This window comes from Lolium perenne, chromosome 6, assembly GCF_019359855.2.
Source record: "Lolium perenne isolate Kyuss_39 chromosome 6, Kyuss_2.0, whole genome shotgun sequence".
Taxonomy (NCBI): Eukaryota; Viridiplantae; Streptophyta; class Magnoliopsida; order Poales; family Poaceae; genus Lolium; species Lolium perenne.
The window spans coordinates 273,907,380-273,979,468 of NC_067249.2; the positions used below are offsets into that span (position 1 = coordinate 273,907,380).

The window sequence follows — 72,089 nt, forward strand, 5'->3', positions numbered from 1 at the left end:
CGGGACCAGCACTGGGTTAGCGACCCACGTGGCCTCTGTATGCAGCTCCTTGATAAAACCCGCGTCGTGGAGTCGACGGATCTCAGATAACATGGCTTTGCGGTTTGGCTCGGAGAATCGCCGCAAAGGTTGTCGGATTGGTCTGGCTCTTGGATCTAGATTGAGGTGGTGCTCGGCAAGTTACCTAGGTACTCCTAGCATGTCAGCTGAATACCATGCAAAGATTTCCTAGCGCTCACAGAGGAACTCGATGAGCGCGCTTTCCTATGCGCTGTCCATGTTGGACGCGATGGATGTCGCCTTTTTTGGATCTGTCGGGTGGATCTGCACTTCCTTAGAATCTTAGGAGGTGTCGAAAGCTTGCTCTTGCAAGGATTTTCCTCCGTCAGGTGGCACGTCGTAGTTGGTGGTGAGCTTGGACGCTTTGAACTTAGCCTGCATCCCGAAGGTTTCAGAAAGCTTGTGGAAGTCTTTGTCGCACTTATCTGCCAGGGCGAAGCTTCCTTTGACTGTGATTGGGCCATTGGGTCTGGGCATTCTCCACAACAAGTATGTATAATGCGGCACAGCCATGAACCTGGCATACGCGGGTCGTCCCAAGAGAGCATGATACTGTGATGGAAAATCGATAACCTCAAACTCCAGCTTCTCCTTCCTGAAAATTTCTCGAGTTCCGGACTGTACGTCGAGTAAGATCTTTCCTAGCGGAAAATTCGGCTTCTCAGGTGTGATACCATGGAAACGCGTATCCGTTGGCGTCAGATTTGCCAAATATATGTTCATCTTCCGCAGCGTATCCGCGTATATAAGGTTTAAACTGCTTCCTCCATCTATGAATATGCGAGAGACCTCAAATCCCGCAATCACCGCTGGTAAAATCATAGCTGACTGCCCTTGTCACGGAACTTGAGGTGGGTGATCCTCTTGAGTGAATCCTATGGCATGTCCCGACCAATTAAGGTACTCGATGGTTGGTGGAGGCATCGTCTCTGCCATGTATACCTGTCGCGAAATTAACTTCTGCGCCCTGTTCAAGGGCCTACCCTTCTGTATCATCGATACTGCTCCCTTGGCATCGATGAAACCATCATTATTGCCTGGAGGTGCCGCAAGTTGCAGCTGATGTTGGTTTGAACTAGTAATTGCGGGTGGTGGTGGTAGATGAACTTCACTCCTTGGACCCCATACGTATGTCCTGTTTGCTGCTTGCGTGTTGGTATTTTCCGCATATCTGCACAGAGCCTGAAAAGTTCGGCAGTCCTTCTGGAGGTGACCCGACTGTCGCTTTCCCTCGCTGTCGAGGTAAAAATGCATCTGGCACGGCCCGTTCAGCAGATTTTCGGGTGATACGTTGTATGGCCTTGGGAACCTAGGCCGATTATTTTGGCTGCTGGAGCTCGGTGCATCTCTGTGATCATTGCGCTGGTCATTGCTCCGATGGTAATCATCCCGATAATTTCCTCCATTGTTTCCTCGGAAGCCAGCTGCTACTAGCTGGGAGTCGTCGAAGATCTTTAAACGTGTGGCGCCGCACGCCTTTGCCATCTTCATCCCATGAATAAGAGCCTCGTATTCTGCCTCATTGTTGGATGCGTTGGGGAAGGTCATCCGCAGTATATACTTCATCTTGTCGCCCTGTGGTGAGACAAGTACTACGCCTGCTCCAGCTCCTTCTAATCTCTTGGACCCGTTGAAATTCATGTGCCAGGTACTCGACAAATCTAAGGGTCCCGTATTTTGAAATTCCATCCACTCTGCCACGAAGTCTGGCAGAATCTGCGACTTGATTGCCTTTCTTTTTTCGTATGTGATGTCCCGAGGGGAAAGCTCGATTCCCCAAAGGGAGACACGTCCTGTAGCTTCCGGATTATTCAGTATATTTGAGAGAGGCGCCTCATTGACTACTTGTAACGACCCGAACCTGGTAGGGTTCGAATCTCTGTGCTTACAGTGCTATCCCTGGATCATAGCTAGCACACACAGTAACAAATGAATATCAAGATATAACATACGTCATTTTATTACTCAAACGATGAATCCAGAGTTTATTACATCCTTACATAGCATAGTGGCTGGCTCACATTACAGCGGAAACATAAAGGTACGTCTTGGGCTTCATCAACGCCACAGGGCTTGTTGAGTATAGACCCATGATCCTAGTCGTCCTCACTCATCATCTGCAACATGATATGTTACAGCCAAAAATGAATTCGGTCAATACTTTGAATGTATGGCAAGTCACACAAGTTGCAAAAGTGGTGTATAAATATATATACATGCAAGGTAATGTCAAAGGAAGGCCAAGGGTTTCTTTTGTGTAAAGCCAATTTTATTTCATGAAAATCTTTTTAGAAACTTTCTTTGTCTTTATATATTTTTAAAACAAAATAATATAGGGTTGGACAAACACAAAGTATCCACCAAGGTTCACCATCCTACATCCCATCCCCAAAACAAGCTAAACTAACTCCAGAGCCACTCACTGGATAGAGTTAGCATGCATTAAGATTTTAGGCAACACTAAATTCAGAGCCACTCACTGGATGAAAGTAGTAATTGCAAAGCAGTTCGAGCAATCATAAGTTCAGAGCCACTCACTGGATAAACTTAGCATGCCAAAACAATTTTTGAAAAGGTTTTGAAAACATAGGAGATTCTTCATCCGCTTTAATCTTCAGTTGCTCAAATTGCTCATATCCGGGAGCACGGCTAATCGATTAGATCATACACTCTGCAGAGGTTGTACACTTTCCCCACTTTCCCCACATGTCACAATCCATCCTTTTTGTTGTATCCTTCATTTGGCTTAACCGGGCATGGATCATGACGAAGTTTTCCATAGAAGCCCCCTATACATAATCCCAGTCTGCCCGCAACTATGATCCGAAGACCCCTCTCCAATGGTGGTACCGATGCAAGGGTTTCCCTCTATGTACGACTAAACCAGAGCCCATATAGCATGTGGCTGTACTGGAAGCTTCTTTAACTGAAACTTTGAAGATCTCTTTGACCCTAGGCGGCGGTCCCCACCAAAACCTGAGTCTGCAGAGCCACTCAGTGGATGCAGCTCTTGTAGACGCTCCCAACATACCACTCCGCCCAGAGGAAAACATTTTGATAAGTTTTTATTTCAAAAAAATATTTTCACTATACAACCCGAGAATAGGCGCATGTCAATTTTCATAAAAGGTTTTGTTCTTTGAAAACCCATATCCCACGTCTACCAAGCAATTGGCTAAGCACTCATACAATATACGCATTTTAATAAAAGGGCTACAAGGAACATGGTAAGAAATCATATGGCTCTCTACTAGGATAGCAAAGCATAATTTCCCTACACATGCATTTCTACGAAAATATTTGTAAAACATGCATATCAAAAATAGTAGGAAAAAAGATCATGTGTAACTTGCCTTTCATTGGTGAACAATAATTATCTTGTCAACATAGTTACCAATATTAATTCCTTGATAATTCATCCCGTCACTTTTCGTGAAATCTATCGCAACGAAAAGGAAAGAATACTATACATAAACATACACACATTTCAAAAGGAAATATCCAACAAAAACAAAATATCGAAAATATAAATAAACTCCAAATAAAACCAAATTACTTTACTTAGTATTCACTAGCAACACTAATTATATTACGGACAAATCCTAATTAAATTTGCGTAGTTTCCAGTTTAGAATTTTGTGAGAGTTAAGATTATATCCTAAGATAATATGCACAAGGTATTTGACAAGGTTGGGAAAGTTGTTCAAGGATACTAGTGGATAGGTACCGATCATAAGGTTCAGCCTTGCCAAAAGAATCACCTATAAATGATTTGTAAATGTCTGGATATGACTTAGGGAAGGTTTAAATTCAAATTTTAAACATGTCATATTCGAAAATTTTAGAATTAGTAAAACAAGTACCACTGTATAGTTAATTTTATTTTGAATCCAACGCAAAAAGAATCGACTGATTCGGTGTTATGAATCCAAAGATATGAATTTTACAAGTTGTGACATGAGCTAGTACAATAGAAAGACGACCAGATCGATCAGTTGGTAGGAAAAGGAAATATACATGGCAGAACTTGAGTCGCTGATACCTTCCAACGATGCAAGAGAAAACGAAGGCTCCCGACGGGATTTAACAGAGAAGTGGTTGGACACGTCGTGCTCGGATTTAACAAATAGAGGACGTTGCTCCTCTCTTCCCGCCAAAGAGGACACGATGCTCGGACTCCTCTGACGAAGCTCATGGGATGGGGCGGACAGCTGCAGCGACGGCGGCGTCGGCTGCTCGTCATGGGCGATCTCCGGCTGCGGAATTGGTCGATTAAAATATGCAGGGAGATATGTATAGACAACATGAAGCAAATGGGGACGGAATAGGGCCCTGGTTCCCAATGGTTACCACATCACGATCGTGTGCGTCGCGGCGGAACAACGTCAAGCGATTGAAGCAACGGCGACACCGCCAACTTAGTTGGAATGATGCACAACCATGTCCAGGAGGTAGGCCTTGGCGTGAAAAGCCTTATGGTACGAGGAATTCCCAGCATGATCACCGTGGACGACGAGATCTAACGATGAACTCTCTACTTGGGCTGATAATGGCATGGTCGGCACGGGCTGTACGGAGGATATCTTGACGAACTTGCTGAATCAAAGTGAAGGAGGGGGATTAGGGACACGATGTGACGCGATCAGGGCCTCCTTTTATAGGCAGAGGAAGGAGATCGAGAGTCGAATGCCAACTGGCGGTGTTTAGAGCACCAGTTCAATTCGGGCAATTAAGTCAATAACGTTGAGGAATAAAGCCCTGAATGAAACGCCCATGAGATTATGAGAAACTTTTGTATTGAAGTTGTTGCGAAAAACACACAAGAATTGATGGGATGAGGAGAGGAAGAGCTACAGCCATGGTTGTACGGGCTCATGCTGTTACGGTCTATATACGTGAGGAAGAAGAAGCGACCAAAGGTTCCGTGGCTAGGTGGATCAGGAATTCGGCCCAACGATAGGAGGAAGGGCCAGTTTGGTCGGCTACTCTTTTTTTTTCTTCCTCTATTCTGTTTTAGGAAAAGGATTCATATAGTATCAAACATTTATATAGAAATTTTCAGGAAAATCCGAATTAAATAAAATACTTATAATAGGCATAGGAAATATATTTCCCACCCAAATTTAGATTGGTAAAATCAATTACTTATAAAACAAGCATACTTGTGATATATTTAAATCATTTCCAACAATATATTTGAGAATGTCATGTTATCCCCGTCTCACATTACATTGTTTTGTTCATGGAAATGAAATAAGGTATATCAAAATCTGAAATGCAATAGAATTCAAATAATACCACAAACGAAATATTTTCCAAACCATTTATATATTTTGGAAATGTCATATTATTTCCTCTCTTTGGAAAGTCATATTATTCCCTCTCTTATATAATTCAACAAGGTTTGGATAAATAGTTTAAACACCACACAGATCAAAGTGATAAAACACAACGCACAAATCGGATTTGTATAAATTTTCCTCAACCATGATTTATAATTATGGATAGTCATATTTTTCCACTCATGTATAATGTTTTCATCGTAATTGAGAAAAGTTTAAACAAGTCCTCAAAAAGTTTTAATTTCTTCATAAAATTCAACAAAGTCAACAATTTAATCATCTTATTTTATTTTTATTTAACATTCAAAAAGTTGGAAATTTTTGGGATGTTACAAACTACCACCCTTAAAAGGAATCTCGTCCTCGAGATTCGAGAAGGCTAGAAAGAAAATCGATTCGGGGAGAAACTATGGTACTACCACCCTTAAAAGAAAGTCTTCGTAGATCATCAAATATCTTCTGTGTATCTCCAATTGCTTTGCCCTTCTTCATTTCTTCTCCATGTCTCGAATCCATGTTTTCGGTCTCGGTGATTTAAGATAGGAAAGATGTAGATCCTAGGGCGAAAAAACTATAGACGTACCCTTACAAACAAATTTTGTTCTGAAAATATTTTTATTTGCGATTGTCGTGAAAACAAGAAAAATGACACATCACAAATCACACAAATTGTTATATCTAGCGTCTGAGCTAAGCCTATCGGGCCTTTGGTTCCTAATATGTCATCTTGGATTCTTCAAAGTCTTTAGAGTCTTCGGTATTTATAACTTCATTCCTTCTAAAGATGTTCGATGATGTCATTGTAGATCCGGTCATCACCTCAGAATTGAAAACATTTGCTCTTGAAGAATTTTTTTAATAGGGAAATTTTTTAAGTTATTTTGTGAAATCAAATAGGATGAGAAAGGAAATAGTTGTGAAGAAGAGTACGAGAATCTTCCAAAAATATTTTAGCTTTCCCAGAAATTAGTCTTGACAAAAACAATTTTGAGACTTCCAGGTGAGAATGGGTGAGGTCCAACTATATATTTGAAGAGGCAAGAAACCAGAAATAAATTTTCGGTTTTAAGAAAGATGAGTAGTATGAGAGTATTTTCAAAAACTCTTTAAGAATATAGTTGATCCTATGGTTGCCATTTTCTAGGGTCACGTCCTACAGTCAACATATGCTCTGATACCATTTTCTAACGACCCGAACCTGGTAGGGTTCGAATCTCTGTGCTTACAGTGCTATCCCTGGATCATAGCTAGCACACACAGTAACAAATGAATATCAAGATATAACATACGTCATTTTATTACTCAAACGATGAATCCAGAGTTTATTACATCCTTACACAGCATAGTGGCTGGCTCACATTACAGCGGAAACATAAAGGTACGTCTTGGGCTTCATCAACGCCACAGGGCATGTTGAGTATAGACCCATGATCCTAGTCGTCCTCACTCATCATCTGCAACATGATATGTTACAGCCAAAAATGAATTCGGTCAATACTTTGAATGTATGGCAAGTCACACAAGTTGCAAAAGTGGTGTATAAATATATATACATGCAAGGTGTAAGCCCCAGGAGTAGGAAAACCCAGAGCGCGTAGGTACGAGGGGTTTATGTGCATGAGGTCACTACAATGGACCGTGAGGTCGCCTCGCATTCCCAAGCTTATGAGTAGGCCAAGCAACAGCTCGACACGCCCATGCACACAACGCCCACCTCATAGGCTCACGTTAGGCTTTCCAAGCCTGAGTGCTTCACCTTCCTGTGCACTTCACACATACACGCACGGTGCACATGATACAAGGGTAGAATACAGATTCAATATCACAACATGACCATCTACGACACAAAAGATGGAAATAAAGGTTCATATATAGCAACGCTCTACTGAGCAAGATCCAAATGACACTCAAAAGGGAAACATATCCCAACAGTACATCATACATAGAGGTAGCAAATAGTCTGAGTACAGACAAGATCCAAATTGGACTAAGAGTCCTGAAGATAACCAAGCGGGATCCATAACCAACAAGCCACAGGCTGCTGCCTTAGGAACGATCCTGCTACGCAACGAAGTCGTCGTCCGTGAACTCGACAAAGTAGCCTCCTGCGTACTGCTCATCATCTGTCGTACCTGTTTGTCGAAAAGCGGGTTCCGAAAAAAAAAGAGAAAAACGAGGGTAAGTACCAAATGGCACGTACTTGCGAGACAAGACCAGCTATGCTTGCTGGGGGGCGGTATAAACTTCGCCCGGCTATATGTGGAGTTTAGCGGCAGCAAAGCAACTAACCTATAGAGACACGCTACAACATTCGTCTACCAGAGAAGGTGAGAGAGCGCATAAGCTAACAGTTCTATACTCTGCAAACAAAACCCAGCCAATGCGATCCCCCTTAGCCAAGAGGTACTGGCAAGGCACTCACACAGTCGACAATTTTATTCCATGTCCGTTGTAGTAGTACTAACTTACTAAGCAGATTATTAGCAAAATTATTAGCGACAAGATTAGGTGTAAGTTGTTCTATGATCGAGTTAAACAGCTCCAAGTCGTCCATAACCGCGGACACGGCTTTCCGAAAAGATATACCCTGCAGGGGTGCACTACTGTTCCCATACACGCACGCTCTATCCTCCAACCAGGCGAAGGAAGGATATCACGACAAGACCGTTCCCAGTTCTGCAAGAAAGTCTAGGGGGGCCACCCAACTAAGCTACCCGTATCGAAGTCCGGCCGTACTCCGAAGCGGACTCAGGGTTTGCGTCGGCGGCTAGGCGTGCAAACCACACGCTTCGCTAAACGTCCCGCAAGGTACAGTACAGAATTTAAACACCCAAAGGCAACAGGAAGTAAACACCCGAAGGCAACAGTAAGTAAAGCATGGCATACATGGCATAGGCAAATAAAACCAAGGTTGTGGCCCCCTTTTCAACAGACTTGAGAAAAGGTAATGGGTGATGGGGGATCCCGATAAAATCTCCCGCGAGTGGTTAGTGCGCTCAGCCTTAGAACAGATAAAAAGAACTCGGGTCCTAGGTGACATAGGCATCCCAAATGGGCCTGCCGAAGATAGTACCCGGGGTTTACTGAAGGCCCACTACCCGAAGAATAAGAAGATTCGGAAGCCCAAGATGTTATTAAGGAAAGCTAGAGTTGTAATAGGAAGTGTTATTTGTAATCTTACGGGATGAATTAGAAACCATCCCGGACTCTGTAACTTGTACAACACGAATCCCTCGGCTCCACCTCCTATATAAAGGGGGAGTCGAGGGACGAGGAGATTATCGAATCATTGTTTACAAACCCTAGTTTTCATAATCGTCGAGTACTTTTCGGCTGAAACCTTCGAGATCTACTTACCCTCTACTTCCAACTAAACCCTAGCCTACAATCCATAGGCATTGACAAGTTGATACCTTGTCAATTGGCGCCGTCTGTGGGAACTAGAGGCGTAAGGATCTGATTTCGATGGCACGTTCAAGATCTTCGGCATCATCAACTGCAAGCAACGCGATGGATCGAGGTAAACAGATCGCTGCTAGTCCTGTCGATTTTGTTCCTCACCCACCCTCCCGTTTGGATGCATATGCGTATCTGGCGGAGCCTATGGAGATGACGTTCGGAAGGTTTCGCTTTCGCGTCGAAAAGGAAGGATCGTATCGTGTCGAAATTCCGATTTCGTCGGGATCGTCGGCGGTCGATTCTGATTTTTTAAGCTATACATCGTCAACCGAATCAGGAGAAGAAGAAACTTCGTCGACACGCTACGTCAGCACCAGGGCAAGAGAGAAACTCGCCAAGATCTTCAGCGACATGTCGTTTGAGTCATCTGCGGACTCATATATAAGCGATGGCCCAAGCGATGTCGACAGTTACGACTTCATCGACAAATCTATTACAGTGGGCAAGGTCTTCATCAATCTCAACGATGGTGTCACCAAACCCAACATAGCTCTGAATACAAAATATCATCAGATTTATGCCATTGAAGATCAAGAGGAAACATCTGAGGCTTTCGACGATCTGGGAAATCCATACGTCGATCCCTCCGATCTGCGACGAGGCCTGGGCAATAAATACGTTGGGCCACGGCAGAGACAGAGTTCAACTTTCGCAAGCAGCGTGGGATAGAGCCGCAAGAGCTATGAACGGTTCGGAACCAATGGCCACCACGGCCACACTGGGAGGAATTGCAAGCATATCAATATAGGCTCGCACGAGCTGCTAGAGAATTGGAAAAACAGACAATTGAGTTAAACAGAGAAAGGAGGCAGCTTCGCATCCGGCGGGGAGAAGGGCAGATCTAAGTCGACAATCTAGAACTTCGGGTGATAGCCACAGGAGGCTCTAACAGAGCAAGATCAAGGTTACAGCATATACCCGAAGCAGAAAGAGAGCATTTGGTCCAAAACCTCGACATGTCCTTTATGTCGATAGATACAAGAGGAAACATCATCCCTAAGACACCAGAGGCTGGGTATATGGCGACACACGCTTTTATCCTCGCATCTAAACCACCTCCAGGAGATCCAAGGGAAACACTATACAATATGGCGATAGCAGGAGTTGGAGCTATGGGGACAGCGTTTGTATCAACGCCTCCCGAAGGAGCGGCAAGGCAAAATAGTCCACGACTGCGCGGCACAAACGAGCGGCAGCCCCTGAAGGACCAAGTGGAGCAAGAGACACGGCAGCACAAGCAAGGGTCGATAGAGCGCGGCAAAGCAGAAGGGAACATCGGCAATCCCCGGAGCTTAACGACGAGGATATGTGTGGCTTGCCATGCTTCACGAGGAGAGTCCGAAAAACTCGAGTCCCTTCAGGATTCAAGTTACCTGACAACTTCAAGAAATTCGACGGCCTTCAAGATCCAGAGGATTGGCTAGTTGATTATCTCGAGACAGTGAAGCTCACAGGAGGAACCAGGGCAACAGCTATGCAAAGCATCCAGGTGCATTTGAGTGGAGCCGCACGATCTTGGATAAAGAAACTTACTCCAGGATCTATCGACAATGGGAAAGCTTCGAGGACGTGTTCGTCAAGAACTTCAGGTCCACGTGCAAAAAACCTGCGTCGTTAGAGGAGTTGAGAGCATGTCGACAAAAGCCAGACGAGCCAATGAGAAAATATATCCAAAGGTGGAACATCATCAAAAACTCGGCAGAAAATATATCTGACGAGAGAGCGATAGATGCGTTTGTCGCAGGAATCAGGCGTGGAGATTTCGTCGAGGACTTGGGAAGGACCAACCCAAAGACAGTATCCGCGTTAATGGAAATAGCAAACAGATGGGCAGATGGAGAAGATGCTGTCCACAATAAACGACACAGGTCGCCAGAGGAGGACCGTGGTCGAAATTATCAACCGAGGCGACGATTTCCTCGGCAGTACCCGAACTATGACCCTCTAGGACAAATTTCGGCAGGTTTTCGGGCAAACACAGGAGGGAACAACAGAGATGATTATCAGAGAAGCAATGAGCAGCCAAGCGATAATAGGGATGATTCTCGAAACAACAAGCAAAATAGCGGGCCTAGGTTCCCGAGGCCTCTCGTGTCTCCCGAAGAGATGATGAATGGGCCGTGTCAGATGCACTTTTTCCTCGACAACAACGGAAAAAGACAGTCAGGACATCTGCAGAAAGATTGTCGTAATTTCCGTGCAATGTTAAGGTGGGCGAGCACGCTAACGCTCGGGCAGCACAGAAATCCTCGAGAACCCAGGAGCGAGATTCACTTACCACCTCCTCCCGCGATTACGAGACGACAATCGACATCGGCTCAGAATAGCGGCAGCACCTCCACCACCGCCTTATGTTGATCCTAACTCCAACGGAGCGGTGTCGATGATTCGTAAAGGAAGGCCATCCAATAGAGCTCGAAAGTAATCTCACGACAGTGTTTATGGCGGAAAAAGATGCCCCCACCAACAATCGAGTATCTTAATTGGTCGGGGCAAGATATTGGCTTCACCATAGCGGATCATCCGCAGCAAGTTCCTCGACCGGGACAATCAGCACTTATCTTACCGGCGGTTATTGCGGGATTTGATGTTTCTCGAGTATTCATAGACGGCGGCAGCAGCTTAAACCTTATGTATGCAGATACATTAAGGAAGATGAACATATCCCTAGCAAACTTGAAGCCAACGGACACAAGGTTCCACGCACGGTATCACACCGGAGAAACCAAGTTATCCATTGGGGAAGATCAATCTCGACGTTCGATTTGGAACCCGAGAGAATTATAGAATCGAGAGGCTGGAATTTGAAGTCGTGGATTTTCCGTCGCAATACCACGCTCTGTTGGGACGACCAGCATATGCTAGATTTATGGCGGTGCCACATTATACATACCTGTTGTGGAGGTTGCCTGGACCAAAGGGACCAATCACAGTCAAAGGAAGCTTCGCCTTAGCCGATAAGTGCGATAAGGATTTTCACCGGATATCAGAAACTTTCGGGATGCAAGCTGAGTACTTGGCGTCAAGGAGTATGACTGACTACGACGTGCTGCCAGACGCTGGAAGGCCAAACAAAGAATCAACTTTCAACACCGAGAAAAATTCTAAGGAGGTGCAGATTCACCCGACAGACCCGAAAAAGACGACGTCCATCGCAAACGACATGGACCTCGCATAGGAAAGCGCGCTCGTCGAGTTCCTCCGTGAGAACTGGAAAATCTTCGCATGGTGTCCAGCTGACATGCCAGGAGTACCCAGGGAACTTGCCGAGCACCACCTAAACTTGGATCCATTAGCGAGACCAATCAAACAACCCTTGCGGCGTTTTTCGTAACCAAACCGTAAAGCCATGCATCGTAAATCAATCGGCTAAGAGAAGCTGTTTTTATCAAAGAAATATTCTACGAAGCCACATGGGTAGCAAATCCTGTGTTGGTGCCGAAGAAAAACACTAAGGTCCTTCGCATGTGCGTCGACTTTACGTGTCTCAATAAACATTGTCCAAAGGATCACTTTCCCCTCCCGAGGATCGATCAAATTATCGACTCCACGGCTGGATGTGAACGTCTTTCCTTCCTGGACGCATATTCTGGTTATAACCAGATCAGATTGAAAGAAGAAGATGAAGTAAAGACAGCGTTTATTACACCTTACGGCGTGTTTTGCTCTGAGAACAATGCCCTTTGGTCTAAAAAATGCGGGAGCAACATATCAGAGGATGATGCAGAAGTGTTTGGCGACACAGATTGGGAAAAACGTGCAAGTATACATCGACGATGTCGTCATAACATCAAAAAAGGGAGCAACATTGATCGAGGATCTCAAGGAAACCTTTGACAACCTCGACAAATTCTGTCTCAAGCTGAACCCGACGAAGTGTTCTTTTGGCGTCCCAGCAGGAGAACTTCTGGGGTTTCTAGTTTCAGCAAGAGGGATTGAAGCAAATCCCGATAAAATACAAGCTATCGTAACAATGAGGAAGCCAACAAAGTTGAAAGAAATACAGCAGCAGCTAATCAAGTAGTCGCAGCTTTGAGCAGATTAGTAGCCAGGCTGGGAGAAAAAGCGTTACCATTTTACGCTCTAATAAAGCAAGGAGATAAATTCCAGTGGAACGAAGAGGCCGACAGAGCTTTCGAGGATTTGAAGCGCACAATCTCGACACCACCAATTTTGGTAGCGCCGAAAGAAAAGGAACCTCTCCTGCTGTATATTGCAGCCACGCCCCAAGTGGTTAGCACGGTGCTAGTTGTCGAAAGAGAAGAAGAAGGAAAACTCCATGGAGTGCAAAGGCCAGTATATTTCATCAGTGAAGTTTTATCGCCTTCCAAACAGCGGTACCCGCAGTACCAGAAACTAGCATATGGAGTAATTGCAACGGCAAGGAAGTTGCGCCACTATTTTTCGGCACATCCGATAATAGTAGTCAACGAAGCACCTCTTTCAAATATACTGAACAATCCAGAAGCTACAGGGCGTGTCTCCCTTTGGGGAATAGAACTTTCCCCTCGGGACATCACGTATGAAAAAAGAAAGGCAATCAAGTCGCAAGTTCTGCCAGATTTCATTGCAGAGTGGATGGAGCTACAAAACACGGGACCCCCAGATTTGTCGAGAACCTGGACCATGAACTTCGATGGGTCCAAGAGAGTAGAAGGAGCTGGTGCAGGAGTAGTACTTATATCACCTGAAGGCGACAAATTGAAATACGTCCTTCGGATGACGTTCCCTAATGCATCCAACAATGAAGCAGAATATGAAGCCCTCATACACGGGATGAAGATGGCGAAAGCTTGCGGTGCAACTCGACTAAAAATCTTTGGCGACTCACAATTGGTGGCTCAGCAAGTTATGAACCAATGTGATGCAGTCAATGATAGCATGATGGCATACAAGGAAGTGTACAATGAGCTCGAGAAGCTGTTTGATGGATGCGAGGTAAATCACATCAGCCGATTGAGCAATGATGGAGCCGACGTTCTCGCAAACATCGGGTCGCAGTGCCTCCCAATTCCGCCAGGAGTATTTTGGGAAGAAATAGCGGAGAGATCCACGAAGCCAAAAAAGGTGCAGAAAAAAGCAAAAGAAGAGAAAACTTCGACGCTTCTCAAAGAAACCACTGAGGATGAAGAGGACCAAGAACTTGTGATGATGGTACAAATTCCGTGGATGCAAGCATATATATCATACATCCTCAGGAAAGAAATACCCGACGATCCAGTTGAAGCAAGGTGTGTCACACCCAAAGAAGGAAGAGTAATTCTGAAGGACGTACACGAAGGGATATGTGGCCACCACGCAAGTAGTCGAGCTATTGCAGCCAAAGTTTTTCGGGCAGGATTCTATTGGTTGACAGCAATTGAGGATGCCAAGGAAATAGTAAGAACTTGCGACGCGTGTCAAAGATTCGCCGCCAAACCTCACTCTCCAGCAATGAATTAACACCAATACCATTGTCGTGGCCCTTTGCCCAATGGGGACTTGATATGGTGGGCAAGTTGCACAAAGCTTCGCCAGGAGGATATGAGTACTTGCTGGTTGCTGTCGACAAATTCACCAAGTGGATAGAAGCAAAGCCGATAAATTCACCAGATGCAGCATCAGCAATAAAATTCGTGAAGGGCATCGTTTTTCGATTTGGAGTACCTCATAGCATTGTCACAGACAATGGCAGCAACTTTACGTCAAAGGAGTTCAAGGCGTACTGTGCAGAGGTAGGCATCAAATTGCACTTCGCATCAGTTGCACATCCTCAAACCAATGGTCAAGTCGAGAAAGCCAATGGCATCATCTGCAATGGCATCAAGAAACGCCTATTAGGACCACTGGAAAAAGCTCGACATACTTGGCCAGAAGAACTACCAAGTGTGTTATGGAGCATCCGAACAACACCAAATACAAATGGCTACACAGAGACACCGTTTTTCCTTGTCCATGGAGCGGAAGCGATCGCCAATAGAAATAGAGCACGACTCCCCCGAGAGTCACGAGTATAATGAAGAAGCTTCCGTGAAAGCATTGGAAGACGACGTCGACGCACTCGACGAAGCTCGAGACGAAGTATTATCAAGGGTAACCAAATATCAGCAGGACCTGAAAAATTACCACAGTCGACGTTTGAGACCAAGATCTTTTCAAGTCGGAGACTTAGTTTTGCGACTCAATCAAGAGCGCACTGAAAAACTCGAGTCGCCATGGCTTGGCCCCTACGTCATAACGGAAGTAATTGAAGGAGGAGCGTACAGGATAAAAGACAAGAAGACAGGGGTTCCCGAGAAAAACCCCTGGAACGTGGCACAGCTCAGGCGGTTCTATGCCTAGAGTTGAAATATAGTCCTTCTCTGCAAAAATACAATGTACTGAAACGCCCGCGAGTTTTCAGACGCACTCTTTTCCTTTTCGGGGCACCGAGTGGGGCCGGAAAGGTTTTTAATGAGGCGGGCTCGCGGTGCTGCAATATAATAAAGATAGTGGAGATATATTTCTTATTCTTCGACACGCTCGGGGGCTCAATGCCTTCAAATCTCAAAATACGTACAATATAGACAAATCAGACTTACCAAAATATATCGCCTTGGTACACTAAATACCTCGCCAAATATCGGAAGCTAATAAAATTATAAACATAGTGTACGCGCCAAAAAACTTACTGCTTTGGTCTAAGAACCTCGCAACAAAAATATAGAACTGTGACACCACGACACTCGGGGGCTTCCAACCCATCAATGAAAAAACAGAGATATCTTATTATGACAGGAGGGAAAACCTCCGAGATAGAAAAATAGTATAGACTCCAGCCAAAAGCTCGGGGGCTCAGTGATCAAAAACACAGCTTGACAATATAGATTGTGTTTACAAATATACAAAAATGTATCAATGATAGAAATACAGCAAAGAAGAGGAAAAAGTTTTCAAGGGAAACCTAGCACATGATCTATGGTTATCCGCTCAGTAGAAGGACGAGTACTATGTTCAGCATAGCTTCCTTTCACGAAGAACTCAGAATCCATCCGAAGAAGTTCATCCATCATATCTTCAGCAACAGGAGTCACCAAATCGTCAATCTTGCCCATATTTCTCTTTTTCTTTGCCATCTTCGCCAAACAAGTAGGAACAATTTGATCTATGGGCAATTTTGGATAACAAATTTTTATCATCATCATGGCAAATCTTGCGCCAGCAGAAAGTTGAGCTCGCACAAAGCCATGGATTCGAGGAGCATCTCGAAATTTCTCCATTAAAGCTGGAAGGGTTTCTGGCATTTTGTTCCGAGGGAACATGGTCCCATAAACTAAGAATAAAGTCTTCGTACGTAAGTCAAGGAAATCGCGGACCTGAGCCGCGCGATCTTGAAATCGACGATTTGGCAGTGCGCTCGGGAGTAACCCAAAAATTAGACCCATGTTGCGCAGCCGATCTCGACAAAACAGTGGTTCGAGCTTCAACACGTTGGTCTTCGGCAGCAGCATCCGTAAGCGAGGCACGACACATCAAACAAACAATCAAGGAACGAATGGTGAAAAATAATATCCAATATGGTTACGAGCGGGAAACATACTGTCATGTCCAAAGCGGCATCGATCATTAGCTGAAGCATATAATTCTCACGGGAAGAAGCTTCAGCAGCTTCAGCCAGAAGATCCTTCGCAGCGATGGCTTCTTTTGCCTGTTGAAGAGCAATTTCCTCTCTCTCGGACGCTTGTCGAGATTTTTCCATCATCGCAAGAGTCTGTTTCTTCATGGATTGAAGTTGTTGTCGAAGTTCTTGCAAATCTTCCGACAAATGTTTGCTTGAAGAACCTTCGAGAGGGTTATCATCGATTAGCATTTTCTTCAAGAAGGAAGAGGCAGGTGAAGCATCGGCAGAGCAAGGATTGGTCGAATAGTTGTCAAATATTAACTGGAAAAGAAAGCGCCAGGATCAATGATAATGCCAGGGGGAATTTCATTAATTTCTAGACAAATTTACATAGACATTACAAAAGAAGTTTCTCCAAAAAGGACTACCAGGATAATGGTCGCCACAGCTAAATTGGCGACAGGGGCAAAAGAGACAAAGAAAGCAAAAAACAAAGAGGCATGCAACTAGACCTCCGGCCTTGATGAGCTAGGAGTTGAAGCTGGTTTGATCCCGAGATAGGCCAGGATTTTCTTCGTGTTGGGCTTGGCTGCCTTAATCAACGACCTCCATCTTGGATCGCTCTATCTGATCGGTGTCGCCAACCTTCATCCAATCAATAGTTTGTTGGGTGCCATCGGCGACAGGGCAACAAGACTCTCGACAAAGAATCTTCATGTTTTCCTGGCGCATCTTCGATCCAAGGTCCTCTGATGAATTGAAGCTCTGGGCAAGGGCAAGGAAAGTCTTGGGCTCCTCTTTCTTCGGGAAGAAGTAGGGGAACAGCGTCGACAGTCCCGCGTCAGCATTCGCCACGCCTTCACGAATTTCGGATCCATGTAACTCCAGATAAGAAAGTGCGTCAAGGAGAGGATCATTGTCGGGATTCTCCAGATCAAACTCTTGGTTTGTTTGGCCTGCCACAGGAAATAAACGTTGGTCAAAAAAAAAACAAGAAACAGCAGGTCCCATAAAAAATAGAAGGGATCGATAATATTACCTTGAAAGCGTCGACTTTGCGATTTCAGGCGCTTGAGAATCCCCTGCTCACGAGCAGCCTGTGCGGCTTTGTGCTCGTTTAAAGCAGTTTCAGCATCTTCAAGTTTTTTCTGTAGTTCCTCGACACTAGCAGCTTTTGCTTTGGCTTCATCAGCCTCTGTTTTGGCTTCGCTAGCAACAAGTTCGGCTTTCTTGCGGGCCGCTTCACTTTGCTCCAATTTTTGAGCAAGTGCGTCGGCACGTTTGTTGGCCTCTGCAAGTTTCTCTGTCGAAATAAAAAAGAAAGGTCCAAAATTGCGACAAACGACAGGAGCAAGAAGTCAAAAACAACGACAGCAAAAAAGTTATTACCTTCGGTTCTGTTGGCATACTCACGGTACCCAATGAATTGGGACCCGATGCGGATAAGCTCTTTGATCATGGGCTATCAAAGAAGAACAAAGAAAGAGAAACATCGGTATGAAAAAAGAGTGAAGGCGTGAAAAAGCAAAATAGAGGAAATATAGATATCGGCAAGAAAATTAAAAAAAAAAAAAAAACTTACATCATCCAAGAGCAGAGTAGAAGAGCTACCCAATTGAGGGGCAGGCTCAATGATCGTTTCAATCCTTGTCCTTTTTGGTGAAGGAGCAAGGGGGCTTGATGGCGGAGTAGTGGTGACGACATCTCGTTGAGGAGGCGAGGATTCTTCTCCTTCAACTAGCGTATCCGAGGCAAGCAAAGTATGTGACGTGCTCGTCCGAGGAGCCACGTCAACAGTTGGTATTTCTTCCTCATCATCGCTGTGATTAAAACTCGACGGCATAAAAAGCAAGACAAGACAAACATTTCGAGTACAGAAAAAAGGAGAAATAAAAATAACTTACGAGCTGACGAGGGATTCAAGATAAGGATCGTAAGCCGCCTTCTGATGTGAAGGATCAACTTCTTCGGCTTTGGAAGTACCGGAATCTTCGACATCATTCCTCTTCCTTTTGCCTTTCGGGGAGACAGCGGGAGGAGGAGATTGTGCCGACGCAGTACCTTCGGAAGAACCCGCAGATTTTCGAGAATCCACGGGTTCATTCACAAAAGATGGAGCTTCCTGATTGTCATCAGTGACAATGGCCCTTTCTTCGACTTCTCCACCTTCAGGGAGAGGAGGAAGCGAGACAAGGTCTGGATGATTCTGTGCAAAATAAAACAAGGACCGATGTCAGAAAAGAAGTTACAAAAAAGTTAGCAAAGCAACAATAAGATAATAGACAAAGATTACCTGGGGGAGTGGATTGGCGGCGCTGAATGGTTTTACACGACAAGAAGCAGGGACAGGATCCTTTTCTTTGAGAGATGAGATTTTTCGGACAAGCTTTTCCAAGTCTTTGACTTCCAAATCCACCGACAGCCGATCTACATCCTCGTTGCCAGCATATCTCCATAGAGGATTTTTGCGAACCTGAAGCGGCTGCACTCTAGTCCTAAGAAAATATGCAGTAATTTGGATACCCGATAACTCTTTGCCGCGAGTATTTTGCAACTCGTGAATACGAGCCATCAAGTTTTCTGTCGACGCCCTCTCTTCTTCGGTGGCCTCCGCGTCCCAGGAGCGGCGGCGAAAAATTTTCTCGGCACCATCAAAAGGAGGGATGTTGTCCTCTGCACATCCATGGTTCTCCTCCTGAATGTACAACCACTTCTTGCGCCATCCTTGAACTGAGTCAGGAAGCTTGACGTCGAAGTAGTCGACAGTGGGCCGAACAGAAATCACAACGCCGCCTATATTATAGGCGACATTGGGCGAGCCATTACGGCAGCAGAAGAAAATGCGCTTCCAAAGCGCCCGATTAAGTGGACGCCAAGGAAGGCCTCGCACAGAGTAATGAAAATGGAAATATGGAGGATTGAATTTGGCGTAAGGTGGTGGAGTTGCAGACCGTAGATAAAAAGAAGTCCACGGAGAAAAGGATGAATGGGGGCGGAAAGACCGCGGATGAGGTGGTCGACAAAACTTACCCGATACCCCATTGGAGGGGTTGGGTAACTTTCCTCACTGGGGAAGCGCAATGCCTGGGGTTTCTTGCTGATCCCCAGCTTCCTCAGCATGTTGACGTCCTGAGCGGAAATCTTCGATCTTTCCCACTCTGCCGTTCCAAGATCCACGGCGGCCATGGAGGACTCCAGCGTGCTATGCCTTGTCAAGCGACGAGGTGGCATCAACAATGGCGCAGGATTCACAGCAGGGAGGCAAAGAGTTTAGGAAGCTGTGGATCGCAGGAGAAATTTGCAGCTGAGAGAAAGAAGACGGCGCGGGCGGAAGTGTCCAAGGAGGAAGAAGACGAATTTATATAGGGGTGCGGTGAAACGACGAACCGTTGGATAAGGAAAATGTGTGACAGATGATAGCCACGTGGCATTAAGGGTAAAAAAGTAATTCAACGTCGCGGAAGTTACGGTGCATGCGCCAGAAAAAGCGGAGGACGTGTGTCCCCCACTTGCACGACGTGTCAAGATAGTGGATTAATTGGGCCCGCATGGCGGCGAGAAAAGGCTTGTCGCAAATTTTTGACAGGCAATCGTGGCTATCGTCAGCAACAACGTCATCTTGACAGAAGAAAAAATTCGACTCAACAGCTTCATAAAAGGCGACACGGAAAAATAATGATTGAGCCTTTGATCAAATACAAGTTTCTGATCAAATGCTCGGGGGCTACTTTGGAAAAAAGAAAAAGATCTAGAAAGACAAAATAGAAATGGCGTGAGCCTATGACCAAATACAAATATTTGTTCATAGCCTCGGGGGCTACTCCCATCGGGAGCGCTGTTCGCGCACCCGAGAAATTATAAAACTTCGGGAGAAAAAAGGAAATATGTCGGCATAAGGCGTGGAGCCTACACCCAAGTACAAGTCCTTGGTTGTAGCCTCGGGGGCTACTCCCATCGGGAACGCTGTTCGCGTGCCCGATGAAATTATAAAAGAAAGAAAGAAAGAGAAAAAAGAAAGATAGAAGAGCAAAAGAGTATATTTCGAGTTATAATTAACTCTACATATACTCCCATCGGGAGAGCAATATAAGTCATCTTTGACTCGATAAAATGTGCCATTCAAACAGCCGAAAAAGCACTCGACAATATATTCTCAGAACGCCAAAGTTGCGATCAATTTCTGAATGCCGCAAGTTTGCGAAGGTAAGACCCCAGATCCGTTCTGCTGGGCGTGGCATCGCCGAAGATCAAGCTCTGCTACTTTTATCCGTATCAACAGATACGAAGAAAAATCCTAACGGACGCGTTAGGTACCCGATAAACTTTCTTTGGGACTCGACGAATGGTAAGACCTTAAGCGGCACCTGTCGAAGTTTACACCGGTATCCCGAGATCATGTCCAGGGACGTGATTTTGAAGTAGGTTTTTGCGGATTGCCACTAGAGCAGTTAACTAGTACCTGATCCGTCAGATGAACTAGCCCCAATTACCATTATCCCTGTACAATATAGATATCAATGAGGAGAAATAGAGAAAAGTTAAAGCTGTCGAATAAAAAATAAACAGTGGAGATTTTCCTTGACCCTACGATTCAAGCAAAATCTCGGGGGCTACTGACATAGGCATCCCAAATGGGCCTGCCGAAGATAGTACCCGGGGTTTACTGAAGGCCCACTACCCGAAGAATAAGAAGATTCGGAAGCCCAAGATGTTATTAAGGAAAGCTAGAGTTGTAATAAGAAGTGTTATTTGTAATCTTACGGGATGAATTAGAAACCATCCCGGACTCTGTAACTTGTACAACACGAATCCCTCGGCTCCACCTCCTATATAAAGGGGGAGTCGAGGGACGAGGAGATCATCGAATCATTGTTTACAAACCCTAGTTTTCATAATCGTCGAGTACTTTTCGGCTGAAACCTTCGAGATCTACTTACCCTCTACTTCCAACTAAACCCTAGCCTACAATCCATAGGCATTGACAAGTTGATACCTTGTCACTAGGGGACATTAGCGAGACAAAAATCCGATGCTTTCGCAAAGGGGCTCACCGATGCCTCTGCAATATTATTATCCCTTATCAAATTTTAGTTGTAGCAAAAGTTATCATCATCATTTTCAAAAGGTGGTACATGTGTCAACTTCCCAACAAGATATCCCGAACATTTCGAGATATCAACATAAACCCTAAACTCGCCTACGACTCGCAAAGCTGGCAAACAACAAACAATAGGTAGGGCGAGGAGGTGTAACTCGGATATATAGGTAACATGTGGAAAAGGACACGTGACACAACAGAATCGCAACATAGGGATAGCAATAGACCAAAAGAGCATGAAAATGTAAAATGGGTGAAGGGGTGGGCTCGCCTGTCAGATCAGCGGTAGAAGCACAGGCACGATCCTCCTGGGGGTGCTCGTACTCCTGCTCGAACTGCTCTGCGTCGGTGTCTACTCGAGCAGAACCAAATAGCACATACAAGGAAAGGTATAGCACAAATCAATACAAGTATGCAATGCACAATATGATGCATGATGACATGGCAAAAATGATATGTGCAAGGCAAAATTAAGTGGGGTGCTCATAATTCACATGAAATGATAAGCACCCTCACATATACCTTAATTGAATTTGCAAGTTTTATTTTTGGACAATTCAGAGATGATGCCAATGATGCATGATGATGCAAGATTTGAATTCCTTTCACTTTTCTGATGAGAATAGACATAAAATTTGTTGAATTTGGAGTTATGGAATTAAAGATATGAATTATGCCATATTACTCAATTTAATTCAGATTTAAATATGTCCAAATTTTAATTATTCAAAACCCAAAACAAAGTTCATATTTGAATAGTTCATGAAATGCTGATCAAAATGGATATATGGTTTGTCAAATTTGAGTTTCGAAAAGTGCAAAAATAAATAGATTGAATTGTAGGCAGATTTCAATTTCAGAAAAGAAAAAGGAAAAGAATTTTGAATTTGGGACAGATCTGGGCGGGAGTCGTTTTGTACAGAGCTGGGGCTAGCTTCAGACGCTGACTGCTGGGGTCCGCGGCCACGTAGGCATGCCAGCGTGGCGAGCCAAAAAGGGGTGGACTTATACTGCGCCCGCGAGGAATCGAGCCCGGGTCGACTGCGGTGAGGAAGCAGGGCGCAGCCAGTGGAGCTGGTGTTCGGTTTTGATAAGATACGGGATGCATACAAGGTAAAGTATATCCCGCGAGATAACTGAAGTTTGACACTATGAACTGAGAAAGTGACAGTGTCGATTCCTGTTGATGGATTTGTGCGCGAATTTTAAAGCGATCAAAACGATAAAACTGTGCAGATCTAGGCGAGGCTCGGATGTAGTTGAGCAAGTGGAACATGCCAAGATTCGAAGGAGACATGTTTGGGGTGTTTTGGTGCACCGTGGTGGCGGCGAGGTTCGCCGGAAAATGGGGCCGTGACGACGGCGAGTAACAGCAGAAAAACTGCAGCTTCACGGGTCGACTTGGCATCGACATGGGCGTCGCGTCTCTGCATGGATTTCAGCGAAGTAAAACCCTAAGCTGTAGCCCCCAGTGCCGTGCATCGAATGGAGTAGACGGCGCGTCCTGGCGAGGTTTGTGTCGCCGGCGGCGTTCGTCGGAAAAGGGCGCCGTGGTGGACTCGGTGCCGACTTTCGTTTTCGCTTTCTAACCAGGGAACTAGGCATGCTTGGGCAAGGGAGGAAGAGGAGGACGGGGTGTTGCTGCTGCTCACCGCGAGGTGGCTGACAACGAGGGGAACACGGCGGAGGAGATGCCGGCGGCGAGGAAGAAGGAGTAGCCGGGGTAGACGACGGTGGCGTGGAAAAAAAAAATCTTGGCTGTCTCTGCGCGTGCCCAGTTCCGTGAAGTAGACCAGGACGGAGATGACGACAAGGCGGTTCGATTCCCGGGCTCAGGTGGCGTCGATGCAGGCCATGGCGACGGCGGCGGTCGTCGGAAGCTCCGGGAAAAACCCTCTCTCTCACTGGATGTTGGAGAGGGAGGTGAAGGTGGCGGCGCGGAGGAGGAAACGAGCTAGGGTTTGGGAGCAGGTTTGGTGTTGCTTATAAGGGGATGGTGGGGAGCAGGTCGCCGTGAGGAGAGACGACGCCGTCGCCGTATCGTTCCAGGAAAAGGTGGCGAGGACGACGACGTGAAGTGAGAAGGGTTGCCTCCGTTTACTGTTTTCGGTAACGTATTGATGGGCTGGGTGTTGGGCCTCATCTTGGGCTGGTCTGGTGGCTGCCACGGTGAGAAAGAGAGAGGGTACATGGGCTCCGGCTGGGTTAGATTTAGGTGGGTTTGGGTTTAGACTAGGTTAGCTAGGGTTTGCTTTCTCTCTTCATTTTCTGATTTTATTTTCTTTTCAAAATAAAAACTATTTTATGAATTTGATAAGAAGGTAATGTTTGAAATTTGGAAAGGGAAAGAGTATGAGAAGCACACCATATCACATGTGATGGAGAGAATATGAAGAGAAATAAAATATAAAGGGAAAATATGCATAGAGCTAAAAGGAAGAAATGCTCCATGATTTTATGTGAACATAAATTGGTTAAGCTTGGCAATGAACCAACCATTGTAATGGAGTATCTCCAAGTCAAATAGGTTGGTTAAGCAAGTAGGAGAGGTAGGATAGAAAGATTAGGGTTGGCCCCAATTTTAGAAAATTGGCCATGACCTTTGTGTATTGTGATAAAAGAGGGAGAAGGATTTGTGGTGCCTTTCTTGGAACATCACAAGAGGAGGGGATGAACCAAGAGAGAAGAAGAAGAAGAAAACCAAGCAAGCAAAAGAAAACCCAAAAGCAAATGCAATTTATAAAAGCCAAAGGTGATAACATGCATGAGTGCAATATGATGAGATGAACAAATGCAAGAAAAGATAAAAAGGAACTAGGTATTACTCTTGGGATGTTACAAACGCCCCCCCTTGAACGAATCGCGCCTCGAGATTCTCAGGAAGAAGAGAAGAAGGACGGGTACTCGGAACGGAGTTGATCTTCCCGCTCCCAAGTTGCTTCTTTATCGGAATGGTGCGACCACTGCACCTTGAGGAACTTGACAGAGTTGTTGCGAGTTCGACGTTCAGCTTCATCAAGAATCCGAACGGGATGCTCTTTGTAGGAGAGGTCTTCTTGGAGGTCGATGGACTCGTGATCAACTGCACGGCCCAGATCTTTGAAGCACTTCTTGAGCTGTGACACGTGGAAGACATCGTGCACTTTGGAGAGCTTCTCGGGAAGTTAAAGGAGGTAAGCGACTTCACCACGCTTTGCTAGAACTTTGAAGGGACCAATGTATCTTGGCGCCAGCTTGCCTTTGATACCAAAACGATGGGTGCCCCTCATTGGAGTTACACGAAGGTAAGCTTGATCTCCAGGCTGATAGATCATATCACGGTGCCTGCTGCCATAATAGCTTTTCTGCCGAGATTGTGCTATCTTCAGATTGTCACGAATGATTCGCACCTTTTCTTCAGCCTCGTTGATGACATCGGGGCCAAAGATTTGCCTTTCACCGGTTTCAGACCAGTTTAGAGGTGTTCTGCATTTGCGACCATAGAGAGCTTCAAAAGGTGCCATGCCCAAACTGGCTTGATAGCTGTTGTTGTAAGAGAACTCAGCGAATGGAAGGCATTCTTCCCATTTCATGCCGAAGGAGATAACACAGGCACGTAGCATGTCCTCGAGAATCTGATTGACTCTTTCGACTTGCCCACTCGTTTGCGGATGGTAAGTTGTGCTGAAGAGCAGATTAGTTCCCATAGCTTTCTGAAAGCTTGCCCAAAACTTGGAAGTGAAGATACTTCCGCGATCAGAGCTTATTTCCAAGGGAACACCATGAAGAGAGACGATCTTTGCAGTGTAGAGCTCGGCCAACTGACTAGCAGATATTGTCTCTTTGACAGGAAGGAAATGAGCAACCTTGGAAAGACGGTCGATCACCACGAAGATAGCATCATTGCCTTTGCGAGACTTTGGAAAACCAGTTACGAAGTCCATCTCAATCTTATCCCATTTCCACTCAGGAATTTTCAGGGGTTGAAGGACACCGGCAGGTCTCTGATGTTCTGCTTTGACACGGCGACAGACATCACATTCTGAGACATAGCGAGCAACATCTCTTTTCATCCTAGTCCACCAATAGGTAGACTTGATATCGAGATACATCTTTCTGCTTCCAGGATGTATAGAAAGAGGAGTGTCATGAGCTTCTTTGAGAATGAGGTTTCTCAGGTCTGGATCGTTTGGAACAACAAAACGACCTTGGAAGAACAGAGTTCCTTGATCGTCGATAGAGAAATACTTGTACTTGGGCTTGTGCATATTCTCTTTGATGTTCTTGCTGCAAATATCTCGCAACTGTCCTTTTCGGATCTTATCTTCAAGAGACTGCGTGATCACCAAGTTTGCAAGGTAGCCTTGGGGAACGAGCTCAAGATTCAATTTCCTGAATTCTTGATAAAGAGCAGGTTGACTTTCTTGAATCATGAGGTTGTTGCAATAGGATTTGCGACTAAGGGCGTCAGCCATGACATTAGCTTTGCCTGGAGTGTAGCTGATAGACAGATCAAAGTCCTTGATGGTTTCCATCCATCTCGTTTGACGGAGGTTCAAGTTGGGTTGTGTGAAGATGTATTTGAGACTCTTGTGGTCGGTGAAGATCTCACATTTGTTGCCCAACAAGTATTGGCGCCATGTTATTAAAGCATGTAACACGGCTGCAAGCTCAAGATCATGTGTGGGATAGTTGAGTTCATGCTTTTTCAACTGACGAGAAGCATACGCCACAACTTGACGTTCTTGCATGAGGACAGCGCCTAGCCCATGAAGAGAGGCATCACAGAATATCTGGAAAGGTTTAGAAGTATCTGGAAGAACAAGGACAGGTGTGGAAGTGAGCTTCTGCTTGAGGAGGTCAAAACTTTCTTGGCATTGAGGAGACCAAAGGAACTTCTTGTCTTTCTTCAGGAGATCGGTAAGAGGCTTGGCGATCTTGGAGAAATTTTCAACAAAGCGGCGGCAGTAACTTGCCAAACCGAGGAAACTTCTCACTTGCTTGACATTTTTCGGAGGGAGCCAATCAACGATTGCCTTGACGGTTTCAGGATTGACAGCAATGCCTTTTCCGGAAATGACATGGCCAAGATAGACGACTTGAGGAAGCCAGAATTCACATTTAGAGAACTTGGCATAAAGGCGATGTTCACGAAGCTTCATGAGGATGAGGCGAAGATGCTATTCATGTTCCTCATTGGACTTGGAGTAGACAAGGATATCATCGAGATAGACTACCACAAACTTGTCGAGGTATTCCATGAAAATGTAGTTCATCAACCGAGAGAAAGTGGCAGGAGCATTAGTGAGGCCAAAATACATGACGGTGTATTCATAGAGACCATAACGAGTTTTGAAGGCTGTCTTGGGTACATCCTCTTTGCGGATTTTGATTTGGTGATAACCACTTCTCAAATCCATCTTAGAGAACACAGTTGCACCCGCAAGCTGATCAAAGAGCTCATTGATGCGAGGAAGAGGATATGTATTCTTGATCGTTTTCTCATTGAGAGGGCGGTAGTCAACCACCAATCGATCAGTTTTATCCTTTTTCTTGACGAAGATGGTAGGACATCCCCAAGGAGAAGTGCTTGGCTGAATGAAACCAAGTTTTTGCAACTCATCAAGCTGCTTCTTGAGTTCAGCCAACTCATTTGGACCCATTTTGTATGGCCGCTTTGAGATAGGAGCTGTTCCAGGCTCTAGTTCAATGACGAACTCAACAGCCCTGTCAGGTGGCATACCTGGAAGTTCTTCAGGAAAGACGTCAGGAAAGTCGCAAACCACCGGTATAGACTCAAGCTCCGGAAGAGAACTAGGATTCAAAGCAAAGAGCTGAACGGAAGGTGTTTGAGAAGGTGTGTATGTCAAGGTTCCTGTCGCAGTAGGAAGAGAAACTGAATGCTCGGCGCAATCAATGACAACTTTGTTGGCCTTCAACCAATCCATGCCAAGGATGACATTGATCTCTGAATTTACAAGAACTATCAAGGAGGCAAGAAAGATATGGTTTCCAATTTGAATTTGGTTACCATGGCTTATCTTCGAAGATATCATTTGTCCTCCGGGAGAGTGAACCAAGAGATTTGATGGTAAGATCTCCATAGGAAACTCGTTGCTTTGAGCAAAACTATCAGATACAAAAGATAGAGAAGCTCCTGTATCAAACAGTACTTTTGCAGGGATAGAGTTAACGAGCAAAGTACCAAGCACGACGTCGGTAGCTTGTTCAGCCTGCTCGATGTTGAGGTTGTTGACGCGAGCAGCCCTCGGACCTTGCCTGTTGTTGTTGTTGAAGGCACGGCCCGGAGCTGGTGCACGAACCATCGCTTGTGTCGGAGTAGAGCGAGGTGGTGGTGGAGGCAGCTTCTGAGGGCAGGAGGTGGAGATGTGCCCTGCCTGGCCACACTTGTAGCACGTGGGGTCGGCACGTGGACCCATCGGCCTTGGTCCACCATATGCAGGCCTTGGCGGAGGTTGGTAGGTCCTCTGCGCTAGCTGCGGGGTGGGAGGGCGGGGAGCATACCCAGCGTGTGCGGCGCGGGGAGTATATCCAGCTTGTGCAGCTTGTCTTGGCGGTGCGGGATAAGGAACCCACAGCATGCGCTTCTGAGGTGGCGTTGATGCTGAAGGAGCAGCAACCTCTCGAGTATGCTTGCGCGACTCCTCGAACGCAAGCCTACCCGACTCTTCCTTGACAGCAGTGTTGACAAGCTTGTCGAAGGTTTCTGTCCTGACATGAGTGAGCGCGTACTTGAGTGCCGGCTTGAGGCCATTACGGAACCTCTTCTGCTTCTTGGCATCAGTAGACACTTCTTCACCACCATAGCGAGCTAGCTTGGAGAACTCGATGCTGTATGCCATCACGTCTTTGTTGCCTTGAACGAGACTGAGGAATTTCTCCTTCATCCTATCCATGAGCCCTTCAGGAATGTGGTGGCTCCTGAAAGCTTCCCTGAACTCTTCCCATGTGGCATCAGGCGCATTGGCGGGACGCATCTCGAGAAAGTTCTCCCACCATGCGGCGGACCCTCCTGTCAGTAGGTGAGTCGCAAACCGCACCTTGTCTTCTGGGGCGACTCTCGTTGTGTTGAGCATGCGATTGACATCGCGCACCCAATCATCTGCATCCAGCGGTTTAGGCGTAGAGTCGAACGATCGCGGGTTCAGCTGCAGGAAGTCCCGGATCATCACTCGGCCATAGCCTTGACGAGCTTGATCAAAGTTGTGCTGGGTTTGCTGCATCTGACCCAACAGCTGAGTCATATGCAACAGGGTTGGTCCCAGCTCAGGGGGTGGTGGAGGTCTAACCATCCTGTTGAGGGAAAACATTAAGACAGTTGAAACAACATATGACAACAAAGCTTAGAACAAGGATTCAAGACCAGATAACACATCGATCCATAGAATTCATCAAGGTACACCATACATGGTTCAAGTACACATGAGATCCATACAACCGGATACAAGGATGGAACAACTACAACCAACACAAGGATACAAAGATAGCAAATCTAACACATCCACTCAACCCATGGGTTGGTAGTCACCACGATGCCTGTTGGTACGGCGGCGACCACGACTGTGCTGATCCACGGGAAGATGGAGCCTCGGAGTGTACAAAGAGTGAGCCTCAGGACCCTGCTCTCCGTACAGAAGTGGCCTTCGGTGGTGTGGGTCGACCGAGAGAAGCTGCCCACGACGAGGAATGTACCCTCCAACATCTGAAGGAGCACAACTGGGAGGAAACTGCACACTCTGCGGGTAGGAGGGGTGCGACGGCTGAGGAGTGGTATAAGCTGCCAAGTGCTGTCGTGTGCGCCAGAGCTGCTCAGTGACGGAGTCCAGCTCGTGGAGAAGAGCCTGAGTAAAACGGTCCTGGCACTGCACGAACTGAGCTGTCATGAACAGGCGGCTGTTCTCCTGCTCCGGGTCAGCGTACCCACCAGTGTGGTACCTCGCCTGCGTAACACGAACCCCAGACGGGACGTAGCGGTACGGAGACCTCTCGAAGCAAGTGTAGGTGGAGCACAGCATAATGACCATGCAGTACGCTGCTCTCTGCACAGCCATCTCAACAGAACTCGCTCTGGCCTCAGCAAAGTGCTCCGGGAAGTAGCGGAGGTCATCAGCAGGCACGTGGACCTCGGCTCTGTAGCGGTGCTGCTGGTCTTCCCGAGGAATCTCAGTCACTCGATACTCAGGGTACCAGACGTAGCCCAAGTAGCTGAGCATCTCACGTAGTAGCACCGGAAAACCATGGGTGTCCTCGCACTGGGTCATACGGACGATCTGTTGATACGCCATCTGCAAGAGGATATCGGAAGGAAGTCAGGCGCCAGAACAAGGAAGTGGTCAAGATATCAACAGAACAACAGAGAGAAGACATGTTAGCATGAGAATACCAACATGGCAAAGGAACAGATTATATGTGGAGATTGACAACGGATGATAATGAAGCAACCATAGTACAGAAATTTTTCAAAAACACTTTTCCCTATGTCAATACGGTTACCTAGAACACGTCCAAACCTAGGTGAAACAAGATAAGAATAGAGTAAAATCGTTGCTCTTCCTTACCAGAGGGAGGGTGGGTGGGGTAAGAAATAAAAGCAGAATTCCTACTCTCGCGCATAAAGTTTTTCTATATAGCTACCAAAAATATGAGTTTCAAGACACAACTTCGTCCGCTGCAAGGGCTCCTAAAGGCAGTCCTGCTCTGATACCAAGTCTGTAAGCCCCAGGAGTAGGAAAACCCAGAGCGCGCAGGTACGAGGGGTTTATGTGCATGAGGTCATTACAAGGGACCGTGAGGTCGCCTCGCATTCCCAAGCTTATGGGTAGGCCAAGCAACAGCTCGACACGCCCATGCACACAACACCCACCTCATAGGCTCACGTTAGGCTTTCCAAGCCTGAGTGCTTCACCTTCCTGTGCACTTCACACATACACGCACGGTGCACATGATACAAGGGTAGAATACAGATTCAATATCACAACATGACCATCTACGACACAAAAGATGGAAATAAAGGTTCATATATAGCAACGCTCTACTGAGCAAGATCCAAATGACACTCAAAAGGGAAACATATCCCAACAGTACATCATACATAGAGGTAGCAAATAGTCTGAGTACAGACAAGATCCAAATTGGACTAAGAGTCCTGAAGATAACCAAGCGGGATCCATAACCAACAAGCCATAGGCTGCTGCCTTAGGAACGATCCTGCTACGCAATGAAGTCGTCGTCCGTGAACTCGACAAAGTAGCCTCCTGCGTACTGCTCATCATCTGTCGTACCTGTTTGTCGAAAAGCGGGTTCCGAAAAAAAAAGAGAAAAACGAGGGTAAGTACCAAATGGCACGTACTTGCGAGACAAGACCAGCTATGCTTGCTGGGGGGCGGTATAAACTTCGCCCGGCTATATGTGGAGTTTAGCGGCAGCAAAGCAACTAACCTATAGAGACACGCTACAACATTCGTCTACCAGAGAAGGTGAGAGAGCGCATAAGCTAACAGTTCTATACTCTGCAAACAAAACCCAGCCAATGCGATCCCGCTTAGCCAAGAGGTACTGGCAAGGCACTCACACAGTCAACAATTTTATTCCATGTCCGTTGTAGTAGTACTAACTTACTAAGCAGATTATTAGCAAAATTATTAGCGACAAGATTAGGTGTAAGTTGTTCTATGATCGAGTTAAACAGCTCCAAGTCGTCCATAACCGCGGACACGGCTTTCCGAAAAGATATACCCTGCAGGGGTGCACTATTGTTCTCATACACGCACGCTCTATCCTCCAACCAGGCGAAGGAAGGATATCACGACAAGACCGTTCCCAGTTCTGCAAGAAAGTCTAGGGGGGCCACCCAACTAAGCTACCCGTATCGAAGTCCGGCCGTACTCCGAAGCGGACTCGGGGTTTGCGTCGGCAGCTATGCGTGCAAACCACACGCTTCGCTAAACGTCTCGCAAGGTACAGTACAGAATTTAAACACCCAAAGGCAACAGGAAGTAAACACCCGAAGGCAAGAGTAAGTAAAGCATGGCATACATGGCATAGGCAAATAAAACCAAGGTTGTGGCCCCCTTTTCAACAGACTTGAGAAAAGGTAATGGGTGATGGGGGATCCCGATAAAATCTCCCGCGAGTGGTTAGTGCGCTCAGCCTTAGAACAGATAACAAGAACTCGGGTCCTAGGGGACATTAGCGAGACAAAAATCCGATGCTTTCGCAAAGGGGCTCACCGATGCCTCTGCAATATTATTATCCCTTATCAAATTTTAGTTGTAGCAAAAGTTATCATCATCATTTTCAAAAGGTGGTACATGTGTCAACTTCCCAACAAGATATCCCGAACATTTCGAGATATCAACATAAACCCTAAACTCGCCTACGACTCGCAAAGCTGGCAAACAACAAACAATAGGTAGGGCGAGGAGGTGTAACTCGGATATATAGGTAACAGGTGGAAAAGGACACGTGACACAACAGAATCGCAACATAGGGATAGCAATAGACCAAAAGAGCATGAAAATGTAAAATGGGTGAAGGGGTGGGCTCGCCTGTCAGATCAGCGGTAGAAGCACAGGCACGATCCTCCTGGGGGTGCTCGTACTCCTGCTCGAACTGCTCTGCGTCGGCGTCTACTCGAGAAGAACCAAATAGCACATACAAGGAAAGGTATAGCACAAATCAATACAAGTATGCAATGCGCAATATGATGCATGATGACATGGCGAAAATGATATGTGCAAGGCAAAATTAAGTGGGGTGCTCATAATTCACATGAAATGATAAGCACCCTCACATATACCTTAATTGAATTTGCAAGTTTTATTTTTGGACAATTCAGAGATGATGCCAATGATGCATGATGATGCAAGATTTGAATTCCTTTCACTTTTCTGATGAGAATAGACATAAAATTTGTTGAATTTGGAGTTATGGAATTAAAGATATGAATTATGCCATATTACTCAATTTAATTCAGATTTAAATATGTCCAAATTTTAATTATTCAAAACCCAAAACAAAGTTCATATTTGAATAGTTCATGAAATGCTGATCAAAATGGATATATGGTTTGTCAAATTTGAGTTTCGAAAAGTGCAAAAATAAATAGATTGAATTGTAGGCAGATTTCAATTTCAGAAAAGAAAAAGGAAAAGAATTTTGAATTTGGGACAGATCTGGGCGGGAGTCGTTTTGTACAGAGCTGGGGCTAGCTTCAGACGCTGACTGGTGGGGTCCGCGGCCACGTAGGCATGCCAGCGTGGCGAGCCAAAAAGGGGTGGACTTATACTGCGCCCGCGAGGAATCGAGCCCGGGTCGGCTGCGGTGAGGAAGCAGGGCGGAGCCAGTGGAGCTGGTGTTCGGTTTTGATAAGATACGTGATGCATACAAGGTAAAGTATATCCCGCGAGATAACTGAAGTTTGACACTATGAACTGAGAAAGTGACAGTGTCGATTCCTGTTGATGGATTTGTGCGCGAATTTTAAAGCGATCAAAACGATAAAACTGTGCAGATCTAGGCGAGGCTCGGATGTAGTTGAGCAAGTGGAACATGCCAAGATTCGAAGGAGACATGTTTGGGGTGTTTTGGCGCACCGTGGTGGCGGCGAGGTTCGCCAGAAAACGGGGCCGTGACGACGGCGAGTAACAGCAGAAAAACTGCAGCTTCACGGGTCGACTTGGCATCGACATGGGCGTCGCGTCTCTGCATGGATTTGAGCGAAGTAAAACCCTAAGTTGTAGCCCCCAGTGTCGTGCATCGAATGGAGTAGACGGCGCGTCCTGGCGAGGTTTGTGTCGCCGGCGGCGTTCGTCGGAAAAGGGCGCCGTGGTGGACTCGGTGCCGACTTTCGTTTTCGCTTTCTAACCAGGGAACTAGGCATGCTTGGGCAAGGGAGGAAGAGGAGGACGGGGTGTTGCTGCTGCTCACCGCGAGGTGGCTGACGACGAGGGGAACACGGCGGAGGAGATGCCGGCGGCGAGGAAGAAGGAGTAGCCGGGGTAGACGACGGTGGCATGGAAAAAAAATCTTGGCTGTCTCCACGCGTGCCCAGTTCCGTGAAGTAGACCAGGACGGAGACAACGACAAGGTGGTTCGATTCCCGGGCTCAGGTGGCGTCGATGCAGGCCATGGCGACGGTGGCGGTCGTCGGAAGCTCCAGGAAAAACCCTCTCTCTCACTGGATGTTGGAGAGGGATGTGAAGGTGGCGGCGCGGAGGAGGAAACGAGCTAGGGTTTGGGAGCAGGTTTGGTGCTGCTTATAAGGGGATGGTGGGGAGCAGGTCGCCGTGAGGAGAGACGACGCCGTCGCCGTATCGTTCCAGGAAAAGGTGGCGAGGACGACGACGTGAAGTGAGAAGGGTTGCCTCCGTTTACTGTTTTCGGTAACGTATTGATGGGCTGGGTGTTGGGCCTCATCTTGGGCTGGTCTGGTGGCTGCCACGGTGAGAAAGAGAGAGGGTAGATGGGCTCCGGCTGGGTTAGATTTAGGTGGGTTTGGGTTTAGACTAGGTTAGCTAGGGTTTGCTTTCTCTCTTCATTTTCTGATTTTATTTTCTTTTCAAAATAAAAACTGTTTTATGAATTTGATAAGAAGGTAATGTTTGAAATTTGGAAAGGGAAAGAGTATGAGAAGCACACCATATCACATGTGATGGAGAGAAGATGAAGAGAAATAAAATATAAAGGGAAAATATGCATAGAGCTAAAAGGAAGAAATGCTCCATGATTTTATGTGAACATAAATTGGTTAAGCTTGGCAATGAACCAACCATTGTAATGGAGTATCTCCAAGTCAAATAGGTTAGTTAAGCAAGTAGGAGAGGTAGGATAGAAAGATTAGGGTTGGCCCCAATTTTAGAAAATTGGCCATGACCTTTGTGTATTGTGATAAAAGAGGGAGAAGGATTTGTGGTGCCTTTCTTGGAACATCACAAGAGGAGGGGATGAACCAAGAGAGAAGAAGAAGAAAAAACCAAGCAAGCAAAAGAAAACCCAAAAGCAAATGCAATTTATAAAAGCCAAAGGTGATAACATGCATGAGTGCAATATGATGAGATGAACAAATGCAAGAAAAGATAAAAAGGAACTAGGTATTACTCTTGGGATGTTACACAAGGTAATGTCAAAGGAAGGCCAAGGGTTTCTTTTGCGTAAAGCCAATTTTATTTCATGAAAATCTTTTTAGAAACTTTCTTTGTCTTTATATATTTTTAAAACAAAATAATATAGGGTTGGACAAACACAAGGAATCCACCAAGGTTCACCATCCTATATCTCATCCCCAAAACAAGCTAAACTAACTCCAGAGCCACTCGCTGGATAGAGTTAGCATACATTAAGATTTTAGGCAACACTAAATTCAGAGCCACTCACTGGATGAAAGTAGTAATTGCAAAGCAGTTCGAGCAATCATAAGTTCAGAGCCACTCACTGGATAAACTTAGCATGCCAAAACAATTTTTGAAAAGGTTTTGAAAACATAGGAGATTCTTCATCCGCTTCAATCTTCAGTTGCTCAAATTGCTCATATCCGGGAGCACGGCTAATCGATTAGATCATACACTCTGCAGAGTTTGTACACTTTCCCCACTTTCCCCACATGTCACAATCCATCCTTTTTGTTGTATCCTTCATTTGGCTTAACCGGGCATGGATCATGACGAAGTTTTCCATAGAAGCCCCCTATACATAATCCCAGTCCGCCCGCAACTATGATCCGAAGACCCCTCTCCAATGGTGGTACCGATGCAAGGGTTTCCCTCTATGTACGACTAAGCCGGAGCCCATATAGTATGTGGCTGTACTGGAAGCTTCTTTAACTGAAACTTTGAAGATCTCTTTGACCCTGGGCGGTGGTCCCCACCAAAACCTGAGTCTGCAGAGCCACTCACTGGATGCAGCTCTTGTAGACGCTCCCAACATACCACTCCGCCCAGAGGAAAACATTTTGATAAGTTTTTATTTCAAAAAAATATTTTCACTATACAACCCGAGAATAGGCGCATGTCAATTTTCATAAAAGGTTTTGTTCTTTGAAAACCCATATCCCACGTCTACCAAGCAATTGGCTAAGCACTCATACAATATACGCATTTTAATAAAAGGGCTACAAGGAACATGGTAAGAAATCCTATGGCTCTCTACTAGGATAGCAAAGCATAATTTCCCTACACATGCATTTCTACGAAAATATTTGTAAAACATGCATATCAAAAATTGTAGGACAAAAGATCATGTGTAACTAGCCTTTCATTGGTGAAGAATAATTATCTTGTCAACATAGTTACCAATATTAATTCCTTGATAATTCATCCCGTCACTTTTCGTGAAATCTATCGCAACGAAAAGGAAAGAATACTATACATAAACATACACACATTTCAAAAGGAAATATCCAACAACAAAAAAATATCGAAAATATAAATAAACTCCAAATAAAACCAAATTACTTTATTTAGTATTCACTAGCAACACTAATTATATTACGGACAAATCCTAATTAAATTTGCGTAGTTTCCAGTTTAGAATTTTGTGAGAGTTAAGATTATATCCTAAGATAATATGCACAAGGTATTTGACAAGGTTGGGAAAGTTGTTCAAGGATACTAGTGGATAGGTACCGATCATAAGGTTCAGCCTTGCCAAAAGAATCACCTATAAATGATTTATAAATGTCTGGATATGACTTAGGGAAGGTTTAAATTCAAAATTTAAACATGTCATATTCGAAAATTTTAGAATTAGTAAAACAAGTACCACTGTATAGTTAATTTTATTTTGAATCCAACGCAAAAAGAATCGACTGATTCGGTGTTATGAATCCAAAGATATGAATTTTACAAGTTGTGACATGAGCTAGTACAATAGAAAGATGACCAGATCGATCAGTTGGTAGGAAAAGGAAATATACATGGCAGAACTTGAGTCGCTGATACCTTCCAACGATGCAAGAGAAAACGAAGGCTCCCGACGGGATTTAACAGAGAAGTGGTTGGACACGTCGTGCTCGGATTTAACAAATAGAGGACGTTGCTCCTCTCTTCCCGCCAAAGAGGACACGATGCTCGGACTCCTCTGACGAAGCTCATGGGATGGGGCGGACAGCTGCAGCGACGGCGGCGTCGGCTGCTCGTCATGGGCGATCTCCGGCTGCGGAATTGGTCGATTAAAATATGCAGGGAGATATGTATAGACAACATGAAGCGAATGGGGACGGAATAGGGCCCTGGTTGCCAATGGTTACCACATCACGATCGTGTGCGTCGCGGCGGAACAACGTCAAGCGATTGAAGCAACGGCGACACCGCCAACTTAATTGGAATGATGCATAACCATGTCCAGGAGGTAGGCCTTGGCGTGAAAAGCCTTATGGTACGAGGAATTCCCAGCATGATCACCGTGGACGACGAGATCTAACGATGAACTCTCTACTTGGGCTGATAATGGCATGGTCGGCACGGGCTGTACGGAGGATATCTTGACGAACTTGCTGAATCAAAGTGAAGGAGGGGGATTAGGGACACGATGTGACGCGATCAGGGCCTCCTTTTATCGGCAGAGGAAGGAGATCGAGAGTCGAATGCCAACTGGCGGTGTTTAGAGCACCAGTTCAATTCGGGCAATTAAGTCAATAACGTTGAGGAATAAAGCCCTGAATGAAACGCCCATGAGATTATGAGAAACTTTTGTATTGAAGTTGTAGCGAAAAACACACAAGAATTGATGGGATGAGGAGAGGAAGAGCTACAGCCATGGTTGTACGTGCTCATGCTGTTACGGTCTATATACGTGAGGAAGAAGAAGCGACCAAAGGTTCCGTGGCTGGGTGGGTCAGGAATTCGGCCCAACGATAGGAGGAAGGGCCAGTTTGGTCGGCTACTCTTTTTTTTTCTTCGTCTATTCTGTTTTAGGCAAAGGATTCATATAGTATCAAACATTTATATAGAAATTTTCAGGAAAATCCGAATTAAATAAAATACTTATAATAGGCATAGAAATATATTTCCCACCCAAATTTAGATTGGTAAAATCAATTACTTATAAAACAAGCATACTTGTGATATATTTAAATCATTTTCAACAATATATTTGAGGATGTCATGTTATCCCCGTCTCACATTACATTGTTTTGTTCATGGAAATGAAATAAGGTATATCAAAATCTGAAATGCAATAGAATTCAAATAATACCACAAACGAAATATTTTCCAAACCATTTATATATTTTGGAAATGTCATATTATTTCCTCTATTTGGAAAGTCATATTATTCCCTCTCTTATATAATTCAACAAGGTTTGGATAAATAGTTTAAACACCACACAGATCAAAGTGATAAAACACAACGCACAAATCGGATTTGTATAAATTTTCCTCAACCATGATTTATAATTATGGATAGTCATATTTTTCCACTCATGTATAATGTTTTCATCGTAATTGAGAAAAGTTTAAACAAGTCCTCAAAAAGTTTTAATTTCTTCATAAAATTCAACAAAGTCAACAATTTAATCATCTTATTTTATTTTTATTTAACATTCAAAAAGTTGGAAATTTTTGGGATGTTACACTACTATTATCGGGTGTGTCGAAAAATAGTGTCTTAACTTCCATGCTGACATGAACACTCCGTAGGCTAGCTTCTGATATTGCGGTTAACGCTGTTCGGACAGCGATAAAACTTCGCTAACAAAGTATATTGCCGTTGCACCCCGTGAATCTTCCCTTCTTCTTCTCGCTCGACCACGAGAACTGTGCTGACCACTTGAGGTGTGGCCGCAATATATAACAACAGAGGCTCCTTTTCGCGTGGTGCTACCAATATTGGGGGTGTCGATATTGTGCGCTTCAGATGTTCGAAAGCCTTGTCTGCCTCCTCGTTCCATACGAACTTCTCTCCTTGCTTGATCAGCGCGTAAAAAGCAGCGTTTTTTCTCCTAATTTTGCGACAAATCTGCTCAAAGCTGCGACTCGCCCAGTCAGCTGTTGTATCTCCTTGAGCTTTGTTGGTTTCCTCATCGTCAAGATAGCATGTATTTTTTCTGGATTGGCCTCAATTCCCCTGGCTAACACCAAGTACCCGAGGAGTTCTCCCGCAGGAACACCAAAAAAACACTTTGTCGGGTTCAGCTTGAGGCGATACTTGTCGAGATTGTCGAAGGTTTCCCTGAGATCATCAATCAAAGATGACCCTATCTTTGTTGTTATGACGACGTCGTCGATGTATACTTGAATATTTTTTCCAATCTGCGTGGCCAGGCACTTCTGCATCATCCGCTGATACGTGGCTCCCACGTTTTTCAACCCGAAGGGCATTGTTCTGTAGCAGAATACGCCATAAGGGGTTATGAAAGCTGTTTTGACTTCATCATCTTCTTTCAAGCGGATCTGATTGTAACCAGAATACGCGTCGAGGAAGGAAAGACGTTCGCAACCTGCCGTGGAATCGATAATTTGGTCGATCCTCGGGAGGGGAAAGTGATCCTTAGGATAATGTTTATTGAGACACGTGAAATCGACGCACATGCGAAGGACTTCAATGTTTTTCTTCAGGACCAGCACTGGGTTAGCGACCCACGTGGCCTCTGTATGCAGCTCCTTGATGAAACCCGCATCGTGGATTCGACAGATCTTAGATAACATGGCTTTGCGGTTTAGCTCGGAGAATCGCCGCAAAGGTTGTCGGATTGGTCTGGCTCTTGGATCTAGATTGAGGTGGTGCTCGGCAAGTTCCCTAGGTACTCCTAGCATGTCAGCTGGACAACATGCGAAGATTTCCCAGCGCTCACGGTGGAACTCGACGAGCGCGCTTTCCTATGCGATGTCCATGTTGGACGCGATGGATGTCGTCTTTTTTAGATCTGTCGGGTGGATCTGCACTTCCTTAGAATCTTTGGAGGTATCGAAAGCTTGCTCTTGCAAGGATCTTCCTTCGTCAGGTAGCACGTCGTAGTTGGTGGTGAGCTTGGACGCTTCGAACTCAGCCTGCATCCCGAAGGTTTCAGAAAGCTTGTGGAAGTCTTTGTCGCACTTATCTGCCAGGGCGAAGCTTCCTTTGACTGTGATTGGGCCATTGGGTCCGGGCATTGTTCACAACAAGTATGTATAATGCGGCACAGCCATGAACCTGGCATACGCGGGTCGTCCCAAGAGAGCATGATACTGTGATGGAAAATCGATAACCTCAAACTCCAGCTTCTCCTTCCTGAAAATTTCTCAAGTTCCGAACTGTACGTCGAGTAAGATCTTTCCTAGCGGAAAATTCGGCTTCTCAGGTGTGATACCATGGAAACGCGTATCCGTTGGCGTCAGATTTGCCAAAGATATGTTCATCTTCCGCAACGTATCCGCGTATATGAGGTTTAAACTGCTTCCTCCATCTATGAATATGCGAGAGACCTCAAATCCCGCAATCACCGCTGGTGAAATCATAGCTGACTGCCCTGGTCGCGGAACTTGAGGTGGGTGATCCTCTTGAGCAAATCCTATGGCCTGTCCCGACCAATTAAGGTACTCGATGGTTGGTGGAGGCATCTTCTCTGCCATGTATACCTGTCGCGAAATTAACTTCTGCGCCCTGTTCGAGGGCCTACCCTTCTGTATCATCGATACTGCTCCCGTGGCGTCGACGAAACCATCATTATTGCCTGGAGGTGCCGCAAGTTGCAGCTGATGTTGGTTTGAACTGGTTATTGCGGGTGGTGGTGGTAGATGAACTTCACTCCTTGGAACCCGTACGTATGTCCTGTTTGCTGCTTGCGTGTTGGTATTTTCCGCATATCTTCGCAGAGCCTGAAAAGTTCGGCAGTCATTCTGGAGGTGACCCGACTGTCGCTTTCCCTCGCTGTCGAGGTAAAAATGCATCTGGCACGGCCTGTTCAGCAGATCTTCGGGTGATACGTTGTATGGCCTTGGGAACCTAAGCCGATTATTTTGACTGCTGGAGCTCGGTGCATCTCTGTGATCATTGCGCTGGTTATTGCTCCGCTGGTAATCATCCCGATAATTTCCTCCATTGTTTCCTCGGAAGCCAGCCGCTACTTGGCTGGGACCGTCGTAGTCTGTGTTTTGGCGAAAACGTCGCCTATTTTGATAGTTACTTCTGTTGCGATTCTCAATAGGTGACCTCTACCGTTTATTGTGAACAGCATCCTCTCCGTCAGCCCAGCGATTTGCTATGTCCATGAGGTCTGCTATGGTTCTCGGGGTGGACCTGCCCACTTCTTCGATTAAATCTCTTCTTCGGATTCCTGCGACAAACGCGTCGATTGCTCTCTCATCAGACACGTTCTCAGCTGAATTTTTAATGATGCTCCACCTTTGGATATACGCCCTCATTGGCTCATCATACTTCTGCCTGCATGTCCTTAGCTGCTATATTGACGCTGGTTTCTTGCACGTGGAATGAAAGTTCCTCACGAACAAGTCCTCGAAGGTTTCCCAACTGTCGATGGATCCTTCCGGTAGCTTCTTCAACCAGAATCTTGCGGCTCCGCCTATGTGGACTTGAATGCTCTGCATGGCTGTTGCCCTGGTTCCGCTCATCAACTTCACCGTCTCCAAGTAATCAACTAGCCAATCCTCAGGATCTTGCAATCCATCAAATTTCTTGTAATTGTCGGGTAACTTGAAGCTAGAAGGTACTTTAGTTTTACGAACTCGTCGGGTGAAACAAGGGAGTCTGCACAAGTCCTCCTCGCTAACTTCCGGTGACTGCCGACATTCTCGCGTTCTGTTTTCCCGTGCTCTGTCGATTCGAGCTTGGGTCACCGCATTCCTCGCGTCACCTTCTCGTGGAGGATCTCGTGCTGCCACCGTGGTGTGTCGATGACTATTTTGCCTTGGAGCACTTTCGGGTTGCGGTGTGCTTGAGCCAGCTATCGATGCCCCCATAACACCGACTCCTGCCATAGCCATGTTGTACAGTGCTTCCCTGTGGTCTCCCGCAGGTGGTTTGGATGCCATGATGAAAGCATGTGTCGCCATATATCCTGCTTCCGGAGTTTTTGGGATAATGTGCCCTCTCGTGTCTATCGACATAAAGGACATGTCGAGATTCTGGATCAAGTTCTCTCTTTCGTGCTCCGGCACGTTTGCCAGTCGAGATCTTGCTCTTGCGCGGGCGTCCCTGTGACTATCTCCCGAAGTTCCTGATTGTCGACTCAGGTTGGCCCTGCGTGCACTTGACGCAGAAGCTGCAGCTCTTCTCTCATCGAGTATCTTTTGTTGTTTTTCTAGCTCTTGCGTAGCACGAGCGAGTTTATATTGATATGCTTGCAACGCTTCTGGTGAAGCCGTGGTAGTCATCGGCTCTGCACCGCTCATGGCTCTCTGAGCCCTATCCCAAGCTTCTTACGGCAGTCGCACTTTCTCTCGTGGCGTGGTCCCGATGTACTTGTTTCCTAATCCGCGCGTGAGATCTGCAGGATCGATGTATGGATTACCCACATCATCGAAAGCCTCCGACGCTTCGTCTTCTGCACGGCTCGACTCGCCGATTGCACAGACTTGATGATATATTGTAGCTCTGTTTTCCTCATCCTTAGGATCGGTGACACCGTCGTATAGATCGGCGAAGACCTCCCTGATAGAAGTATATTTGTCGATGAAGTCGAGGTTGTCGATGCTATCGGAGTCACTGCCCAGATCGGAGTCCGTGAACGACCCGAAAGTCATGTCACCGAGTAGATCGGCGAGTTCCCCGCCGATGGCGGGCTTGATGAAGCTTGGCGGCGAAATCTCCTCGTCACCTGACTCGATTGATGATGTTGACAATCCCGAGAAATCGGAACTGGCCGCTAAGGGTCCCAAAAAAATCGGTGCCGCGCGACGGTGCGATCCTTCTCTCCCCACGAGGAAGTGGAAGCTCCCAAACATCATCCTCGTCGACTCCTCCAGATCGGCATATGCATGCAAACGGGCGGGAGGGTGAGGAACAAAAGCGTCGAGATCAGAGCGGATCTGTTTACCTCCGTCCATCGCGTTGCTCGCTGTCGATGATGTTGACGATGCCATCGAGATCACCTCCTTGCAGCCTCCAATCCCCACAGAAGGCGCCAATTGATAAGGGATTAACTTATCAATGCGTACAGATTGTAGACTTAGGGTTTCGTAGAAAGTAGAGGGCAAGTAGATCTCGAAGGTTCATCCGAAAAAGGAGCTCTACTATGAAAACTAGGGTTGTGTTGACTATGGATTCGGTTGCTTCTTCCTCCCTCGGCTCCCCTTTATATAGGAGGGGGAGCCGAGAGATTTCGTATCGTACAAGTTTACAGAGTCCGGGTTTCTCCCGTATTGTTACATGACCCGTGTTTCCTAATACAATTCTATTTCCATATCGATATCTTGGGCTTCTGGGCTTCGAAAGCTTTGAGTAATGGGCTTTATATCCTTGCCATATATCCCGGGTACCTTCTTCGGCATGCCTATTTGGTATGCCTATGTCAGCAGACCTGACGATGCTATGGCGGCTCCTGTGGAGCCTGAAGCGGCACTTCTATCCCGAGAGACCCCTTGCTATCCCGCGGGTGTGGCCCGCAGGCCTCTAGCCCTGGCCTGGGGTGGTGCTTCCGTCCTCTGAGAGTGCTCCGGGCCCTCAGGATGCTGCGCGCTTCGAGGGACGCTGGGGCCTGCGTGATTCCCTGCGAGCCCTTCGCCACCGCTGGCTCCTGCTTGCTCTTCCGGTGCCGCGATATTGGGGGCTGGGCTATGTCGTTCCGCCCCTACCGGAGGCAGCCCTAGTGGTGGCGGCGGCAAGTCACTTCCCCCAGGTCGCCGCAGTTCTCGTGCTCGACGGTGCTGACTGGCCGAGACTTCCCCTTGGGCTGCGCGCAGTTCAGCTGACCCTTCGGGCGGTGGTCTATGATTGCGTGCGCACTCCTGCTGGGGCACTCAGGACATCATATTGATGTGTTCCAGTGGCACCCATGCTTGACAATGATGCCGATCCTAATGCAACGCGAGCGCCCCCCTACCTGGCGCGCCAGATGTCACGTCCACGGGACGAAGAACACCGATGGTTTGCACCCCCTTTTTGTTCGGTAGATGGGCGCTGGGCGCTGCGACCTGGATCAAGCACAACACACAAACACACGATTTTTACCCAGGTTCAGGGCGCAAGATGCGAAACCCCTACATCCTGCATGTCTGATCTCCTTGAGCTTGCACAATGTACACAGGGAGCTAAGGCTCCCCCTTCCTTCGCCTCCGATACTGCTTTTTCTCCTCCTTCCCCTAAGCCTATCCTTCTACTCTGCACCAGGTCCTCCTTTTATACTCAAAGGGGACTCCATAGGTACGGTGCGCATGGTGAACACGTGGTCGAAAGGCCATGTAGCGGGTGCGTCAGCTTGCGATGAGGCGCCATTAATCCGTCCTGTCGCCCTGCCAACAGGCTCAGACTGGCTGAGCGCGTGATTCTCCTTGGTTGGCGAACGATCTTCCAGGAAGACAACGCCAAGTTTCCAGCATGCACCTCCGGGAGGGAGTAGACTCCCGGCTCCCAACTCCAGGAAGACAACGCCAAAGGGGTGCCGGGGGCCTTGTCATCCTTGTCCTGGCTAGCCAAGGTCCCACCGCGCCATCACCGCCGGGGCCAGCGCCGAGGGCCAAGGTGGGCGTGGCCGCGATCGACGCACCGCGGATGTTCTTGAGCTTCTTTTATGTCAGCTTCTTTGTAGTGGGTCCGGACTCCACGCCGGAGCCTAGCGCCGAGGGAACCCTGGTTTCCATGTCGTCGACACTCCATTATTCCCTCGTTGACCGTAGTCGATGGAGTGCGATGGAACTCTCTCACTTTCACCTCCAAGACACCGCCTACTTACAACGATGATTTCCCCCAATGCCGCCCAAGGGGACAAACTATTGTGTGGTTGACTTCACACAACATTGTTCAAGAAAACCACTGATGGCCTGCAAGAGCATAGGTTCGTCAGAGCACGTTTTCATGGAAGTATTATTTCCAGTTTTTATATCGATCCCAACAAGGAGCTTAGGAAAGTGTTTATCTGAGGTGTTTCTGTCGCACTCAAGGTGTGACTAGTCTTGAGTGAATTGACTGCAAGAATTGAGATGAAAATGGGTGAGTATGAATGGATGAATATTGAGTGTTGAATAGTGTAAAAGTAAAGAACATAAAAGGAAATAGTATGAATGCTGTTTAGAGGTTACTGCAGATGAAAGGCTAGGCGCGGAGAGATATGGTTCATGGTGATAGTGAATGTGCCAGGTGGAATAAATGGTGTAAGTGATTATAATACTTCTTATTAATATGCAAATAGGCGAGCAACCCGTGTGATAGACGAGACTCCTCTTGGTAGATTCGTCTGACTCCAATGATCCTTTTGCCTGTTACCACAATCCATGGTCAGCACAACAATTAAGGTCGTGAGACTAGATCAAGGATTTAAACTTAGTGGTTCCTCGTACTCATTGAGTTATACTAGCTCCTCTTTGATATCAGCCGTGTCACTCGGGGGTCGCCGATTCACTAGCAATCAAGTTCATATGTATGAGATCTCGGGATCATGTTATGTGGGCCCTTAAATTAGACAACAAGAATTAAGCAAACATAGATAATCTTTCTCACATAGAATAATCACAACGATAATCACACATAGATGGAAATAAAATAGGAACATCACATCTCACCAATCCCCTACATCTCCCACGCCTATGGGGAATTACTCGCACATGAGAGGAGAATAGCACAATGATATAATCATAATGTAAACAGAGTTCATCTCGATATTACCGTAGCAAGCCACAATATGAAGGAAGATCGAATCCAAATACAAACCAAAGTATGAATAGAGTCTCAAACCCTAATCTTACAAGTGTGAATCTCTCTCTCTCTCAAGTACAAGGGGATTATGGATGGGTGAATGATCTAGAGGTCAGGGATCTTGGAGATGATAGATGGAATTCTTCTCCTCCTTCAGATCTCTTCTTCCCCTGTTCTGGAATGTTTTGCAGCTGTTGTGTGGCTCTTCTTTGTATGCCTCCTTCATGAAAAGTACTTGTATTGTCCAGGCGAAGGTGATGGCATATGGTACGGGCGGGCCGTACGGGCAAACTCCGCCCGTACGGGTGGTCGTTAATGCTGCTGGAGGCCCTGAATCAGAAAGTCTTCAATTAGAGATTTGCTTGATTTGTTCCAATTAGCTCATAAATGGCCTCAGATCCTTCCAAAAGTGTCCAACACCTGAAAGTCACATTACAAAACAAGGTTTCGCTATATTGCGATATTAGCGTTAGTTGAAAGATGAAAACCAATGAAACCAAGTGAAAACCAATGGAAAATCCTCGATAAAAAGTGTCAATATTTGGAGCTATCAACCACTACATAGATTGGTGTCATCAAGAGTATTTTATGGCGCCGTTGCCGGGGAAACATAGAAGTATCATGACAAGTTGTCTCATGATCAAGCTTGGAGCATAGTTGATCTTCCACGGCAAATGCCAGAGTATTTTTTGGCACTTTTGCCGGGGAAACATAGAAGTACCATCACCATTGTCCAATAAACCAAGCTTGGGGAAGTGCACTTTCGTTAGATTTTCTTTACCTTTAGATCTACCATGCATTTTAGTTTGTCATGTTTTTGTTTTTGTTTTTGTTAAAGTTTTTAGTTTGTTTTAGTTTACTTGTTAAAAATTGAAAACCCCATAAAAATTAGTGTAATATGCATGCTAAACTATGGAGGGACTTTATGGAATCTCTATGGTTGAAGGTTATGACAAAACTATGGAAGCTTATTATGAATTCGATCAACCAAAGAAGGAGAAAGAATGGATGAACTGCTTAAACATCTGAACCATTTTTTTGTGAAATGCATGATGTAACTTGCTGCACTAAAGAAGTCTTTAAACACTATCAATATCAATGTAAAAATAATAGTGATCCTATAATTAATTGCTTCTTATCAAGAGTGTAAATTATCATGCCATGATATAGAACATGTTGAGAAATATATTGCTTATATTGCCACCCATGAGATAGACTCTATTATTAATGAAAAACTTGAAACTAGTCATGAGGCTCGTGTGATGAAAGTACATAGCTCTATTCTCCTCAAACTTTGCATAGAAGATTTCAGTGATAATGCTTATGTTATTAAATATAAAGAAAGAATTCTTGCTGCCATGGAAAGTACTAATGTTTTGCACGAAAAAGATGATGGCAACATAAGCTTTGAGAAGCACATAGATGAGGAAGAAAATGAAGAAGCTATAGTTCCAACTAAGCTTGTGGACGTGTGGGATGTTACACCTTCACCACCAACATATGATAGTAAATCTAAACTGAAAACTCTATTGTTATGGATGACCCTTTCAATGGAACATATTACTATAGTGATGAATCTGATTATGATGTGCCTATGGCGTGTTACTCACCTCAGATGATCCAAACAATAGGATATATAATCGGAACCGAATCATCGGCTAAGATATCAGATGATCCTAACAAATCGGATAAGATCGTATCACGGACAAATAGTGTGATGATCAAGTAAATCTATCAGAATCTGAATCGGTTAGTTATGACATGCTATCATACATTTTAACAGAAATTCCCGATGATTTTGTGGTGACTCACTGAGAATACAGACTAGGACTATTAAAAAAGGGTGTGCTAGCCAAATAATGGCATCCCAAAACAAAAACCATGATGCACGATGTCCACTTCAAGGGTATGTGTTCTTTCTCGCACTGAAATGGCAAAAGGATGTTCCAGACCTAGCTTATCAGGAACCTAACTGACGAATCGTTAGCTAAAGCATCGAATACTGCCATTTTCAATGCACTAATTTAGCTATCTCGAATATTAATTCAGCTCCACTTTTACTTATTCCAGACAGCCTAGTACAAAAGCAAAGATACTTTGGCCCCTACCAAAAGCAAAGACCAGAAAATACTAATACTAGAACCTCTTGACTGGGAACATATATTCTGATTCCCCAAAAAAAAACATATATTCTGCACGGACAACCACCTCCACCTCGTCGATTTGCCCCATCATGTCGAACATCTATAAATAGGCACCGTTCGATCATCGCCACCATAAAAATCCAAGAGACAACAGCAAGCTAGCTCGAGTGAACTGAGCTGAGATCATCCATTCGTTCAGCAATGGCGGCGGAGAGGGTGAAGAAGCTGGCGTCACAGCATGCGGTGGTGATCTTCGGGGGGAGCAACTGCTGCATGTGCCACACGGTGCAGACGCTCTTCACCCAGCTGGGCGTGAGCTGGGCGGTGCACGAGCTGGACAAGGACCCCCAGCGCAAGGAGGTCGAGAGGGTGCTCGCCGCCATGGTCGTCCCGACCCGGAGCGCGCCCGTGCCGGCCGTCTTCATCGGCGGCGCGCTCGTCGGCACCACGGACCGGGTTATGTCGCTGCACCTCGGCGGCCAGCTCGTGCCGCTCCTCCGCCAGGCCGGCGCTCTCTGGCTCTGAAGAATCATCGAGGACAGCGATGGCTGATGCGTACGTGCGGAAACTGAGCTAAGCTAGTGATCATACATATGGATCGTGCGGGCAGCAACTTAATTTAGAAAAGATCATCAGATATATTAACGGCCATGAAATAATCTCCTGTGAGAGATGAAAGCTTTGGTTAAAAATAAAGATTAAAGCTTTTATGTTTATCTTGTCGTTGCAATTTTGATACTAGGTGCTGTGTGCAAAGAATGTTAGCCTACCAGGGAAATCCTCAAGATATATAATGTTGCTCAGTTCATGGAGTATATAGACCCTACAAAACATATTACGTCATGTGTACTACGTCATGTAACATGCGCTTTCTTGAAGCTAATAGAACATAGATGGGGTAATTGCACCGGTAGTGAAAACGAACTTGTCAGGTCGATCCATTTTTTTTTGCGAATAGGACTTTGGCATTAAAAGAAACAACGAACAGTACAAAGCACCTAAAAAAACGAAAATTACAACGAGATCCTTGAGAAGCCCTTCATCTTTAACCTCCAGACCGTGTCGACGGCGCGCCGCCGCTGCCGCTCCTCACTGAGTCGGCCTGACGTTGTTGGTTGCGGACGGGAAGTCGCCGAACGGGTCAAAAAGACCACTCCGTTCCAGAGACGAAGAAGAAGGAAGAACTGCTGATGAAGCTCCTTGACGATCCGAAAATCCCCACAGCCAGACGAAGTCCTCGAAGACCACATCACTCCAACAAGCCTCTCGACGTTGCCGCCGTGATGTGGGGTTGAAGCCGGGGAGACCTTATTGCACGAGACGCCGCCACCACCACCTGAGCGCCGCACGTCGATCCATTTTAGTACGTCAACTTGCAAAATGTAATAGACGAGTTGATAAACTTGCCTCGTATCAACGGCTAACAACACGTATGCACACTATCAAGGGCTAACAACACGTATGCACACTAGTACAACACGTATGCACGCTAGCACAGAAGGATCATAAGGACATCCCTCGTCGGACACGGTGAAAAACAAATGCTGGTGTGCAACGAGGCACGCTAGAAATGGGCGACCATGAGACACCCGGTATCAGCAACGCTAAAAAATGAATAATTGCTGCCTATGTGGGCAGGCTACATCGGCCACGGACATTTGTATCTGCCCGTGTTTCCTATCGGAAACCGACATTTCACTTTTCCCGTGTCCTGCATCGGCTGAAAAGGCCCATTTGCTCGGACTATTTGGGATCCGAAATAACTATTGTTCCCACGCAAAATTGCCGTGGGACACCACGATAATCGTCGTACTTTCGTGATGACGAACAATTGTTTTCCGAACAAAGCAATAAATGATCCTCGAATTCGGAGAGGAAAGACGACTGTTTTTCAGCGCAAAACGGTAAAGATTCGACCAAACCCTAGGATGTAGGGCTCAGCAGAGAGGAACGGCAGTGAAAAAGTATGTAAAGGAAATAACATGAATTGTGTTGAGTTGTATCGATTGGTTGCTTTCTCTTCAATCGGCCAGGGCCTTATAAAGGCACGCAGGGCTTGGCTTGTTAGAATAAACTAGGAAGTGTGCGGCGCGGCGCGCCCGTGCTATCTACGGTGTGGGAGGAAGGTTTTATTGTTGATGGTTGTTATCGTCTAATAAAGAGGAACATTGATAGTTCATGTACCTTTAATGTTTTTTTTAGCAGAATGATGTGTGCCGGTTTGATGATGTTGTTGCATCGGTGGGTGGCGAAGTGTGTTGGGGTTAATTTTTAAGGTCTACGGTGATTTATAGTTTTCAGGTATCTTTATTAATATAATAAGAGGCTAGCATAGCGGGTATACTTTTTTGGCCTATGTTCATGTGTAGTTCTTTCTGTTGTTCAGTTATGGTGTCTTTAGAGTGGATATGAGAGACAAAGCATGGATATTGAGATGCAGATCAAGCGTACCAGCAAATCGAGAACTTTGCTTCGTGACGGTCCATGAAGGTATTCGTGAGTTTGAGCAAGCAGCTGAGAAATATATTGGCTAGGTCTTGTCAGTACTCTTTAGTGCAGAAAATGTCTTTCTGTTTAGTAAAAATAACTGCGGTGTTGCTGTGACATCTGTGGTTGTTTGTTCGTTCTTTCTATCCCAGAGTGTATTCTAAAGATGTGCACGCCATATTTATATGATGCATGTTATTCATTCTATGTTCATGGCTAGTGTAGAGGTTGAAAAAGTTACCAAAAATGTTTGTAATATATAGATAGAGATAGTGAATAAGTAAGGGTCTGTATTAAAAAAGTTTAACACGTGGCTTGGAGTTCGATTTTGTTTTCTGAAAAACCGCGGAAGAAACATTTACCCTTTTTAGGTCCATTTAGATTGTAACGTGCCACTGCCAATGGGTCACTTTTATGTGAAATAAGGAAGCCGAGGGAGTGTCGCCGGTGAAGCAGTGAGTGACTTCCGTGTTTTCTTAAGAAAAAAAAGTAGATCGGCTTGCCGTCACCTACCTCTGTCTAGCTCGCTAGTGTTCATAAGAACACAACAGTAGCTACCTAGCTCGAATTCAAGCCGGCCGACGCGCCGTGCTCCTGCGCTCGATGCCGAGGTTACCTCCATTTGTCGCTTCCACCCACGGCGGCCCAGTGTGATGCACAGCCTAGCCTCGATACTCGGACTGGAGGCGACGCGCTGCAGCGCGCGCCCGTGGTCATCTGCCTGCTTTAGGTGGAGGTCGACCCGAGGGGGATCGATGGAGGAGTGGAGGGAGAGAGAAATAGAGGGGCGCCGCCCGGCCTGCTCAAGGTGGAGCTTGGCTCGAGGTAGGGGGAGGAGTGGAGGAAGGGGAAAATGGAGAGGCGCCGCTCCGCCGAGCCTCCAGGCGGAGTTTTGCCTGATGGAGATGGAGGAGTGGAGAAGCTACGCGTGGGCGGGGTTGACGCCCGCCGAATTCGCTGGGAGCAGCAATTGCTCGTCGTCGGCACTGTCTACCGTGAAGGGATCGATGGCCTGGTATGCTTCTTCCGTCTCCGTGGCTGAATTGCTAGTCTGTGTATGTGGGGAAATGTTGCTTTAGATTTGGTTGCAAAAGTGTCTTTCATGACTGAATTGTCCGTCTGTGTGTCTTGGGAGCTGAAATGCATAGCATATGGTAGCACTACTGGAAAAAGATGCTGTAGGAAAAAGTCTGGATATGTAGATCAAAAGAGAACAGAACTTCTATGTTTCTTGTATAAGCTAAAAGGAACAATATAATAGCTGAAAACAGTAAAGAGTACGCAACAGGAAAATATGATCATTATTTGCAATCAGAAAGAAGAAATATTAAAGAATAATTTAATTGCTTTTGTTTGTAATATTGAGGCAAATTCAGGAGCTTAATAATGCAGCAGTTAGCAGCCTTAGTAAGAACTGATGGAGTTGCTGCAGTACTCGTAAGCCAGCGGAAACTAAAGGGTAAAGCGGCAGTATAGCTAGAAAGCTGGTGTTTCATCAAGTCTTAAGGTACATAGTAGTGGATAAAGGTTTACACACTGGATAATTATACATAGATAATCATACTGGTGCTCTTAACAGCAAACACTGACACATTGAGGTTTACATATGCAATCTTAGGAGACTGTGGAGATATTCACCTAGGATGGTATTAGATAAGATTAGTATAACTAATAGCGTAAGCTCGTAGATTGATGAGAAGCTTCATATGCAGCAAGGTGGTTGATTTACTTGCTTGATTTCCTTGACAATGCACTTGTCCTAGCCTCGTCCTTTGATGGCATTCTATTATGAAAATAAAATGTAGAATCAGTGGTTGGTTACGATGTGATGTGGGGTACATAATCATTAGGTCGGCTAGATAATAACTTGAGAAGGCTAATGTTCCTGCTTCCATTTGAATAATGCCTTGTAGGTCCTTTTTCGTTGGTGTTCTTCCTTTTCTTGTCTTTGGTTGCCTTTCCCATGTCCTGGTAGAAAAAGACATTAAAACATACCGGAGCATTTCTTTATATAGAACCATGCAGGGGTACTATTTACCTCTTCCTCGTCAGCATCAGTTGGTTCAATTATATCCTTTGGAGGTGTTGTCTATGAGCAGTGAGCCGCAGCCTTCTGGGAGGTGGCTCTGTGTGCTTTTAGGGTAATCGGGTGGCACAATTGCCTTATCGGCTATTGCAAGGCTAGTGTGGGTAGAAGAGCCTAGTGCTGTCACTGAATCAGTGATTAGCTGGGCCTTCGAGACAGTAAGAAACACTATCCCACGATCAGCAGCATAGGTCTCCTGGTCTACCTTGGCGATCACGGTGCATTGCTTGCCAACCATAGCAGTAATGGCAGCAGGGACATAATTATGACGGCCTTTAGTAAGTGGAGCAAGAAGGTCTGCCTCTCTGCCTATGAGAGCCTCACCACTCTCACCGAGGAACGTCAAGTGGCCAGTGACCTGTCTATAAAAAAAAGCAAACGAAGAACAATATAGTCCTTCCTCAAACTATCCGAAGAACTAACAAAAGGATCAGAGGCGAACGAAGAACAATCCGGGTGCATTTGGATATTGCCTAGAAAAGCAAACAACGCAGAACTCTTTTTGTCAAAAAAGGCGGATAAGTAAGAAATCGATCTAATTCAAACAGAAAGGCACATACTCTTTCCGAAATAAACAGCTACCTCATGCAAAGCTGACATTGTTACGATGAGAATTTCCTTAAACCTACTGGAAGTAGGAAACCCTTCCAATTCATGCAAAGTATACCTTTGAAACACTACCAGGGGCTAACAGTTTCAGAGACGATGGTTCGAACCGCATACTACTACAATCATGCTGAATATGCGAAGATGAAAAGCAATAAATAAACAGTATGTTGATATCGTAGTTAGCCCAAACAAACATATAATATCCTACAAATGTTGACAAAACAGGAAGCAGGGAAATTCACCTTAAATTTGCAGGATGAGATGAAGATAAGGTTCACCTTTAATACCAATCATACTATTCCTTAGCAATACAAATTTTGCTTCTGCTCTGTTTAACAGCAAGACGCCAATGCTAGAAAACTCACAGTTAGTACTGAATTATTTTGTTCCATTGTATGTAATTCTTATAAATCAATAGGTAGACAGTAATTGGGAAGGGAAAAACCATTATGCCATCCGTTCATGCATTCAATTCTTTTGTCAAGCCGAGAGAACCCTAGCTCAGACAATTAGCTTATAGAGCTAGTGAATCTCCTTATAAATTGATTGTGCCTAGATTGACTTAAGGTGAACAAATCTTTTATAAGCCTTGGAATGTACAGAGTTCCTATATCAAGCTACAAATAATGGAATAATGTGCATTCCTACATGGACATACTGACTATTTGAACGAACATTAAAGCTCAAAAAAGAATTTAAAAGGACACTAATGTTTGGGGCCAGACTACATCTAAGCCAAAAGACTTTTAAACGGCAATATCCATGATATTTTGGGATAAGACAGAACCTATAAGCCCGAAATCAAAGACAATATATAATGATGTTGTCTTGGCTCGATGAAGGATAACTTCTACACCCGAGGATGAACACTGAAACTGTGAGGGATGACACTTCTTGCAGATTTATTCTTTGAATGAAATGATATGTGAGCAAGTGATGGAAGAAAAAAAGAACACAGACTATATGCACAGAAAATTTTACACAAATTGCAAGTGGAATAGGGAAATAGAGAATAACTTAGAAGTGGATTGATTCACCTCGATTTAATCAGGTATGTGCATCCACAAACCTATTTCTCTCTGCAACACATATAGAGGCCATGCGTCTGAACAATGTTCAGTTCGAGCTAGACCCATTTGCTGCAATTCATAGCAATCTATATCATTACTTTTTTTTGTTGCTGCAATGTCTATCATTACTAACTATGCTAGAACCAGCCAGCAGCAAATTCAGAAACGAAAAGAAACGGACCTGGACATTGTTAGTAATGATAGATTGATATGAATTGCTATTGTTAGTGGCTTCCAGGATTTTGAGCAGCGACAACTTCCTGTCCTAGAAAAGTTATTTTCTGTATCAATAAGATAAATTATATCTGCTACTCTGTATGGTAACATAATACCTCCTAGACCGGTCAGCCACATAATCTTGCAAGGCAAACGACCAACCAATTAATTGAAGAGACTGGAAAGCTGCAGCAGGGCCCAACTTAGCAAGTTAGCATGAAAAGTTTCAGTAAGAACCTTGGCAAGTTCCAGAGTAGGCACCACATCATCCTAGCATGGCAGCCGAGCTCGATGAGCAGCAACTCACCATGCAGGCCATCCTGCGGGCAGAAGCACACCGTGCGAAGGAGACAACGCGCCTCATCACCCGGACGTTCCGACCGCGATAACGGAGGTAGGCAGCGTGCACAGCGCGGCGGCGTTCGCTTTTGTTCCGAAGAATTTAAGGGAGCTCTAATGTAGTCAGTGTGAACCTTAAACACGATTGCCAAAGTGATTTACCTAGGCCATGCCACCAGAGTACGCAAATCCCCCAAAGCCTTATCCTTAGATGATATAAGTACCCAAAAGCTTAGTGTTTTAATAACTGTATGCACAGGTAAACATGGGGATCAGTAGCCAGTAAATCTGCTAATGCAAATTAATTAGACGCACATAACCACACTCTCATTAGTCAGTAATCCAACTCTTAGAGCCCTAACCAAGTCATTCAATGATGGGTCACTTACAAAGAAGATGACAACATGCTGTATGCCCATCTATTTGCTGCAAAGACATGACGACGGCGAGACAACTACAACCAAAACAAATAAATTCTTTTTAATGTGTAACCAAACAAAGAAGCAAGTAACTTATCACATCATAATACACATCGTGTGAGAAAGGAAAAAAAGAAGCAAATAGATGAGAAGAGGAACCTGCACATGGAAGGTGGAGTAACTTGAAGCAAACCCGAGGCAATGAAGCCAATCGATGTTGTCGTCCCCAGGCATCAGCGACGAAGTAGAGGGCAACCACTTCTCTCTATTACCAGCTCCAGTCCTCACATGGGAACAGCCGTTGATGGAGCACCGCGCCCCATGTTCCACGATGCTGACGGCAGAGTGGCTTCCAAGTGAGGCCATGCTCCAGATCAGGCAAGGAACATGCGGCAGCGCTGCTTGCCATCTAGCGACCACATGACCGCCCATCTGGCGAGATTGAAGGCGAACCACCAGAAACTGGAGCAGGCGGCAAGGTCGATTGTTGTTGTCTAGCTGAGGGGATGCTGCAGGCAAAGCCACGCCACTGCAACCAGCCAGGAGGAGATCGTGACAGTGCTGGATGGCGAAGCACACCACCGACTTGTGATGCATTAGGGTAAGTACATCCAGGAGGAAGCACTGGGCACGTCAAATCCTCTCGTAGCCATGCCTCCCGGGAGGGAAAGGAGGATGTGGAGATCCTCCGCCGCATCGCCAACCACCACGAGAGGGAGAGGAGGGCGCGGAGCTCCTCCACGTCACCAGCCGCGGCGTGAAGGAGAGGAGGGTGTGCAGTGGCAATAGATGCCTCGTTTGGTCCCTCCACCGCTAGGAAGAGGTAGGAGGACGCCGGCTTGAGGAAGGAAAAGCTTCTCAAGCGGTGTGCGTTACCGGCGGGCGAGAGAGACCGAAGCAGGGCCGCCGCCCGTTGGAGTCCATCGGCCACTGCGAGAGACTGGATGGGATGTGAGAGAGGAGACAGGGGGAATTGGAGTTCTCTAGATAGGCCACGCGGTGGAAACTGGAAGAATATGTGCGGTCAAAGCGGTGATATGCCGACTAACCGGATGACCGGGCCCTTCCTGGAAATAACAAACCAGTAAAAAAAAGGAACAACTGAAACCGGTAGGCCATTAGATGCAATAACTGAATGCTACCGGGATTTGCCGGTCATCACGGGATTTACACGCTAGAAAAAAGGAAAAACTGAAACTCAAATTGCGCTTATCTACAATATGGGATTGCCATCTACAGTGTAAAAGAGAAACGTGTCAAGTTTTAATTTGAAGAAAGGGCACCATCAACACTGTCCAAAACGTTATGGTTCCAGCAAAGTGGGTTAGCTTTTATATAGGTTATAATCTCCAAATCGGAAACTTATCAGGACTTTCCTTCTTTGATTCGGTCGTCTCGTACAGATCCAACCTACCAAATCTATATCTATAAATAAAGAAAATAACATTTTTTGCGAGATTTTCGTCCAACATTTTATTAGGGGGAACGCTGGGCGTCGGTCGCTTGATGGAGACAGCAAAAATCGGTCGTTCTCCGCTTCGTACGATCACGATCCGATGTCTGGAATTAACCACAGTGTAATATTTGCATTTTGCCCCCTGTTTTTATGAAACTTAACCCGCGGTCCTATTCTTCCCCTATTAAAGTGAAAGGGTATGTTTCTTTGGGCCTGGCCTTCTCAATATTTACGACCAAACTGCCACTCGACGATTGATCCGAGTCTCATACATAGTATTACAACAAAATCTCTCACTCCGCTTACAAAATATATGTACTATTACAACAAAAAAAATTACAAAAAATGTAAACAAATAGTCTTATAAAAAAAGTGGTTAAACAACAATTGTTTTGCTATAGGTTGGTTTACAACAAAAATTGACAGCAATTATAATAAAAAATCAAAAGCTATAACAACAAAAAACATGTGTTCTTGGCTGTGAAAATTTGGTTAAAAATAACACATTTTATATATATTCAATTACAACAAAAATCACCAACTATTTTTACCAAAAATTATTGGCGATTACAACAAAATAATTTATGGCAAACGTCCAGGTAAACATTACAACATCTCTGATATGCTTTCTCTATAACTTTTATACGCAATTGTTACAAAACTAACGAACATATACAACATCTCTACGAAAAAAAATGTCTATGACTAAAACAATTACACCAAAAATCACAAATAATTCCAACAAAAAAGTCATGCGTTTACAACATATCAAGAAACACACATTTTCGTAACATATCACTTAGAAAAATCTTACAAATTATGTCGTGTGAGTTTACAACAATTTTTTATCTAATTGTTACAATCTGAAAACAACACTGTAGATTTTTTTTAAAAAAAAGCAACACTCCAGTTTTAGGCCGAAAAACCAGGCCCATATAGGGCCGCGTGGGAGCGAGCGAGACGACCGATCGGAAGCGTTTCCCTTTTATTAGACCGTTTTGCCCTCCCACTAAACGGCATAATACACCTCTGCCATTGTACCGGTTCAGTTATTTGTCTTGTTTCACAACCCGCACAGGGAATCCAGATCCAATCGTACCGGATCTCCCCAAACCAAGTCAATCCCGACGGATCTCATCTCCCCCAAATCTCCGGAGAAGCCGGGCCAAGGGCCATGACCTCTTGGATGAACGCGCCGTCCAGAACTCTAGGATCGCGTCACGGGATCAGCAGAGAGACAGATACGCCCGAGGAGAGATCGACTTAGACACCGACGATGTTGATTTGCATCTAGGAAAACTCGAAATCACTATGAAGCGAATTTATCTCGCAGCTGATAGGTGATTTGAAGAATTTCTCGCAGTTGAGAGGTGATTTGAAGAATTGCAGATAGGATGCTTCGAACAAGGGCTTGCTCGTGGGGCAGGGCCTCGACGAGCTGCATCAGCGCGCCTCCATGCCCTCCGTGCCAAGGTTCCCGAGCAGATGGAGGCCTCTCTTGGATGCTGTCACCGGACTCGCTCAGTTGATATGGTAGCCATGGAGGCTACTCAAGGGCTTGCCCTGGGCTGACGCTGCCCCGGCCTGGTGCATGGTGTCTGTCCATGGCAACCTCCCCGCCGCCTTTGTCATATTGCTTTTCCACATACGGTGTTCAGTTTGAAGCCTATTTTCCACGCCTGTCAGAGCTCATGATTCTGATTAAGAACGCTTAGGCTCGTCGAGGGGAGGCGGCCGCTGGAGCCGGCGTCCTCCACGACGCGAGAGCAGCTCCTCCGGCTGGCCTCTGGCCGAGCGCCTCCCATGCCGTACGCCCAACAAACTGCGCAGGTGTTCCTTTTATGAACGGAGGTTTCTGAATCTCCTTTTTCTAAATTCAGAACAGCTGAACTCGAACCATAAATGTGCTTGCAATTTTATCTTTGTGAATCTTACCAAGCTAGCTTGATCAGTCCAAAGCTCTATTTTAGGCTCTACAAGTTGACATGAGTTGGCCCGGCCACATGCTACTGAAATCGCTCCCAACAAGAACAACCTGCTGGATTCTAAATTTTCAGCGATGGGTATGGTTTCAATACTCTCTTCCATTTTAATAAGGATTATATGTTTCTGAAAAGTCAAGGAAAAACGTATGATCAAATTTTTAGAAAAATATATCAATAAATATGATATTTTATGGAAATCATATTAAAATATATTTTATGATGTATCTAATAATATTAGGATAAGCACGTGCTTTGTCCTATCCTATCCTAGTCCTATCATATCCTATCCTAGTCCTATCCTATCCTAGTATATATAATAATAAAGACAATAAGGTTTCTTGCGGTCCAATAATTTTTTGGACCAATTTACCCTCCCACTAAATTACATATTACACAAACTGCCATCTTACCTGTTGGTTTGCTTATTTTCTTCCTCGCCCCAAGCGAACCGGGTACCCTGCACCGCTGAGCCCAGGGCTTACCTGTTCGTTTGCTTATTTTCTTCCTCACCCAGAGCGAACCCAGGTACGTACCCTGCACCGCTGACCCCACGGCCGTCGAGCGGCCGTGCTATCCTGGGCCTGTTCTTAGCAGACTTAGGTGGCGGGACCGCGATGGGGCAGTTCCTTGATCCTCGATAAGAAGAGCACGGCGATGGGTAGCTCCTCAATCCTCGATGGGAAGACGACTAGATCCACCGTGACAGGTCCCTGTGGTCGCTACCCTGAACTGGTTCTTCCTTGCATCTCGCACATCTCCCCTGCGTATCGACGCTGCTTCCCTGTGGTACTAGCTGGCCTATGTTGATGAGCTGATCTGATCTCTCTAGCTTGCCGTGTGTATGGATGTAGCTGGCCTATGTTGATGAGCTGATCTGATCTCTCTAGCTTGCCGTGTGTATGGATGCATCTGCTAGCTAGCCACGCCCAACCTTCAGTACGCATATCAGTTTGTTAGTCCATATGTGTACTTGTGAAGAATCGTACGAGGTTTCTGCAATGCTGCCAGCTCTGTCGTCGTTAAGCTGAGGTCACAACCGTCCACGTGGAAGAGCGGAAGCTGGCCGTCCGTGGAAGCGCCGAGGTTCGTCGCCCGCACTCCAGACGTGTGTGCCTGCCCTGGCCACCTCGGTCAACAGATCACTTGTAAAAAATGCATCTTTGTTGTATGTATACACAAGCATATGTACAAATTTTGTATATCTAGGGAAATTTTGCAAAAGAATGAACTTATGTTCCAGTATTCCAAAGTTTGTGTGTAAATTTTTAAAGTTGTCACGCTTCAGGACCAGCTCAAACTTATATCAGTGTCAATTTCAGTTTTGAGGATAGGCTCAGGCTAAATTGTTGAAGGTTGGGCTTTCGCAAACCTACACTAGAGAATATGTCCAGATGGGCTTAACGGTGGTTACTCCTCAAACTTACAACCGGTTGAAGAACGCAAGGAGGATGAGTGAGAGCTCTGGCGACCGCGAAGGCGACAGCGCGTCGCCGACGCGCGACTCCTCGTCGGCCGCCGCCACGGCCTGCCTCCCGCTAGGGTCCATCCACCACAGCCTCCTCCTTCCACCCACCACCCTCGCACTCCCCTTGCTCTTGTCGGCATCTTCCCCGGAAGCTCCGACCATCCCCTCGACGGAAAGAGCCATGGTGGCGGGCGATCTTGACGTCGAGTTCCGCCCTCCCCGCTCCGACTCCACCGCTTCCGTCTCCGGCAAGCTTGGCGACGATGCTCCGCCGCAGGAGGCCCTGCCCGTCCCCAGATCGGCCAGCGTGCCGTACCCAACCCCAGGTGCGGCCTTCCTGGACTCTATGCTTCTCCGTTTCCACACCATGGTGGCTCGTGTGCTCGCTGGTAATGGCGAGGCTCATAGGTTCTGGATTACGCCGGCAAGTCGGTCGCCAAAATTCAACCGTTTCTGTGTGGCTAACACCCTGAACTACCACTTCACGGCTCACCCCGATTCTTTCGCCATCGCCAGCCATGGCCGCGGCGTTTTCTGCTCCTTCGCTGCCACTCCGGCTATTCGCGACTTCATCCTCGCTTACCGTCTGATCCGTCTGGGGCGGTCGACGTACCTGCTTCACCGTTCGCGCGCGGCGGCGGAAGCGGCGGTCTCCAAACTCCCGGCCTGGCCTCCGTGCTAGGCGCTGGTGCTATACAACGGAGAAGCTGCTGCTCCTCCCGCCCAAACGGCACGGTCAACGAGCGTGCCTGCGTCGTCCTACGTGGAAGCGGTCAACACATGTGTGGACGAGCAGCAGGTGGGCCTGGCCACGCTTCCACTTGCGGCCCAGCCCGTTTTGGAAGGCCGCAGTGCCCCTTTTGACCTAGCGTTGCGTGCCGACACTCCTATCCCCTCCCACTCCGCCTCCATCCCCTACCTCCCTCCCACCGCTGACCCAGATCCTAGACCTGCCGCTGCCTCCATAGCCTCGGGCAGCAGGATTCCCGCTGTGCCTCGCCTTGATCCGCCGGTCCTCCCCTCTGCTCTGGTTTCTAGCGTGTGCTCGCGTCGGGAACCATCGCAGGATGCCCCCTTTTCCCCCATCTCTCCGGCTCTCCGGGCTGCGGCCTCTTTTTCCGTCGAGCCGCAGATCCTGGGAGATGGGGACGCCGCCCGCTGCTCCGTCCTGTCCTCAGGCATGGGTGGTGCATCCTCTGGTCCTCGCTCTTATATGGAAGCCCTCCTCTCATCCCCTCCTCCCACCAAACGCCCGACACCCAGACGCCTAGTTTTCTCTCCTATCAAAGGGAAGAAGCTCTGCTTCCGTTGCCTGGCTGCAGAACACGGGGTCGGAACTTGCAGAGATCCCACCCGCTGCGCCGCCTGTGGCAGATTAGGTCACCGCCGGTGGGGATGTGAGTTGCCTCCCTTGACTTACTCCCGCTCTGCCCCTTCCCTTCCCCTCCTTGCTGATTCTACTCCTACTGCCGTTCCCAGGTTTAGGCGCTCCAGGTCCACGTCGCCGACCACGCCGCGGGTGTCGAGCGCGGCGGCCGATCCGGACTTGGCTCGGAGGCACCACATCCTCTCCCGCGTCCCTACGCCTTACCCGCGTGTCTGCGCCATGGAGGGCTCTGATTCTTGCGGCCTCTCCCCCCTCAGAGAGGCTCCGTCCAATGCCATGCTCTCTGCAGCTCCGGCAACCCGCCTCCTGCATCGTGGGCCTCCCACCATCGCCCCGATCCCTCTCCGCTTGGCCACGCCTGTGGCTCAGCATGGGCATGGAGGATGCCCGTGCCCCCACGCTTCGGCTCGGCCCCAGGTCGTCGACATTTTCCTGCCTACGGCCGGCCGGAACTGCGTGGACCGCTTCGCCTACGCCCTCATCACGCCTGCTGCTGCTTCCCCCGGGCACCTGCTGCGGCGTGTTCTGGAGGAAAGGGTCGGCAACCCCCAGGTTGGTCTGGCTGCGAGTGACTTCGGAGCAATGCTGCTCGTCTTCGCCTCCGCGGAGGCCAGGGAGGAGGCGATGGGCTTGTTCCCCATTGCCTTTGACGGTCATGACATCTCACTGGTGCGCCCGGAGGAAGGGGATAACCGCTCCGACGCGCCACTCCAGTTCTTCGCCCAGCTCTCCGCCACCGGCTCCCCCTGGAGCATTGGGAGGAGGAGGGGATCTGTGCGGTGTTCAGCTCCATCGGGAGCGTCTGCTGCATAGACCCCATCTGCCTCAGTGGGATGGACTTCTCTGCGGTGCGGCTGGTCATCCGGCTAGTCGACGCAGCGGAGGCTCCTCCCATCCTCTTCGTCCACGACGCTATTCGGGGAACCTCGACTGAGGTGCGCATCCGCACTGTTAGGGCTTGGCCGGTGGATGAGGACTCCTCCTCCCCTAGCTCTGGGCACTTCGGCCTGTGGGCTGCACCGCCCGCTGCTCCCTCTCCTCGTGATGGACAGAAGGAGCAGCGCCTCAGCGATGTCGACGCCGACTCTGTGCCTGGGGACGCTCCTCCTCTTCGGGAAGCGCCCAGTCCCCCTGTTGCGTCGTGATGAGCCTCTGGGGGCGCATCGTGGCGAGGCGGCAGGCGGGCCTTGCACGCGCAGCCCGCCATGGACGACATCGATGGGGTCCCCCTGGACGGTGCTCACCACCCTGCCCCAGCTCACCCTGCTTCGCCGGTGGTGCTGTGGGATAGGATGCTCTCTCGTCGGCTGGCCACCCAGTTCCCTGAGACTGGGATGAGCACTGAACAGGTTTTAACCTCCTCCTCCCCGTTCTCCCCTTCCCTCTTGCCTGGTTCCAATACTAAAACCTTGCCCCTGTTGTTACAGTGGTACGATACTCTCAAGGTGCCCGCCACGCCCCTCGTCCCCTCCTCGGAGGAAGAAGATGATGCCTCCTTAGGTACCGTGGCTGTGGAGGCTCCCCCTGGGGCGGGCGCGGAGCAGTTTGAGGAGCACGAGGATGCTGTCCGCAAACAGCGCGTCAGGCGCAAGCGGGAGGTAGACTCGGCGTTCAAAGCTCGCCGGAGCTCTCGCCTCGCGTCCAAGGAACCGGCCGTTTTCGTCAACATGCTCTCCAGGGCCAAGGCTGTTAAAGCCTCCCGTTTCGATCTCGCTGGTGGGTCCCCTCGGCTGCGGTCTGCGGCGGAGGCTGCGGGCTTCACCGGTGGCCAGGACCCCGGACCTCTTCCCCTCCCTCGCATCCAGGCTTGTAACATCCCAACTTTTGAAGTCAATGAAGAATCTCAATCCCTCTTTTCCCAAATTTTAGAACCAACAAAAACTTGAATTAGTGTTGCATATGTGCATAGTGATCATGCATGATTGAGTTGATGTTTGCCATGATTGTTTGCTAGAGAGTTACTAATACCTCTAAAACCCTAAACCTTGCTAGTTGAGGTCAAAAAGAAATAAAAGAAAAGAAAAGAAAAATAAAAGAGAAACACATATGAGAGCAAATGGCAAAATTGCAAATCTTGGCCTAAGCCATTTCTACTTGGTGGAGATGGTTGGGAAACCTAAATAAACCAATAACAAACACTTTTGAACCAAAGAAACACAAATCAAAGCAAAGGAAAATTCAAATTCAAGTGACATGTGATAATGGTCAAATCTGCCACTATTAACATGTTACCCACTTTGAGCCTTTATATTAAGCAAATCTTAAACCAAACCCTCCCAACTCTTTGCACCTCATCCAAGACCTCATTAAGATGAACACTTTTTGTGTTGACCACCATAGTTGACTCTGTCTCAATTGCTTAATAAAAGCATGCCAAGTGGCAACATTGAAACAGAATATAGATCATACCCTTTTTGGACTTTTCAAAATTTGATCCTTTTTGCACACCACCACCACCATTGTGTGCCAAATATTAATTGAAATGACTCCACCAAAAATCTCTGCAAAATTCGAAAATACACTTCTTGCGGCCATTTCATCGAACACATGGCAGGCACAAATCTGACTTTGACACACATCCTTTTATCCAATGGATTTTGGGCTAAACCAACTTTGCTATGTGATCATTACTGTCCTTCTATGATTCCTGGACCCAACCAAGTACTTGCCCGTGGTGATTAAAGCAAGGGGAGAAGCAGAACATGGCCATGCCGTGTACCATGCCATCCACCATGCCCTCTCTCATCTCTGATCCCTCCTCTCACTTTAACCTTGTCAAGCAGCATCTCCCAACTCCCCTGATCATCACCATACCAGCCATTGGCCACAGAGATGCTCACACTGGCCAGAAACGTACGTGTCCAGCGCGCCCAGGCTTGCCAGAGCGTGCACGCTCACCGCGCTCTGGACGCGCCAGAGCACACGCGTGCCCCGTCGCCTCAGTCAACCCCTACGCCTCTACCTCTGCACACCGCTTCACCACGCCACCGTCTACCTCGTAGACATGCTCAAATGCTCGAGGAAGCCTTGTTGCCGTCGTCCTCGTCGACGCTTTCCGCCGGACCCGTGGCAGACGCCGCAGTCGCCCGAGCGATCCCGTCGCACTTTCTCTGCGCCAGCATGCTCCCTAGCATCGCCATGATGATAGCAAGCCCATGCCGTCCTCGCCTTGCCTCTTCGAGCACTAGAGCAGCCGCGCCATGGACGCCACCGTGCGCACCCCCGCAGCACACCCCGCCGCTATAAATAGGGCACTTCCCCGCACCATTTCTTCACACCAACAGCCTCCCCTCTCATCCCTGACTCTCCTCGACCACCTCCCTCACCACATTGTAGCCGGAGCAGCCCCAATTTGACGACGGAACACCGCCAGTACCTGCAGCACCTCGCCGTCGATTGGAGCCACCTCGAGCGACGCCGCCGGTACCAGGAGACTCGCCGTCCTCGACAACGTACCCCTGTGTCAACACCGCCGCCCGCCGGACCGCCGGTAAGCCGCCAACCCCCGAGCCTCACCGCCAGAGACGCCGGATCTCGTCGGAGACGACGACGATCCTCAGCCGTCAGATCCACTTCTAATCCTACGCCCCACGTTCACGCGTACCGCTTCGCAGGTTATGAGCCGCTGACAGGTGGACCCCATCGTCAGACGGCCTGCTCGCGCGAGACGCGCAGTGGGCCGGCCCATTTCTTTTTCTCCCCTGGGCCACGTCGTTTTCCCGCGCGAGCCCGTTCGTTTGAATTCGAATTATTCGTTTAAGTTCAAATTTCAACACTGGTGCTGCACTAAAAATTGAATAACTTCAAATCTAGAAACCCAATTGGAGTGATTCCAATTTTGTATGAAAGCTTATGAAATGATCTAACAAACCCCACTGGTTTCAAACCCTAGTTCATTGTAGATCAAGAGCAACCAAAATGGCAAGTCAGTAACTTTTCCAACTTCAAACAATTATTAAAAATCAACCATAATGAGTTTTGAGGTGATTTCAATTCTCATAAATCACATTTCAAAAACTCTAATTGTTTATGCAAAAACATGATATAGTTGTTGTAGAGGATCATGGGCTAGAATCAAAAATTGGCTATGTAGTCAATACTAGCCTATTTAAATTATTTACAAAGTTAGGATTTTAAATCTATGAGGTGTAGCACCTCATTTAAATCACCTTCCCAAGTGAAGTAAGGTAAGGTGATGACCTTAGCTACATTGCCTTATACTTGCTTATTTGAGGATTTAAATCTTAGTATTTATAAATGAGAGGAAATTATTCTTCTCACTCTAAAGAAGTAAAACCCTAGTGATTAAGTGGAGTGATGCTTGTGATGATGTTAGATCATCTTGATTGAGCCATTAGGGCTAAGTAGCCTCCTTAAGTATTGATTGGTGTTGTTACCTCGTATTCGTTTATAGACGCTAGTATCGAAGGATACGAAGAGGAGGAGGTCTTCTACGAGGAGGAAGAAGAACACTTTGACCAGTACTCCAACCAAGGCAAGCTACCCTAATACAAGCTCTACCAGGCCAAGTTACTAGTGCAAAATACCATGGCACTAGTATTGGTGTTTCAAGTCTTATTTATCCAAACCCAAGTTTTTACCTTGCTTTACTCTTTACTTTATTTATCAAAGTTTAATTATTGTATTGTTACTTTGTGTCTAGGTATAGAGTATCACAAGAAGTGTCACACCTAGCTTAGCAAGCAAAACTATGGTAGCACCCTTCAGGATTAGTTGCTAGTGCTAAACTAAAATTGGTTTACTCTAGATGGGAACTTGTGAAGCAAGTGATTTGTGAAAACCTTGGAATGATGTTTTATTCTATTGAAAGTTTTGAAAGGTGAAGGTGACTCTTGAAAGACTTGGTGAATTTGATCAAAACTGATGGTTGGGTTCGGATGCGATACCATTCCAATTTTAGAGTACCCCCACAATACCTGATTATGGGTAGGGCTTTAGCTGGAAATTTATGTACCTTAGTGTGGGTTCCCTCTAACAAGCGTCATAGAGGTTATGCCGAGGCGGCCTCCGTTGAAAGCGAAATGGCGTAAGAAGAGTTGAATGTCCTACCCAAGCCCTGTGCAGTTCCCGGGATGACGGTTGGTTATCACCGGGAGGCCAAGCTCATGGGGGAGGTGCCTATACTAGAGTATGTAAGTGAAAGGTTAATGGTTGATGATCCGCATACTGAGTTATGATGATTCAGGGCTATCCCTGACGGATGTAATCAAAAGTTGTGGCACAAGAGTACAACCTCTGCAGAGTTTAAACTATTCGAATAGCCGTCTCCGCGGTCATGGACAGTTGGAAAGGCCATAATGTTCCGTCATCAGAACCTTTACAAATGAACTTGTGTTTTAAACTTGAATGGTGACTTGGTTTTGAATCACAACAAGAGTTGTGGGAATGACACTAATGTTCCCACTTGAGTAGGTCTAGGGAAAATTAAAGAGTCTTAACTAGTAAGTGCTTATAAAATAAAACTAGCTTTATGCAAATGAGACTAGAGCTTAGGACCTACTTAAAGCTATTAGTACTTCTCTTAGAATAGTTTGCGAGTACTTTAAAGTACTCATGGCTTTGTCCCTGGCTATTCAAATGGCCAGACCATGAAGAGGAGACCCCGTACACGGAAGGTGGTCAGCAGGACGTCTACGATAACTAGGACTACCTCCTGACGTTAAGCGTTGCCTGTGGAGCAGATGAACCACTACTACGTATCTTCCGCTGTGTGTTATGCATTTGATCTCTAGATCAATTGTTGTAATGAGACTGGATCATGTGATCCTTTTTGATGTAAGACTATTATGGTGTTGTAATGCATGATGTGCTGTGATATGAACTTATTATGTCTCACAAAAACAATCTTCCTGGGATTGCGATGTATGGCATAATAGGCATCTGGACTTAAAAATCCGGGTGTTGACAAGTTGGTATTAGAGCCATTGTTTGACCTTAGGAGGCCCTAGTTTAGAATGGACGTCTGAAAACTGAATTTCTAAAATAACCAAAGTGAATAATTATGAAAACTTAGTCTCATTCTTACCTTTGAGATCTTGTAACATCCCAAATTTTCAAACAAAGAAGAAAATGATCCTTCCTATTTCCAAAAATGAGGACCAACAAAAACTTTTAGTAAATGAGGTATTATGCATAGTGCTCATACTTAATCTTTGTGTTATTGCCATGTTGTGTGTTTACAATCTTTGACAGTATGCCAAAACCCTAAACCCTACCCTTCTAAAATAATAAGGGGGAACTTTTAAAAAGAAAATAAAAACAAAAGTGAGGCATATGTGGGCTTATGGCCATTTCATCAATAATGGCCTATGCCCTATTTACTTTACCCCAAATGGTGAAACCCTCCATCAACCCTACCAACATCCAATGAACCCAAAACCATGATCTTTTGGATCAAAGAAGAATAAAGAAAAAGAAAAAGAAAATAAAATAACACTACACATGAGCCTATGGCTATATTTGAAAATTATGTCTAGGACATGATCTACCGTTGCTAGATGGTTTGAAAACATTAATAAACCCTACTTATCACTCATGAACTCTTTTCAAAGGTCAAACAAAAGAAAATCAAAAGAAATTAAAATGGTCCATAGAGGTAAATTTGAGAAAATAGGCCAAAAATGCAAATTTGAGCAAAAGGCCACAAAACTTGGTTTGATTGTTTGGATTACCTTCTTTTACCTTTTTAACACTCAACCACATCAATGGGATCAAGAAAAACCTAATCAAAATGAAAATCCAATGAATTTCCAACTCACATGCATTAATGGTCACTTGTGACTTTTTCACCACCATACCCACTTTGAGCCCCTGGATTTAGAGTTTCTTAAACTAAACCTTGCCAACTCTTTCCACCTCATCCAAGACCATGTCAAGGTGAGCAATTTTTGTGTTGACCATCAGGGTTGACTCTGTCCCCATTGCTTAGTATAAAGGTGACAAGTGGAGACTTTGAAACAAAGTGTAGATCATCCCCATTTTGAAACTTTGCCAACCAGCACCATTCTTCAAACCACCACCACCATTCTACTCCAAATATTATTTGAATCACTTCCACCAATTTTTTTGGCAAAATTCAAAAATAAATTTCTTTCGGCCATTTTGTCAAACACCTTGTGTGCACACCCTAGCTATGTGCCCATGCTGGTTTTTTTACTTGGACCAAGTCCAACCCTGCACTCCCTCTGCATCCCTGTACCCCTCTGCATCAGTGCCAAGCCCTGCCAGCCCTTGCCTTGGACCAACTTGACCAGAACCAGACCATGCCGGCCACCATGTCACCCATCATGCCATCACTCTCTCCCTTCACCTCAGCTATGCCACAACATGTCCTGGAGGTTCCCCACGTCACCCTGAACCTGCTTGTGCCAGCCCTTGCCCAAGGAGATGCACCCACGCACCAGAACGTGACATGCCCGTGACGCCCTGGACGCGCCAGAGCGCGCACAGACATGGCCACGGGCGCGCCAGGACACCCCCTGCCCCCGTCGCATCCGTCCTCCCCTCGACCTCTCCCCTCACCTGCAGACTCGCCTACGCACCAGGACGCTGCTAGACATCCTCACCTGCTCGCGCTGGCACTGTAGACGACGAGTTCTTCCACGACGTCCACCACGGTGCTGCGAGGACGATGACGTCGCCCGAGCTGCTCAGTCCTCCATTGGTTGCGCCACGACGCGCGTTAGCACCACCTCGACGTCGCCTACAGGACTCCACCACCTCCCTAGCCCCGCGTGACCTCCACTGCTGTCATCGCCATCGACCTGCCAGCACCCCACGGCCACCTCGCGCCCCTATAAAAGGAGGGCCTCCCCGAGCTAATTCCACACACCATCGCCCTCCCCTATCTCTTCTCAACCTCCTCGTCCACTCGCCGCTCCACATTAGCCGCTAGAGCCGCCCAATTGCACGCCGGAGCCCCGTGAGCCGCCGCAGATCAAGCCGACGATTGCGTCCTCCTCAAGCGCTCCCACGACCGCCATTCGCCTCGCCGTCGTCGCCCAGCCTCGCCGGAGCCCACGATCGCCGCCGACCCCCTTCCTCCGCCGTGCCAGTGCGCCCCTCTCGTCGACGTGGACGACGCCTGTAAGCCGCACGATCTCCTCCTGATCCTACATCCCACGTTCATCCATACCGATTCGGTATTAAAACTTGCTGACAGCTGGGACCCACCTGTCAGGCGGCCCGCTGCGTGCGTGGCGCCCTAGTTGGGCTGATCCAGATCTTTCTCCCCCTCTGCGGCCCAAATCCTTTCCCGCGCCCGTTTGAATTCAAATTCGGTGTTTATTTTATTTCAGCTATTTTGCTTACTGGTGTTTGATTCAAAATTACATAGAACAAATTCTACTCAACCAAATTTGATAAATTTTATATATTTGGAAAGCCTGTGAAATTATCTATCCAACCCAATTGGATTCAAATCAAAAATTGTTGTAGAACTTGAATAGTAAAAATAACAAGACCTAGAGTTTTCAGAATTCAAATAAATTTTTAAAATCAACCATAAACTATTTTGAGTTGATTCCAACTCTCATAAATCACATTTTATGTTCTCTAATTTATTATGTAAGAAAATACCATAGTTACTTTGTATGATCATGGGCTAGAATAGAAAATGGCTCTATGGCTATTTCTAGTTCATTTGAATTTTCAAAAATGGTTTATTAAATCTTATGGGAGGTTGCTCTCATTTAAATCTTGTCTCAAGTAACTCAACATGAGGTAGTGACCATGGTCTACCAACTCTCATATTGAATTACTTGATGATATTAAATAATGATAAAGGTAATGTTAAATTGCATGAGGCACTTTACCTCATTTAAATCATTTTCCCCAAATGATAATGAGGAATGGTTGACCTTGGTCAAACATGGATTCATCCATTACTTGTTTGAGGAACTTAAATCTTAACAAGATTCAATGAGAGGAAATTATTTCCTCAAAGACTTAAGGAGAAACCCTAATCAATATTGTAATGAGAGGAAATTATTTTTTCTTAAAATAAGAAACAAATCCAACCAACATGTTACTTGTATTGTGATGTTAGAGTAGCTTGTGTGAACCTTGTGTGTGATTAGTCTAGCTCTTACGCTTTGATTGGTGATGGTTACCTCGTATCCGTTTTTAGACGCTAGTACCGAGGAGTACCAGGAGGAGGAGGTCTTCTACGAGGAAGAAGAAGAAAACTTTGATCAATACACCACTCAAGGCAAGCTATACTCTTGCAAGTTACCCAAGTGCAAAGCTCTAATGGAGCAAGGCCCATTACACTTATTCTTCTGTTCAAGGATCCAATCCCAAGTTTTATTCTTACAAGCTTTTACTTTGGTTATTTAAAGCTTACTTTTATAGTTAACCTTGGTCTAAGTATAAGAGGAGTACAAGAGCATCAAACTTAGCCTAAATAGCTACAAGTAAGTTAGCACCACTCATGCCTAGTTGCTAGTGCTAAACTAAAATTGACTACTCTAGATGGGAACTTGTGAAGCAAATGATTGTGAAAACCTTGGGAATGATGAGTCATTCTATTGAAAGATTTTGAAGGTGAATGTGACTTGTGAATGACATGGTGAACTTTACAAAACCGATGGTTGGGTTCGGATGCGATACCATTCCAATTCTTGAGTACCCCCACAATACCCGATTATGGGTAAAGGCTTAACTAGAAGTTTATGTGCTTTAGTATGGGTTCCCTCTAAACAAGCGTCATCGGGGTTATGCCGAGGGCTGCCTCCACAAAGAAATGTGAAATGATGTGAGATGACGTGAAATGAGGTGAATGTCCGCCCAAGCCTCCGCGGTTCCCAGTGTGACGCTTGTCTTCTTTGGGAGGCCAAGCTCATGGGGAGAGGTGCCTATACTAGGGTATGTAAGTGAAAGGTTATGGTTGGTAGTCCGCACACGGAGTGTGATAAATCAGGGCCGATTAACTCCCGACGGATTATTGCAAATGTTGTGGCAAAAGTGTGCGACCTCCTGCAGAGTGTAAACCTATTCGAATAGCCGCGTCCGCGGTCATGGACAGATTGGAAAGGCCATACTGTTCCGTCATCAGAACTTTTCAAAAATGTGAATGGTGACTTGTGACTTGAGTTTGAAAGGTGAATTTGACTTTGAATCACGACAGAGTTGTGGGAATGACACTAATGTTCCCACTTGAGTTAGTTAGGCAAATAAGAGTCTTTTACTACTAAGTGCTTATGACATAAAACTGGCTTTATGCAAATAAACCTAGAGCTTAGCATCCCCTCACCATAGTTGATAGTGCTTACATTAGTATTAGTTTGCGAGTACTTTAAAGTACTCATGGCTTTGTCCCTGGCTATTCAAATGGCCAGACTATGAAGAGGAGAACCAGTACCAAGAGGATGGACAGCAGGACGTCTATGATAACTAGGACTACTCCTGACGTCAACAGTTGCCTCGTGGAGCGTATGGACCACAACCGCTACTTCGCTTCCGCTATGTGTTTTGTAAATGGATCTCTAGATCCACTATGTTGTAAGACTGGATCAGGTGATCCCTTGATGTAAGACAATTATGGGTTGTAATGAATGATGTTCTGTGATATCAATCTATTATGTCTCGCAAAAACAATATTCCTGGGATTGCGATGTATGGCATAATAGGCATCTGGACTTAAAAATCCGGGTGTTGACAAGTTGGTATCAGAGCCATTGTTTGACCTTAGGAGACCCTAGTTAGAATGGACGTCTGAAAAACTTAGTTTCAAAACAAAGGAAGTAAATATTTATGAAAACTTATTCTCACTCTTATCCCTGAGATCTATTCAAAAAGAGAAATCTATGCTCTACTTTTTCTGGTAATTCTACATAAAATTTGGCACACTTGCTCACTTCTCTAACTTACTCATCCTAATTGCTCACAGATGGAGTACAAATGTGAGTCCTGTCAGCTTGGCCACGGAGGAAACATAATGTTCGAGAAGGATCTGGAGAAATTAGTGGAATATTTAGGACGCCCGTATACCGAGTTCTTCGGAATACCCCTCAACAATCCATCGGGAGGACAACCTCGGTGGGAAGTTACTGCAGATCTGAGAGGAAGGCTCGGAGCCCCAATATGG

At 46.3% G+C, this 72,089-nt stretch overlaps 1 protein-coding gene and 4 long non-coding RNA genes across 5 annotated transcripts; 1 reads left to right on the forward strand and 4 right to left on the reverse strand.

The window, feature by feature from the left end:
* Positions 1-7,254: 7,254 nt before the first annotated feature.
* LOC139832231 (uncharacterized) lies at positions 7,255-21,912 on the reverse strand. The gene is made up of 2 exons (XR_011746961.1): positions 21,810-21,912; positions 7,255-7,534 (listed from the first exon to the last, which is right to left on the reverse strand). It is a non-coding gene; the product is annotated as an uncharacterized lncRNA (long non-coding RNA).
* On the reverse strand, positions 17,830-18,636 carry LOC139832230 (uncharacterized). Its single transcript, XR_011746960.1, has 3 exons — positions 18,345-18,636; positions 18,023-18,260; positions 17,830-17,902 (listed from the first exon to the last, which is right to left on the reverse strand). It is a non-coding gene; the product is annotated as an uncharacterized lncRNA (long non-coding RNA).
* An 8,627-nt stretch (positions 21,913-30,539) lies between the features above and the next one.
* On the reverse strand, positions 30,540-32,183 carry LOC139832232 (uncharacterized). The gene is made up of 2 exons (XR_011746962.1): positions 32,086-32,183; positions 30,540-30,819 (listed from the first exon to the last, which is right to left on the reverse strand). It is a non-coding gene; the product is annotated as an uncharacterized lncRNA (long non-coding RNA).
* Positions 32,184-47,582: 15,399 nt separating this feature from the next.
* Positions 47,583-48,278, forward strand: LOC127326850 (putative glutaredoxin-C2). The gene has a single exon (XM_051353632.2). It carries the CDS (start codon positions 47,665-47,667, stop codon positions 47,986-47,988), a length of 324 nt encoding a protein of 107 aa, XP_051209592.1. The 5' UTR covers positions 47,583-47,664; the 3' UTR covers positions 47,989-48,278.
* A 3,539-nt stretch (positions 48,279-51,817) lies between these two features.
* LOC127326761 (uncharacterized) lies at positions 51,818-54,033 on the reverse strand. The gene is made up of 3 exons (XR_007868113.2): positions 53,897-54,033; positions 51,989-53,784; positions 51,818-51,918 (listed from the first exon to the last, which is right to left on the reverse strand). It is a non-coding gene; the product is annotated as an uncharacterized lncRNA (long non-coding RNA).
* Positions 54,034-72,089: the final 18,056 nt, after the last annotated feature.

Coding starts and splice junctions, on each gene's coding strand:
- LOC127326850 (XM_051353632.2), top strand. CDS start 47,665: ATGGCGGCGGAGAGGGTGAAGAAGCTGGCGTCACAGCATGCGGTGGTG.